The sequence below is a fragment of the Panthera pardus genome, unplaced genomic scaffold (assembly GCF_024362965.1).
Source record: "Panthera pardus isolate Hobbes unplaced genomic scaffold, ASM2436296v1 HiC_scaffold_6, whole genome shotgun sequence".
NCBI classification, from domain to species: domain Eukaryota; kingdom Metazoa; phylum Chordata; class Mammalia; order Carnivora; family Felidae; genus Panthera; species Panthera pardus.
The window spans coordinates 124,733,997-124,794,420 of record NW_026526991.1 but is presented as its reverse complement, the minus strand read 5'-3'; the positions used below and the strand labels follow the sequence as shown (position 1 = coordinate 124,794,420).

At 40.0% G+C, this 60,424-nt stretch overlaps 1 protein-coding gene across 1 annotated transcript; it reads left to right on the top strand.

The window, feature by feature from the left end:
• The first annotated feature begins 23,167 nt into the window (after nucleotides 1–23,167).
• Nucleotides 23,168–58,732, top strand: TMEM236 (transmembrane protein 236). The gene is made up of 4 exons (XM_019460650.2): nucleotides 23,168–23,562; nucleotides 34,899–34,971; nucleotides 38,893–39,034; nucleotides 54,946–58,732. Exons 1-4 carry the CDS (start codon nucleotides 23,306–23,308, stop codon nucleotides 55,527–55,529), a joined length of 1,056 nt encoding a protein of 351 aa, XP_019316195.1. The 5' UTR covers nucleotides 23,168–23,305; the 3' UTR covers nucleotides 55,530–58,732.
• The last annotated feature ends 1,692 nt before the right edge of the window (nucleotides 58,733–60,424 follow it).

Sequence of the window (60,424 nt, the reverse complement as noted above, 5' to 3'; positions counted from 1 at the left end):
GGTTTTGCGGAATACCTGCCTTCCTTTAGGGAGTCTGGAATTTGGGGATATGCCAGGCAGAGGGCATGTTCCCCCTCTGGTAAAAAGCCCCAGGCGCTAAGTCCAATGATTTTTCCTAGTTGGCAACATTTCACACATGTCACAACTTGTTGCTGGGGGGAATTAAACTCATCCTGTGTCACTCTACTGAGAGGAGGCCGTTGGAAGCTTGTAGCCAGTATACAAATAATTACACACAATATATACAATTTTGTGAGTTTGGATATATGAATACACTCATATTAACCATCACCATAATCAAGGTAATGAACATATCCACCACTGCCCAAGTCTCCTGGTGTTGTTTTGTTGTTTTTGTGGTAACAACACTTAACATGAGATCTGTCCTCTTACAAATTTTTAAGCACATTACTGCTGACTACTGGCACAATGTAGTATAGCAGATCTCTGGAACTTACCTTGTAGAACTGTAACTTTATCCCCATTAAAGAAGAACTCCCCATATCTCCCTCCATTCCCTGGTAACCACCATTCTATTTTCTACTTGTATAATTTGACTTTTTAAAATTTATTTATTTTTTCTCTGTTTTTAAATTGAAGTTTAACATACAGTATGATATTAGTTTAAGACATACAACATAACGATTTAACAACTGTATACATTACTCTGCACTCACCACAAGTGTAGTCACCATCTGTCACTGAACGATGTTACAATATTAATGACTGTATTGCCTATCCTGGACTTTCCTGTGTGCTTATTGAATAGTTTATGACTAGAAGTTTGTATCTCTTAATGCCCCTTATCTGTTTCACCCATCCCCTGCTACACCTACCCTCTGCAATTACCAGTCTAGTTTTTTGTTGTTTGTTTCTGTTTTTTTAGATTCCACATATAAATGAAATTACACAGTCTTTCTCTGATTTATTTCACTTAGCATAATACCCTCTAGGTCTATCCATGTTGTTGCAAATGGCAGGATCCCATGTTTTTTATGGCCGAGTACTATTCTGTTGTGTGTATGTATGCACATCTTTATCCACTTATCTATGGATGGATACTTGGGTTGCTTCCATATTTTGGCTATTGTAAATAATCCTGCAACAGATGTTTATAAGGGAATGGTCTAGTTTCATTCTTTTGCATGTAGGTATCCAGTTTTCCCAACACCATTTGTTGAAGAGACTGTCCTTTCCCCGTTGTATATTCTTGCCTCCTTTGTTGTAGATTAATTGACCATATATGCATAGGTTTATTGCTGTGTTTTCCATTTTGTTCCATTGATCTGTGTGTCTGTCTTGGGGGCAGTAGCGTCCTGTTTAGATTACTACAGCTTTGTCATGTGTCTTGAAATCTGGGATCGTGATACCTCCAGTTCTGTTCTTTCTCAAGATTGCTTTGACTGCTTGGAGTCTTTTGTGGCTCCATACAGATTTTAATATTATTTGTCCTAGTTCTGTGAAGAATACTTTTGGTGTCTTGATGGAGATTGCATTGAATCTGTAGAATGCTTTGGGTAGTGTGGGCATTTCAACAACGTTAATGCTTCTAATCCTTGAGCATGGAATACCTTTACATTTGTTTGTGTCATCTTCAGTTTCTTTCATCAGTGTCTTATAGTTTTCAGAGTACAGATCTTTCATTTCCTTGGTTAAGTTTATTCCTATGTATTTTATTCTTTTTGGTGGATTGTTTTCTTAACTTCTCTTTCTGGTAGTTCATTATTAGTGTATACAAATACAACAGATTCCTGCATATTATTTTGTATCCTACAACCGAATTCATTTTATAAGTGTTTTGGTAGAGTCTTTAGGGTTTTCTATATACATTATCATCTCATCTGCAAATAGTGGTGGTTTTACTTCTTCCTTACCAATTTGGATGCTATCTATCTATCTATCTATCTATCTATCTATCTATCTATCTGATTGCTGCAGCTAGGACTTCCAGTACTCTATTGAATAAAAGTTCAAGAGTGGGCATCCATGTCTTATTCCTGATCTTAGAGGAAAAGCTCTCAGTTTTTCACCATTGAGTATGATGTTAGCTGTGGGTTTTTCATATACAGCCTTTCTTATGTTGAGGTACGGTCCCTCTGAACCTATTTCGTTGAGAGTTTTTATCATGAGTGAATGTTGTACTTTGTCACATGCTTTTTCCACATCTGTTGAGATCATATGATTTTTCTTCTTCACTTTGTTTGTGTGGTGTATCACACTGGTTGATTTGCAAATACTGAACCACCCTTGCATCCCAGAAATAAATACTACTTGATCATGGTGAATGATTCTTTTAACTGTATTGGTGGATTTAGTTTGCTATTATTTTCTTGAGGATTGTGCATCTATGTTCATCAGAGATACTGGCCTGTAGTTTTTTTGGATTTTGTTTTGTTTTTGTTGTTTGTTTGTTTTTTGTAGTGTTTTTATCTGGTTTTGATATCAGGATAATGCTAGTCTCATAGAATGACTTTGGAAGTTTTTCTTACTCTTCTATTTTTTGGAATAGTTTGAGAATAGGTATTACTTCTTTTTTAAATGTTTGGTAGAATTTACCTATGAAGCCATTTGGTTCTGGACTTCTGCTTGTTCAGAATTTTTTGATTACTCATTTAGTTTCATTGCTAGTAATTGGTTTGTTCAAATTTTCTGTTTCTTCCTGATTCAGTTTTGGAAGATTGTATGTTTCTAGAAATTTATCCATTTGTTCCACATTGTCCAATTTGTGGGTATATGATTCTTCATAATATTCTCTTAAAAGTCTTTGTATTTCTGTGGTGATAGTTATTATTTCTCTTTCCCTTCTGATTTTATTTATTTGAGTCCTTTCTTTTTTCCTGATGAGTCTCTCAAAAGTTTCATCAGTTTTGTTTATCTTTTTGAAGAACCAGCTCTGGTTTCATTGATCTTTTTTATTGTTTGTTTGTTTTTGTCTCTATTTCATTTATTTCTGCTCTAATCTTTGTTATTTCCATCCTTCTATTAGCTTTGGACCTTATTTTTCTTTTTCTGGTTCCTTCAGGTGTAAGATTAGGTTATTTATTTTAGATTTTTCTTGTTTTTTGAGGTAGGTAGACCTGTATTGCTATAAACTTTTCTCTCAGGACTGCTTTTTCTGGCAGATTTTGGACTGTTAGTTTTTGATTTTCATTTATCTCTAGGTATTATTTTCTTTTCTTTTTTATTTCTTGGTTGATTCATTCATTTATTAGTAGCATGTTTTATACCTTCCATGTATTTCTGTTATTTCAATATTTTTCTTGTAATTGATTTCTGGTTTCATACCACTGTGGTCAGAAAAAATGCTTGATATGATTTCAGTCTTCTTGAATTTATTGAGACTTTGTTCTAGTTTAGCATGTAATCTGTCATAGAGAATGTTCCATGTGCACTTGAAAGGAATGTATTCTGTTTTCTGTTTTCGCTGGGCTGTTCTGTATATATCTGTTAGGTCCATCTGGTCTCTAATGTGTCATTCAGAGGCACTGTTTCCTTGTTGATTTTCTGTCTGGATGATCTGTCCATCAGTGTAAGTGAGCTGTTAAGGCATCCCACTATTATTGCATTATTGTCAATTTCTCCCTTTATGTCTGTTAATAATTGCCTTATTTAGGTGCTTCTGTGTTGAGTGCATAGATATTTACAATTTTATATCCTTTTGTTGGATCGTTCCCTTTATCATAATATAGTGCCCCACTTTGTGTCTTGCCACAATCTTTGTTTTAAATCCTGCTTTGTCTGATATAAATATTGCTGCCTCATTTGTTTTTGTTTTGTTTTTGTTTTGCATTCATTTGCGTGGTATGTGTTTTTCCATCCCTTCACTTTCAATCTGCATGTATCTTTAGGTCTGAAGTGAGTCTTACAGACAGCACATAGAGGGATCTTATTTTTTATATCCATTCAGTCACCCTATGTCTTTTGATTGAAGCATTTAGTCCATTTACATTTAAAGTAATTATTGATAAGTGTGTACTTACTGCCACTTTGTTTCTTGTTTTTTTAGTTATTTTTGTAATTCTCTCTTCTTTTCTTCTTCTCTTGCTCTTTTCCCTTGTGATGTGATGGTTTTCTTTAGTGATATGCTTAGATTCCTTTCTCTTTGTTTTTTATGTATCTATTATAGGTTTTTGATTTGTGGTTACCATTAGGTTTCTATATAACATCTTATGCATATGGCAGTCATTGTTAAGTTGATGGTTACTTAAGTTTAAACCCGTTCTTAAAGTATTAAATTATAATCTCTCCACATTTTATGTATGTGTTATGATATTGTACATCCTTATTCTGATTTTTGTAGAGGTAATTGATTTTACTACTTTTATGTTTTAACCTCCATACTGGTTTTGTAAGTGATTGTGCAAGTACTTTTATTATATGTTTGCATTCACCTGTGAGTTTTTTCTCTTTCACAATTTTCTTCTAGTTACTGCCTTTTCTTTCCACCCAAGCAAGCCTTTAATATTTCTTGTAATGCTGCTTTATTGGTGATGAACTCCTTTAACTTTTGTTTGTTGGGGAACTCTTTATCTCTTTTTCTATTCTAAATAATAACCTTTCTGGGTAGATTGTTCTTGATTGCAGATTTTTTTCCTTTGAATATATCATGCCACTCCTTTCTGGCTTATAAAGTTTCTGCTGAAAAATCAACTGATAGTCTTATGGGATTTTCCTTGTAGGTACTTGTTTTATTTTCTCTTGCTGCTTATGAAATTCTCTAACACTATTTTTTTTGCCATTTTAATTAAATCTGTCTGGGTGTGGCTCTCCTTGGGTTAATTTTGTTAGGAGTTCTTCCAGAATCTGGATGTCTATTTCCTTCCCCAGATTAGGGAAGTTTTCAGTTACTATTTCTTTAGAAGAGTTTTTTGCTCCCTTCTCTCTTTCTTCTCCTTCTGGGATCTCTATAATGTCATGCTGTTATGCTTGATGATGTCACTGAGTTCCCTTAACCTATTCTCATTTTTCATTATTCTTTGTTCTTTTTGTTCTTCAGCTTGGTTGCTTTCCATTACTCTGTCTTCCAGATTGCCCACCTGTTCTTCTGCATCCTCCAGTCTGCTCTTGATTCCCTCTACCATATGTTTTGTTTGTTAATCAGTTCTACATCTCTAACGGGTTCCTTTTTATATTTTTCTATCTCTTTGTTAAAGGTCTCCCTGAGATCCTCCACTTTTTTCTCAAGTCTAGTGAATATCTTTATGAACATTACTTCAGATTGTTTATCACGTATTCCTAATCTCCATTTCATTTAGCTCTTTTGCTGTTATTTGACATATTGCTTCATTTGGGACCTATTCCACTGTCTCATTTTTCCTTATTCTCTGTTTTCTATGTCTTAGGAAAGTCGGTTATATTTCCTCGTCTTGAAAGTAGTAGTCTTGTAAAGAAGAGGTCCAGTGGTGCCCTATAGCATAATGCCCTCTGGTCATCACAACCCGGCGTCCCAAGTGCGTCTCCTCTGCGCACTACACATGTTCTACTATTGTGGCTGAACCCTATTTGCTCGGTCCAGTCAACTGCAATGACCTACTGTGCCTGCTGTGAGTGCACTGGGCAGGGTTTGGTCTCTCACTGATGAGTAGCCTTTTTGCGGTCACCATGGGCTTGTAGATGGGTGATGTCAGTAGTCAGACTAGCTGTCCACACTCAGTTTGTCTGCTGCAGCTTCTTGTGCACTGAACAGCTGGGCCATCTCCCTGCATAGCCAGCTAAAAGCCTCACCTGCTGGAGCTGTGAGAGCACTGGTGTGTGGGGTTACCTCCCTTTCCCTCTAGGGCAGGAATCACTTTCCTGGGGCACTAGTCCCTGCTGGGGCTGCTTGAAGGGTGTGGCGAGGCAGGAGTTGCTTTGGGGGGATATCTGCCAAGATGGGTGGTTTGGATAGGGCAGGACCATAGGGGAATGTGAGGGCAGGACGTGCAGTGCCAGCAAGATAGGCGGAGAGAGTTTGGACTGGTTCCCCCAAGTGTATGGCTGTCTAAGCTGGGGGGAGGGAAGAGAAAAGGTGCCAAATAGCACTTTTGTTCTTGGAGAAGTCTCCTAAAGATCTCGTCTCCTCGAAAGTATGTTCTGAGATTGGTAAATGAATCTCCTTTATGTAACGCCCCATGTGCTTTTCAAATCGCTGTTTCTATGCTGTGTCTCAGCAGAGCTATTTAGTATGTTGGCTCTGTAAGGGTGGAAACTCAGTTTCCTCTTGCCTTCTGGCCCTCCCTGAACTAAGCCCACTGGTTTTTAAAGTACCTGGAATTAAGCTTCGCTAATTCTGAAAGCTCAGGAAGTTAAGCTTCCCTGGTTTTCAAACTAAATGTTATGGGGATTTGTCTTCCCAGCATAGGTCCCCAGTGCCTGGGGTGCCTGGGGTGGGTCTGAACCTCCCCCTTCTCCTAGCTTGTGGATTCCCTCCTATCTGTGGTTAGTCTCACCATGGGTGTGGTTCCCAACCGTGTCTCTGCCCCTCTTACTCTTTTACACGTGGCCTCTCTATGATTAACTGTGGAAGTTCTGTTCTGCCAATTTGGGTTTTGTTTTTTTTTTTTTTTTCCAGAGTTAGTTGTACACATGTAGCTGTTATCTTTGTAGGCCCATGAAATGAAGTGAGCTCAGCATCCTCCTCCTCCTCCTCTGCCATCTTCCTCTGAACTCTCCTCTACATTTGATTGTCTTGATGTTTCTTGTAGGAGGAAATTATTTAGCATTGGTCCTCCTGTGATTGAGTTATTTCACTTCACATGTTTTCCGGGTCCACCCATGTGTTGCAAACAGTAGGGCTTCCTTCCTTTTTCAACACTGAATAATATTCCAGTGTCTGTTATACCATGATTTCTAGACCCATTTCTATATCCATTCATCTGTTAATGAGCACGGGGGTTACTTTCACAACTTGGCTGTTGTGAAATGCTATAATGAACATGGGAATGTAGAAATTTCTTCAAGATCCTGATTTCAGTTCATTTAGATGAATACCCATAAGTGGGTTTGCCCCATCATGTGGTAGTTCTATGTTTTAATATTTTGAAGAACCTCCATAAGATTTTTCATAGTGGCTGCACCATTTTCCATCCCCACTAACTGTATACAAAGGTTCCAGTTTCTCCATATCCATTGTAACCACCTTATTATTTTGGAGGGTGGGTATGTGGAATAATAGTTATCCTAACAGGTGTTGTCTTATTCCAGATTTTAGGGGAAAAGATTTTGGCTTTTTACCATTGATCGCAATGTGGGCTATGGGCTTTTCATATATGGCTTTTATTGAGTTGAGGTAAGTTCCTTCCATACTTTTTATTTATTTTTTGAGAGTGTCATGAAAAGATGCTGAATTTTGTCAAGTAATTTTTTTTTTGCACTTACTTTAAATGATCATGTGATTTTTGTCTTTCATTCTGTCAATGTGATGTGTTACCTTGTTTGATCATGTGTATTGGTCCATCCTTGTGTCCGAGGGATAAATCTCACTTGATTAGGGTGTATGATCCATATACCATTACTGTGCTGTCGGGTTAGGTTTGCTAATATTTTGTTGAGGATTTTTACATTCCATGTTCATCAAGTATATTGGCCTGTAGTTTTCTTGTGGTGTTTTGTCTGGTGTTGATATCAGGGTGATGCTGGCCTATACAATGAGTTTGGAAGTGTTCCCTCTATTTTTTGGAAGAATTTAAGAAGGATTGCTATTAATTATTTTTAAATGTTTGATCGAATTTGATGGGGTCCTTGAGCAAATGGCTAAGATAGAATTCTTGAGATGTCTTTGGTGTAAAAAGGTAATTTTATTAAAGCACGGGGATAGGACCCGAGGGCAGAAAGAGCTGCATTGGGGTTGTGAGGAGTGACTGCTTATGTGCTTTTAAGTTAGTGGGGGTTAGGGATTAAGTCTCTAAGGAGAAAGCTCTAAGGCTTTCAAGACCTTGAGGGACTAGCTGCTGTTAGGATAAGGTAACTTTTAGTCTTTAATAAAACAGAAACACTAAGGCAATGAGGCAGCCATGATTTCCCTGAGCAAGGTCACACTCTGTACGTTTTGGGTGTCTGTCAGTGGGCCGCAAGCTGTAAGGAGATGTAATTTAAGCTACATTTTTCTTGCTTTTGTGTCCCTCATCATTTCCGCCCTGAACAGTTAGACCCTTAAATCTTTAAGGTTGTTGAAGGTGGAAGGTCTCATCTTCTGAATCTTCTTCCTGCCCACTTAGGGGTATAGAGATGTCCCGTACCTATGGGTCAAGGTTGGTCAGTTGAGAATTTAATAGGAGTTAGAAAAGGCTAAGGCAGCTGTAGCTAGAGTTGATAACATATGGGAGGCTCCTTGAGCAGAAAGGATTATCTGTTGGCTTGAAGTTGTGGCAGCAAAGGAGTCTTGGCACCAGGTGGAGAGACATGGGAGAGAACAGCAAAACACGATGAAAATAACACAAAGAAAAAGAAGCCCACATAAGAGTCCTTTGATAGTTGACACAAATCTTTCTTTTGTCCAGGAATTGAACTAATTATTAAAGGAAAGAGAGAGATCATTTAAAGTGCCAATCTGAGTATTTGTCAGTTAGAAACTCGGAAATATTTTTGCGGCAATCTGGACTGTATACACAGCATTCTGTTTTTATGAGACCATAAGCTCTACCTTGTGCAGCAGTGAAAACATTAATGCCATTTTATTTTGTAGAATTGTCCAATGCATTGGAGTTATTTTCGTGTTTAATAATGCAATGTTATTTTGAGAGTCATTTAAAGCCTTGATTATATAACAGGTGGTGTTAACTATCATACTGATTTCATTTTGCTTAGTAATTAATCAGGTAATTAATAAGAGGCACTTTTAGAGAAACAAGAAGTATGTAGATTAATGGTTAGAGCAAATTACCAACCCAATAACTGTCAGAAGACTTTGAGATGTCTGGCCTGCGACATCCTCAGATGGAGTGGGGATGGGCAGTGGGAATCAGATGGGTTTTGGTTGGTTGGTTGGTTGGTTGGTTGGTTGGTTTGTAACTCAAATGCCTGTGATGTTCCTTTTGAATGACCCATTGAGCAGCAGGCACAAAGATGTCTGTACATGGGTTTTGTGACAATTTCTCTGAAGTTTACCTCAAGTTGTCTAGTTTAGGCAAACAACAAACATTTAAAGACCATCAGAACTAGAACTTAACATCCGTAAAGGTGTGTTATTGAAACATAATTTTTCTCTCTAATTAACCCTCATTTCCAGAGATAGCCAAATCAAGACTAATTCATTTATAGAACGAGTCCACTTTTAACAAAGAAGACCTAATTATTTACATAAGCTCAGCAAGAACGGCAATTGGTCATAGAGATCTTTTAAAATTTGCTCGGCTGGAAGTTTTTATAAGGAATCTCTAGATTGAACTTTTAGTAGTTTCGCCAGTCCAGGAGCCCCAAGCCAAGCACTTGCCATCAGACATGCCTGCAAAACCTGTAGCTTTGGGTGAATTTCTTTTCACAAGGTCTCAAAGATATTCTGAGGTTCCTGCACCTGCCAGGAAGTGACGTTCTTTACTCACCTGGTAAGGCTGCTGGGAACTCTGTAAGCAAGGTATCAGGCCATCATTTCCAAGGGGCTCTATGGCTCCATGTTTTATAAAGTCAACCTTCGTTCCTTAAAACTGGTTATATCTGAGTCTAAGCCTGTCTCTCTCAAATATGACATCCCAGTCAAAGCCTTGGTAAAATAATCGGTATTTCCAATGGTGACCTGTTACAAGGAGAACAGATTCTTACTGAACTTTTGCAAATACCTGTATTTGCCATGAAAGAAAGAATACTCAACTGAGAGCTTTTGAATTTCAGAGGGTTCAGGTAGAGAGAAAAGTGAAATGTCTCAGTTTGTTTACAAATGAATACTTTATCACATTTCTGTATGCTATGGGTATCTTAAGAGAAAGTTTCCTTAATCTGGAGAAGCAAACAGAGAACCAGCAATATTTCCAACAAGAGTCACACAATCTATAATCCTTCTCAATTTATTTAGTCCCGTGTTACTAATTTTTGTTCAGTTTGAATACAGGTTTTTAATTCTGGAAATTTTTACCCATTTGTTTTATGATCTTAAAGATGTGAAATACCTGTACTTGTCCTAAAAGTCCTTTTTATAAATCTCCTTAAACATAAAACATATTTTGTAAGTGCATCAGAACAAGAACTATAAATGACAAAAGACTCAAAAATGGACATGGTCAACAATCTGAGGGGAGCATTCATTATGATGCAATTGACAAGGAAACTCAGTTATTTCTGTGACACATAGCACTCTGATAATTGGAATATCTGGTGATGACCTTATACCAAAACATATTAAAACTTTAGGAATTATATATATAATTATATTTGAGCAGTTATATATAGCATTTACCCAAGCAATACGACCTAAGGTTTTCCATTGTTTGTTTGACAGGGTTTTCCAGGTAACACATCAAATAAAGAGGCCCATTTGGTCAAAAAGATTTCATTGACAATTTAAATCCTGGGAAGTTTGTTAAAACCTTAGGAAGTTATAAAGCACATCCTAAATAGGATTATAGATCATTACAAATCTTAATTATTTATTTAACCAAGGTGGCAATAAGAGATTCTCAAGGCATATATGTAGGGTATATAGTTGTTAGCAAAGCCTAGCTCCTTTAACATTGAGAAGTTTTAACTAAGTGATCAAAGACCTGATAAGGACAAAACATAAAGCTTTGGTTTCTCTGGCAGACAAAAGAGAAAAGACATTTGTTTACTTTTTTTTTTTTTTTAATCAAGAGCAGATCCGCAATCCAAGAAAACTGTCCTTTGAACAGAGAGAAAAGCAGAATTTTAATCTTATACCAGTGTATTTTAAAAATCCATTCATTTCAACCTTAGTCCATCCTAACCACCCAAAATTTTCCTTTCAAAAGATTTCCCTTCACCAACCTTCTACAATTTTCCTTTGCATTCACATTTTGTCTCAAGCCATGTCTCTCTGAACAACCAGTTTCATTTAGGACAAAACTACTTTCTTTTACCTTCAACAAAAATGTATTTCCATTCCTTATATATTTTTTGACATATATCCTACTTTTCTACGTACAGAGTTGTTTTCCTTACTTCCGTCAGTCTTAATTACGTTTATAAGAATTTTAACTCTTAGAAACCTTAGTCTCCAGTGAAAACTAAGTAGTAACCAATTGTGAAGTGTGACACCAGAATATTTTAGATGGAAAAGTTATGAATCAACTAAGCACAAAGCAAATTTTCCAACAGCCTCAAATATCCTTAGTTTCTCTGCACTAAGTCAAAAACACAAACCTGTGTTTAATAATATGTCAGCATTTTATCCAATTTGGAAAGACCTAGATGTCCAATGAATTCAATACAGTTTATCATCCAAACAAAACCTTAAAGTTTTAGGTTACCAAAGCTCTTGAAAGCTATCTTAACAATTACCCACAAAAACTTTGCGAGAGACAAAAGGAACCATTATTTTCAGCCATCTTTTTTCTGACAAATTGCAACAGAGATATCCACGAGCTTATTTGACCTTAAAGAAGCCTAGGTAGGAAAAGTTTTGTATTTAATGCTGCTAACTCTAAAGACATGGCCATCTTAATTAAGCCAACAAACTTAAATTAGTTCAAATACCAAATATGTTCCATTTGGGTCCACTTAAAAAGTCCATCACTTTGGGGGCGCCTGGGTGGCTCAGTCGGTTGAGCATCTGACTTGGGCTCAGGTTGTGATCTCGTGGTTGATGAGTTCGAGCCCTGCATCCGGCTCTGTGCTGATGGCTCACAGCCTGGAGCCTGTCTCAGATTCTGTGTCTCCCTCTCTCTCTGCCCCTCCCCAGCTTGCACTCTGTCTCTCTCTCTCAAAAATAAATAAACATTAAAAAATTAAAAAAAAAAAAAGTCCATCACTTTGTTCACCATGCCACTTTTTACCTGGGGCCCCAGTGAGGAAATCTGAAGTGGGTGGTGTAAGTCCATGAGGGTGCCCTGCACTCTTTGACAGCGAGGGGAGGAGGAGGAGCTGACGGTGCCAGAGGCTTGGAAGATACAGGCTGCATCCAAAATGGTGCAGAAACAGGAGGAAGGGAGGGGAAGGCAGAAGAGGCGAGGTGTCTTCAGGGAAGGCTGGAGGTGGATAAACACCCAGAGGACAGAGAACGTGGTCTCCTAGTCCTAAAACCTGTCAGTTCAGACAGATGAGCAGATGCAGAATTTTTGTCCACCAAATGGAAACAGGCAGTCCATGTTGGGCCGGAGAAGACAGGGAACTTCCCTGAAACAAAAAGGAGTTTCAGCAGCTGCTTGGGAATATTCCTTACATTCTCCTTCCGGAGGTAGACTAACGAGAGACAACTGACTCCAATGATTAGTCATTAACCCAGGGAATGAAGGAAGGAGAAGCTCCCACGTACAGGTAGAGTAACCTGAGTCTATTAGGAAGGAGGGACAGTGAGTGAGAATGTCAGAGTCCCCTTCATTAGGGATGGCCTGTGTCTCCTCCAGCAACCTGGGTTTATTCAGAAGGGTGTGTTTAGACAACCCTCCAAATATATCAGGAGGGAGTTTATCAGCCTGGTTAGTGGCCAAACACACTCTGCAAGAGGCCCTCCATTCTGGATCCTGATTTAGGACCATGAAAGCCTGGGCGTAGGGTACCTCAGTCCACTTGTCCTGTTCATTGCAGAAGAGATCTGATAGATTGTATTAAGGCTATACACTGTTACAGAAGATCAGTCCTTTCCTAAATTTTGCAATCCGAATTGATTCCAGTGGATTAAAAGGCATCCCAAGGGAGAGTCCTTGGGGACTGAACAAGAAGATCCATGTTTCTAGAAAAGTTGAGAAGGTCCATTACCAAAAATCACCCGTGACTCCAGGGTGGCGTCCCACGCGGGATATGTCAGAGGTTCCTGGTGTCAAAGCGACCAGTGGCATCCCTCAAACAAAATCGCTCTGATCACCGACCAGCCACCAAGGGCCCCTGGAGAAGGGATGCTAGTCCCTTTGCTTCCCCATTGTATCCTAGGCTACAAATGGGTGCCTGGCATATGGACCTAAGTACCGTGACATGCCATGACATGCCATAAGACGGTGTGCTGTAAAAGTTCGTGCCTTAGTTTACCTTGTCTTGAGGAGCATGCCATGAAGGTCATGCCTTAGTTTCCTTGAAGTCTGTGTCAATTTAACCCATGGAAAACACTAGAAAAGTTCTATATAGGGGAATTACCCAATTCTGTAATTTAAGTAGTTAGTAGAGGACATTGACAGAAAACAGTAGAGAGAAATCCATCATTATCTAAGCAGTGTTCCAACACATACAGTCTTTATAGACAACTTCCCTAGGAAATGGTTCCTTGCTGGGTTTTAATTCAGTTGGGTACTGGTTTTGGCCGGCTCCCAGTGGTGGTCTCATGGCCAGAAGCGGCTAGTCCAGAGATGTGGAGGGGATCATATTAGACCAATAAGGAGGAAACCTCACATGGGAGTCTTAAGATTAGCAACCATGCTAGTCACTTAGGTGGTTGTCTCCTGCCCAAGACAGACAACTTTGTATAAGGACAGGAATAAAGAGAGGGCATCAAGTTTCTGGGTCTTATTACCATTCTGGCCAGGGTACTAACTTTCAGCCAAAAGGCAGGCTTTCTCCTCCTCCGTAGACTAGCCATGGGCTGGAGGATTGCAGCCTGAGCAGCAACTGAAAAAAATATTCCAATAAGTGTTCCATGAACGTGTTCCAATAAGACCGTACTCCTTGAAAAGCCCCTGAAATGAGAGTAAAGGAAGAAAAGAGAAAATACTTACCAAGTCTGCACCAAGGTTCAGAGTCCAGATGGAAAGACTCAAAGCCCCATGTAAGCGTGCCAAAATGATGGGGTTCTTGAGCAAACAGCTAAGAAAGAATTCTTGAGACGTGTTTAGTGCAAAAAGGAGATTTTATTAAAGCACGGGGGCAGGACCCATGGGCGGAAAGAGCCGCACTGGGGTTGTGAGGAGTGACTGATGATACACTTTTAAGTTAGTGGGGGTTAGAGAGAGCATAAGTCTCTAAGGAATCTGAAAGCAAGGCTTTCAGGACCTTGAGGGGCCAGCTGCTATTAACATAAGGTTACTTTTAGTCTTTAATAATTCAAAAACATTAAGGAAGTGTGGCAGCCATGAGTTCATGGACCAAGATCACACTCTGCATGTTTCGGGTGTTTCTCACCGGGCTGTGAGCTGTAAGGAGATTTAATTTAAGCTACATTTCTCTTGCCTTTGTTTCCCTAGAACTCACCTAGGAAGCAGTCAGTCCTTGGCTGTTTGCGGGGAGAGGTTCTCGATGATTGATTCAATCTCAGTATTTGCTATTGATCTGTTAGGTCTTTCTGTTTCATCTTGATTCACTCTTAGGTTTTGTGTTTCTAAAAATGTATCCATTTCTTCTAAGTTGTCCAACTTTTTGGCATTATAATTGTTCATAATAGTTTCCTATGATATTTTCAGTTCTGTGGCACCAATTGTAATGTCTCATCCTGCATTTCTGATTTTATATATTTGAGTCTTCTCTTTTCTTCATAGTTAGTCTAGCTAAGGGTTTGTTGATTTTGTTTGTTTTTTTAAAAAACCAACTCTTAGGGGGCGCCTGGGTGGCTCAGTCAGTTAAACGTCCGACTTCAGCTCAGGTCATGATCTCGCGGTCCGTGAGTTTGAGCTCCGCGTCGGGGTCTGTGCTGACAGCTTGGAGCCTGGAGCCTGCTTCGGATTCTGCGTCTCCCTCTCTCTCTGCCCCTCCCCGTTCATGCTCTGTCTCTCTCTGTCTCAAAAATAAATAAACGTTAAAAAAAAATTCAAAACTTAAAAATAAAAAACAACTCTTAGTTTTGTTGGTTTTTGTACTCTTTATTTCATCTATTTCTTCTCTAACTTTTATTATTTCCTTCTCCTACTAACTTTGGGTTTAGGGTGTTCTTTTTCTGCTTACTTGAGGTCTAAATTTAGATTGTATGTTTGAGATTTTTCTTATCACTACAAACTCTTAGTACTTGTTTGTTCTGTCCGTTAAGCTTTGGTATGTTGTGTTTTTATCTTCATTTGTCTCAAGATATTTTAAAATGTCCCTTTTGATCTTCATATTTGGGTGTTGTGTTTCTATATCTAAACTAGTCTCTTGAGCACAGTATGTGCCTAACTTCTTTTTTTGTCTGAATCCCCACGTAACTCTCCTCTTTGCTTCCTTAATGACTTGGGTGTACATATCTCATTGAGCTTCTGTTGAAATGACTTATGGAAATGTCTGTCCATTCAGCTAGACAGTAAGCCTGTAGGGACAAACAGTATGCCTTGGTCAACTTTGTTCCCCAGAATAAGTGCAGAAGCTAGCATAGAGAAGCCACTCAGTTCATCTGTGAATTCATTCTGCAACACAGTCAACGAATATTTATTGAGATCTTACTATGTGCCAAGCACTAATCTAGGTTTGAGTATATAACAGAGATCAAAATTGGTAAAAGGCTTTGCCCTGAGGAAACTTATGTTCCAGTTTGGAGAGCAGACAGTTAATATTTTAAGTAAGTCAAATAAACATCATTATTGTTGTTAAGTACTAAGAGGAAAAATTAGAGGAGGAAGAAGAATAGGAAATTGCGGAGGGGGATGTGTTGAAATTTTGGATAAGCAGTCTCACAGTGAAAGTGTCATTTATGTAAAAACCTCCAGAAAGTGGGGTAGTTGGCTCTTGGGATGTCTTGGGGTCGAATGGACAATGGCTTCATAAAGGGTGAAATTTCTATGCCTGGTGTGTTTGGAGAACGTAGAAGAAGACAGTGAGAGGGAAAGTAATGGCAAATTAAGAGAGAAAGGTGGTTGGGGAGAGATTGTGTAAGGCCTTGGAAACTCTGGTAAATTCTTGGACTTTTACTCTAAACAAGATGGGAAGCCACTGGGTGGCTTTTTGGACAGAGAAGAGGTAAGTGAACTTACTCATTAAATGTTTTTTTTTTTTGAAATAAATGGGCCAAATATACATAGTACAAGAAGACATATATCTTGTATGCCTTTGTAGTCTAAGTTTTAAAAGGAGTAATTTAGGTTAGAAGATTCCAAACCCATGATACCTTTAACAATGCCGATTTAAAAAATCTGCAATTAAAACAAAACAAAACTTGCACCACCCAGTGGAATTAGGGAGCACTACGTTTAGGCAAACCAGTTGGAAATTTTATTTTTTTATCTATATTAACCAAAATAACTGGATAGTTGTCATTTCTGTGTACTTTGCAAAGATGTGGCCATGTCTAATAATATTGTTTTCAAGTTATTTTTATCTTAAGTAGGAAAAAATTGGAGAGCCACAACCTTATCAAGTCCTTCGCAGTGAAGATTTGGGAAATATAGGTTAAATAATTTTTGTGACCTTTGGGCTGAATATACACTATTTAGGGTTGTGTCTAATTTAAATAGGGTTTTTTTTTTTTTTTTGCCTTAATTTGTTACTTTGGAATATCGAAAGGCCAACCCAGATTGTTGTAGTCCCCTAAAAAATAAATTCTGAGGGGCGCCTGGGTGACTCAGTCTGTTGAGCATCCAACTTTGGCTGAGGTCATGATCTCGCAGTTCGTGAGTTCAAGCCCTGCGTTGGGCTTTGTGCTGACAGCTCAGAACCTGAAGCCTGCTTTGGATTCTGTGTCTCCCTCTCTCTCTGCCCCTCCCCTGCTCATGGTCGGTCTCTCTCTCAAAAATACATAAACATTAAAAAAAATAAAATGAATAAATAAATAAAATATGAGAATCATTGTAAAGAATGAAGTGACTTCCTTTTTCCTTTAATCTATTTCTGATTATTAGCTCCCATTTATATGCCACTGTGCACAATTTGTGTGATGGGAAGTCTTAATTCATCTTTCCTTCTTGAAAATTTTGAGATCTGGACACTTTTAATAGAAACAGTATTTCAGGGAAGCATGATTATTTTAAAAAGTACAGACATTGTCCACATTTTGTTGAATTCAAGACTAGAGCCTCTAAATTCCAGATATTAAAAGGGTCACAAAAGTGAATGTGCTGTTGTGTTTGCTCTTTCAGAGTTGTTTATTTAATAGCCCGAGAGATGTAATGATACTTTTTTTCCAACAATATAAATTGAATGTTGTCTGGACTGTGATAACATAACATGGGTAAAAGGAGTGTAATCAGATGGTGACATGATCTTACTGAATTCACGTCAAGTGATTTGTTTGGTGACGCCTGCCCATGAGGACCAGTACTGTGTTTTGGAAATACTCTTTGGGAATTGTAAATAGTCAGTAAATTAGGCCCAGGGACATACTTTCACTTCTTCCCTAGGCTCTCTGTAGATCCAGCTTGATCTGTAGAGCAGTTTCACTGCCAGAAGCTCCTGCCTTTCTGAACATCAACACCATACGATCACAGGAAACAAACCACGGATATGCCAGAACATTCCTGGCTGTCGGTCCATTTTGTTTCACAGACCCTACACGGGAAACAATGAACAAACCATGAGATTACAAATGATCTTACTATAACAGTTTAAGAGACTATAACAATTTTTGACTTCCTGCCTGCAGGAAGGAAATGACAGTTGGAAGTGTGGAGAACAGGTGTTACCCTGAACAGCATGATATCTTCTGCTTACTAAAATAAAAAACACTGCATCAACATTCCTACGTGGAAGTGAGTTCTAACCACAAGACTCAGTCTTTCCACCACAGACCCAGCTCCAGAAAACCAGATCTGTTTCCTACCAGGAAGTTGTTAAACCCAGCATTAAAGAGCAGAGTAAGGGACAGAGTTGTCTGAATCAGTCTTGGATGAATACAAGGAAAGAATGTGGGTGGTGTGTGTGCAAATGTCCCCCCTCCATGTCCTTCCAGTTACTGGCAGTGCAATTGCACGGCGGCCGCGTCAGGGGAATTAGAAGGGAAAGAATCAGGATTGGCATAAACTGCTCTCAGCTGAAGGGTAGGTGATTTCAAACCCTCTCTCATCTCCTTGTGTCTTTGTCTCCAAGTTCGGGTCTGGCATTATTTCCTCCCAGGAGCTTAATGTTGCCATAATAGCGTTCTTTTTCTTTGCCAAGCTAGCTTGTCACTCTGTCCCTGGTGAGGCAACCTTCTGTGCCTCCCAATCCGCTATGGAAATTTTAGACAAATAGACACTTTCAAAGGGCCGAGGACTTGGAAATAATTGAGGCTATGTGTTGGTGCAGAAAAATACCAGCCAGGCATCTCCAGCCTCCATCGTTATTGGTTCAAATCCATTGTGGAATATGCATTTTTGAGGACATATGGATTGGAAAAAGTAGGGAAAATGGCAACACTGGGACCTATCAAGTCGTGTAAATGCACGCAAAGAGGCATGGTCTTTTCCTAACATGCTTCTTGAGATGGAGAAGCTCTGCAGTCCCCAGGGGCTTTGTTTTCTCTCTTATCTAGAGACCTTAAGGAGCTATGGCTACAGAGGAAGGGAACCTGGGGGCTAAAATTGGGACCACACAAGGAAATTGAAGCTCCGTAGGCTGAGTGAGCAGACTGTATTGGGACGGGTAATACATAATTTCTCCTTCTGAAAGGTCAGTGTGGGAACAAGAATCCCCTTGGAATAAAAGATGAGTTGGCCATTCTCCAAGCCTGGCACCTTCCCCCTGCTGCCTACCACGTCTCTTAGCCTTCATCTCCATCCATTCCCTCCACAAATGTTTTTCAAGGGCCTATTATGTAATACACACTGTGCTGAGAAACAATGAGACATAGGTGAAGGAAGGTGTTCTCTGCCTTCAGAGAGCTTCCCGTTGTATAGGGGACCCAGTGTGCCTACAACTAGGGAGAGAAGTGCTACAGTACCAGAGGGGAGGAATCCAGAAGGATTCAAAAGGGGTTTTGACTCAAAGGAGGAAATGCTTCCTTCTGCTTGGAGAAGGAGAGTAAGGAAGGGTCTCAGAGCAGGGCCTGCAGGATGAAGGCTACTCTCCTCCCGTCCTCATGTGAGATCAGGAGAAGGCGATAAAAGTCAGCCCTGACTACCCAGCCGGCAAATAGTTATCCAAGGCTCTTCTCGTCTTCTGCTTGCCTCTTGGCTATTTCGCTGCTCTTTTGTGCCGCCATTTAAAGGATAAGTGGAAATGGAATTTATTTATTTTGCTTCTGCTGAGAAGTGAGGGAAAACAAATTGGTGGAGGAAAGATTTAAAAAATACAGTGTAAACATTTCACTAAGCCAGAATTGCTTTCTTTAATTGATTTCTATTAATCTTAATTTATTTTCTAACTTTTATGCTGGTAAAATATTACAGCTATGCAAATATTAATAAATCAAAAGTAAAAACCCCTCCACCCTACCTCACCCGTTCCCCACAGGAGCTCTGTTAACAGTTTGGTGAGTGTATTTCTGTATTTTTAATTTATGCTTAAATTCATAGCTGTGATTTTATTTATTTATTTATTTATTTATTTATTTATGTATCTATATGTTTATTTATTTTGGGGAGAGAGAGAGACCGAGTACAAGCTGGGGAGGAGCATAGAGAGAGGGAGATACAGAATCCAAAGTGGGCTCCAGGCTCTGAGCCGTCAGCACAGAGCCTGACCCAGGGCTCAAACTCACAGACCATGAGATCATGACCTAAGCTGAAGTTGGGTGCCCAACTGACTGAGCCACTCAGGCACCCCTATTTGTTTATTCACTTATTTGTTTATTTATTTTTGAGAGAAAGAGAGAGCATGATCGGGGGGAGGGGTAAGGGGAGAGGGAGAGAATCTCAAGCAGGCTCCACACCCAGCATGGAGCCCCACTCAGGGCTTGATCCCATGACCTGAGTGGAAATCTAGAGCTGGAGACTCAAATGACTGAGCCACCCAGGTGCCCCACAACTATAATATTTTAAAACAAAAATGCGATTGCACCATTCACATCGTCATACACAACATCTGCAACTTGCTTCACTCTCCTACCCCTCACTGCATCACGAACATTCTCAGAACTATTTTTTTAAGCTTATTTATTTATTTTGAGAGAGGGAGAGAGAGAGAGCAAGAGAGAAAGAAAGACAGTATACAAGTGGGGGAGGGGCAGAGAGAAAGGGAGAGAGAGAGAATCCCAAGCAGGCTTCCTACCACCAGAACAGGGCCTGATGCAGGGCTTGAACTTGGGAGTGTGAGATCATGACCTGAGCTGAAATCAAGAGTCAGACGCTTAATGGACTGAGCCACCCAGGCATCCACAGAACTATTTTTCAAAGAAAATGTCATTGTATGATACAGAGAAGTTTGCTGTAGTAATATATGGATATTGCTTTGAGTCAATACAAAAATCAATTCGGCCAAAACTCACCTCCTCTGAGAAGACCTCTCTGATCAACTCTGCTTTGATTTTTTTCAACCCTCTCTTCTGAATCACCCAGTAATTTTACGTATTGTTTTTGTGTAATATTGGCCCCTACCCTTTTTTTTATATTTAATTATTTTAGAAAGAGAACATAAGTAGGGGAGGGGCAGAGAGAGAGGGAGACACAGAATCCGAAGCAGGCTCCAGGCTCCGAGCTGTCAGTGCAGACCCAGACGCGGGGCTGAAACCCACGAACTGTGAGATCATGACCTGAGCCCAAGTCAGACGCTTAATGGACTGAGCCACCCGGGTGTCCCTTGGCCCCTACTCTGAAATCTATTCCTTTGTGTTGTACTCAAGCTCTTTCAGTTGCAAAGAACAAAGAGCCTGTTTTTAAGAATACATGTGAACTGGAATGTTCCACAACGGAGGGTCTGGCATTTTTTGATGTGCTGGCATCTCCCTGTCTTCTCACCCTCTGTGTACTCACTCTTCTATTCTCTCACCATTTGGCTTCCATTTGTTCATTCAGCAAATGAGTCCTGAGTGTCACAACAGGCCAGGGTGACAAGCATGTACAGTCTGGGTTGTTTTAATCCTGACTCAGAGTCATGGCCTCCCTTCATTCCACTGACCAAATTCTCCCTATGTGTCTGAGTTCACATTTCCAAGCAGCTGCAAGTGGCCCAGTTATGGAGGGACATTCTGTAGCCCAGGGTTCCTATTCATCCAGATGTGGCTGGAGAAGCATCCTGACCTTCCAGGATCACACCTTCTCAGACCTTACCTGTGCATTTGTAACATCTCCCCAGTCAGAATGTAAGGAAGGACTGTGTCTCTACATGATCTGCTCGTAGAAAGTGTTCCACGAACAGTGTTAACACAGGTGCTTGTTCCATTACATGGGGGTGGGCTTATTGTCGGTAGAGGGTGGGAATCACGGCCTCCCTCCTGTTCCGACAAAGTACTGTTATCAGTGCAGTTCATGTCGTGGACAGCAACAGGTCCCGTCACACGAATGTTGTCTTTGAAGGTAAAGGTGAAGAGAGATTAGGAACCAGAGGAAAATTCTAGGTGAGACATACAGAGCGCGTGTCATTCTTACATTCCCCTACGTGGGCATAAAAATTGAGCATTTCAAATGGAATTATAGACCCAGGCGAGAGTCCTTGTGCGTGGAGCCAGGCAGTTTTATTCAACAACTGTCTTCAGATGCTCAGGTCACAATTCCTATTAATGTACAAAGTCTGTGGAAGAAATTGCCCTACAGCATAGCACTGATGACTCGAGACAGAGGGCCAGGAGATTAGAATATAATTTGCGTCTCGTCTCCCTTCAATAGAAATTTTGTTCAAGTCCAGATAAAGTAGCTGGAGGACGCGGCTGCCTAATTCTGCAGCGGGAGGGCAGGAGGCGTTAACCCTCAGAGCTGCCGCCAGCGTCCTGGGTTCACTGGGCAGCCAGGCGACGCATGGCCCCTTCTGCAGAGGGCCCGAGGGACCCAGAAAAATACTGGCTTGTGTCAGTCTGCCAGCAGGCACAGGGCAAGCCGTCTAAAGAGGCAAGCATGTGGAAGGAATCAGACTCGGGGTCTGTTGGTCGGGTGCTCTCCTCCCCCCTCTTCCTTCACTGGTTGTAGCCAAGGCTCTCCCTCCGGGTGCTCTGTGGCTCCCCGCTGCCTTCCCTCCTCCAGGTGGGCGCTGCTCCTGCCCTTTCCTCCACACCAGCACTCACTTCCTTTTCCAAATGATGGAGTAAGTGCTTCCTCTGTCCGGACGACGTTGCTTTTTCACTGCCTGCCACACACACACACACACACACACCACCCCACACCAAAATCGTTCATGGAATGTTTACATTCCGACTCAAAGCCAATCCTAACATCACCTGTCCCTACTTCCTGCCACACGACACCAGATTCTCAGAACCACTATGGCCTCCTGTCTTTTGTGTGTGTGTGTGTGTGGATCTGGAATGTCACTGATGCCCCAAAACCTGCCTCCTCATCCTTCTCTTTCCCTCCCCTTCACACAGCCCGAAGAGGAAGTTCTCTGCGTTAAGTTACCATAGCATTTACGTTATACTTCTGACCTCAGTTATTTTGGTTGTTCATGGGTTTCTTTTCTCCACTGGGTTGTGAGCATTTTTAGGGCAGAAACCTACTGTCCTTCACCTACCTTCACACCCCAGCACCTAACAAAAGCAAAGTGCTCGTCATAGGAGCTCAAAAGTTTTGGAAGGAAGGATATTCATGGAGATGATTGTTGCCTTTTAAATATTTGATATGCTTTTGGACTCGATATAGGCTGCTGTTAATATGTTAATCCTGATAACAGGTTTCTAACATCACCGTGTTCGTTTCCTGACCAGCAAAATAAAAATGTTAACCTGTGCCACAGTGGCAATTTATATGCAAGAATCAATAGTTCAAGTACCAGGAAAAAGTGTGGTTAGGAGGTTGGCAATGTGAATCCAAACTCCCTTCTCAAAGCACTTTGAAGGAAAGCGAGGGGTAGTCTTCTACGATGAAGACACAGGTTTGGGGTATCTCTTTTTGCCTGGATTTGCTTAGATATAAAAATAGGGGATTGGATTACAGCTCTTCTTCTCCTTTAAGTCTAAAATTAGGTGATTCTGGTGGTTCTACTTAACAGGTGTTTAAATATTGCATAAATTTTTCTCTGTGCTCAAATTAGCAATCAAAGCTACAAAGACTTGCTTTTTCACCAGTGCCTCGAAAACATTCAGAAGTTCATTTGACCCTGAATAATGGCTGTGCAAACACATTAAGTGGTCATTTCCACAACTGTTCTGTTTCTTTAAGAGACCTTGCTTGTTAAGCTGGAAGATCATTGAACCATATGAGGGTCAATAAAAGAATAAAAAGTCACCGGTTGGTGATTTCGGTACAAGGAACTTAATCGTCGTTGAGTATCTGTGTCCATATGCTGCTGGCCATCAAAGGGGGAGTGTTTGATCTTCAGCAGCTTGCCCTTCCTCAGGATGGTTTCTGGAAAACTGATCAAGCTCCTGGTTTTTGAGCTTTTCGAGTTTGCTGCTTTCTCCATTCCCACGCTTGTCATTGTGGAACAGTTTGCCACCACCTATCAAACAACGACGGGGAACCCTGAGAAAACACATTATTGGCTGATTGTTTCCTGTTCGATTGCCTATGTGGCTTCAGTGACTCTGCTGATTTGGGTTCCCATAAAAGTTCTCTTATACAGGAAGCATGCCTTTTCCAAAAAAATTAAAGGATGGTAAGTAAAAGGATTCTTAAAGCAAGGAATCTCTGTGATGCTTTCATAGAGAATTTCTCAGGTGCTACGTGTAGGGATGTTAGCATAGCACAAATGTACATAATGTATATGCACATTATGATTAATGAGAAGTCATTGTCACCATTTCTATAATTGTATTGATATTATGGTATCTTCTATATTTTTATAGGGGCCTTTTTTACTGCCTGTTAGCAACAAATTACATGTATTCGTAAGTTTGTAGTTAGCATGAGTCTATGATACCCTGAGTACTATATGTTGGCCCTAATTCCTTTTTACACTGAATTGCATAAAGTTATCACAGCTAATTTATAGAAATCTTAATTATAGAATGATAATATGGAATTTTACTTTTACAAACATTTACATTACTTTACGAAACAAAGTAATGTCTATTTTGAAATGTCTAATTGCATTGTTTTTAGGGTCTGAAGCATCCTTTGGCCTTTAGCCAACTGAGATTTTTAACTGGTTCCTTTGCTTAGATTTTTTATTGTTATTATTATTTTAAATATAATTTATCGTCAAATTGACTAACATACAGTGTGTAAAGTGTGCTCTTAGTTTTGGGGGTAGATTCCCATGGTTCATTGCTTACATATAGCACCCAGTTCCTTCGTTTAGATTTTTAAAAATAATACTTTACTATGTTAGTAAATTTTTTTACCCTGGTGGTGGGGGGGACTATTTCAATAATAATACAGAAATATTTTAAATAAATTAAGATCTAATGTTGCTTTAACTTAACAGTTTAGCTAATGTTGTATCGCCTGTATTGAGTACAAATTATTTCAGATACTAAGATATTTTTCCTTTCAGATATTTATTTATTTAAAAATTTTTTTTTAATTTAGTGTTTATTTATTTTTGAGAGAGGGAGAGACAGAGTGAGAGTGAGAGAGAGGCAAACACAGAATCCGAAGCAGGCTTCAGGCTCTGAGCTGTCAGCACAGAGCCTAAAGTGGGGCTCAACTCACAACCTGTAAGATCATGACCTAAGCTGAAGTCAGATGCTTAACTGACTGAGCCACCCAGATGCCACTATTTTTTTAAGTTTATTTATTTATTTAGAGAGAGTGGGGGGAGAGCACAAGTGGGGGGAAGGCAGAGAGAGAGAGAGGAAGAGAGAATATCCCAAGCAGGCTCTGCAGTGACAGCACAGAGCCCCATGTGGGGCTCGAACTCAAGAACTCTGCGATCATGACCTGAGCCAAAATCTAGAGTCAGATGCTTAACTGACTAAGCCACCCAGGCATTCCCCTTTTGGAACTTTAGATCAGATTTCTACTCATCTAAGACTTCTTAGTTTTCTTTGATAAGTTAACCCTTCTTTCAGGCTGATCTTTTATTTTAAAGTCAAACAACATCAACCCACTTGAAAAGCAAGCAGCAGAGATTTTAACAAGGGCAGAAATGTAAAAATAATAGATACGGAAATCTAGCTAGAAATACTGTTGGGAGGATGCAGACCTGGAGAGCCGAAGTGTGGAGTTCAAGAGGTCCTTTAGGTGTTGATTTAGGATGTGGCTCCATGAAACTTGCCCGGGGGGACTTTCAGTTCCCCGAGGGCAAAGATCTTGAAGGGTTTCCGGAAGTAAACCATTTGGTTTACACCGCGTTTATGGTGCAGTTTAAGGATTTTCCAAACCTTGACCCGAATCCTCAGGATATCTGTCAAGTGGAATTGGAGTTCAGCTGGGCCCTCCACTCCTCATATCACCTAGGAGTTGCTTTGACTGTCCAGGACTCCTGGCTGGGCTGGGAGTTTTGAGGGAAGAATGGAACACCCAAATGACCAGTGGCTTTCTATTAGTTTACTCCAGCCCCGGAAGGCACTCCTTGATTCTTTTTTTTTTTTTTTTTTTTTTTTTTTTGCCATTGACTCAAACCTCTAGGATCCTAGGTTCTGAATATCATTCAGGCAGCAAACCTTCCATATCAGTTATTACCATCATCATCATCATTAAGTTATAACTGCTTCTTTACTGATCACGTATGTGCTTAGAGATTTACATGTGAATTTCATTTCCTTCTATACCATCTTGTGAGGGAGTTATTTTCATGATTTTATCATTATTATTCCCAAAGGGAAACTTATTATCAGAGAAGGGTTATGCAACTTCCCTGGTCAATAACTAGTGAGTGAGAGGACGAGACTTTGGACCTCTGTCCTTCTGACTCCATATTTGGTATTTCAGCCACTGTCCTAAACTGCCTCTTTGAGTGACAAGGTCCGAATCTACTGGAGGCATTTGAGAGTAAGGAAGGCAGTGTGGTCCTTCATTTATTTCTACTTTCCAGTGCACGTTCTGCTTTATAAATCTGGTTCACGTGTCCCCCTTGGGCTAACATGTCCTGGGCTGTCCCAATTACATCTTTCAGTGAATTCTTCAGGGAAACACTCTTCTGGCCTTTCATTTTCCTTTGCAGGTGTGGCTGGCCCCAGGTGTTCTAAATAGATACACTATAGGTTATCTGTAATTTCAGTGAAACTGTGAAATTATTTCCTCATAGCCTCATTCATGAGCGCTGTCATATTGCTGTCTCTTACTGTAGGTTCCTATGGGCATTGTTAGCCCCATGAATCTGGTATTTAGGAGAGAATGAGTTACCCAGCTAGTAGAGTGTATGTCCTGGCCACACAGCTAAGAGGTGCGGACCTGAGTTCAAATCCCAGCTTTGACATTGACTGCGAGGACTTGTATGAGTTACTTAAGTTCTTTGAATTGTAATTGTCTCGTGAGCAAAATGGGGACAACCTCGGTTTTTCACCTGAGTGCCGTTTTAAGAAACGGAATAAGATTATGCAGATAAAGTTCCAAGCGTAATACCTGGCACATAGGAAGGATTCAGTGCATATTATTGTTATTACCTCAGGCTGAATTTAGTATTTCCATTTAAAACATGATCTTGTTTAATCCTCCAAATAAGAAATAGTAGAACTGATGATAAAGCTGATTAAACTGAAGAAAATTATATGCCATCAGTGATACTCTTTGAACTTAGAAAATCTTGGAGGTCTCTTTTATCCTTCGAGAAAAATGAAGGCCAATAGCGTGATATCAACGAATATCTTATAGAGCATTTGGCATATATACAGTGCTATTATGTTTTATTTTTTCAGTTGACCTGCACACCAGGGTTACGAGGTTGACCAAGGGATATAATTCCTATTTTGTAAGGAAGGAAACAGTGTCAGAGAGCTTAAGACATACACACTAAATCAACAGTAGAGCCTGAACTTTAATCCAGTGCTCTTTACTTTTGTGGGACACTTCCTCATTCTCTTTAGAATGATTGTTTCTTTTCAGGGATGCCTGTCTTAATTCGTAATAGGCTAGGGAGATGATTTGAGGAATGAGGAAAAGCTATTTACAAACACACCAAATTATATATCCCAGCAAATGAGCCGTGAGCCCACGCTGACTTCAGGGGGGTCTGTCTCCACAGCCTGGTCTCTTGAACACCTTACTGTTCCACAGTGGCACACACAGGGCATGTGCACAGCACGAATCACATCTGGGCACTGCCGGACGGGCTGGATAAACTGAAGGAAGTAGAGCTTGCCCTTTTCAGTCCCGGGAAGGTCATCCGTTAATCACCGTGAACTAAACATGGGCGCTTAACAGCACTCCCATGTCTCCCAGTGGACTCTCCTCTCCTTAACTACTCAGTAGCAATGATTTTCCGATACTTGACTACAGGCTTTTTCTTCCTTGCCCCACCGTATCCAGTAAATCAGAAAGAGTATATTTACACGTGCTTTTCTCTCCCACTTTGTGCAATAAGTCACCAAATTCCATTAATTCTCCCTCTTTAGTGTCTCTGGCATCACCTCTGTGTTCTCCATGACTGTTTTCTTCACCCCAGTGAGGCACTAACTTCCAGGGCCATCATACATGGCCATGGTTCCCCACATTTTCATACATTCAAGTCCGATGTCACATCATTTGTCCTGATGGTTTTGTTCAGGGAAGAATGAAGAACATTTTCTTCACTGATGCTGGGGCTCTGGTAGCCTTCACCAGCTGGTGTCTTGTCCTTTGCTTCTTTTCCCCATCCCCCTTCCTTTGCAGTCCTTGTTGACAGAGTAAAAATCTTCATGAAAAATGTTTTCTGCACATCAGTCCTGCCCCTTAAAAATCGACTCTTCCCCTTGCTTGTACAATGGTATTGGCATTATACCATAGAATCCTAAAGCTCGAAGGCACCTGAGAGTTCTACGACACTCTTTCTTACGATGCGGGTAGACAATGGACCTCTTATTTAAAACTTTTTTTAAATTTTTTAATGTTTATTTATTTTTGAGAGACAGAGTGCGAGTGGGGGAGGGGCAGAAAGAGAGGGAGGCACAGAATTGGAAGCAGGCTCCAGGCTCTGAGCTGTCAGCACAGAGCCTGACGCAGGGCTAGAACCCACAAACCATGAGATCATGACCTGAGACGAAGTCTGAAGCTTAACTGACTGAGCCACCCAGGCGCCCCTGCCCTCCCTTTATATGCCAGTGAATTTGGCCATGGGCAGGAGCTCTATCCATTTCCCCCTGCCCCATTTTTCCCTTTTTATTGCTTTGCAAGTACTCTCATTGGCTCATAATATAAAATGCCACTTATATGATGATCAGTCCCAAAACCGTGTCTCCTGAGGTGACTTTCCTGAGCTCACTGTGTCTATATGAACGTTTTTCAAATGTTTAAAAGTATACACATCTCAACTACGTCCCATGGCAGTCTGCGAAGTCTTCTCTTCTCCAGTGTCCAGGCTTTATCAGGTATTCTTGTCCTGTGATTTCTGGACCTTTTTCCCTTTTGCATATTTCCTTGGGATGATGACTGGCTTGTTAATGTCCAGACATGATCTCATTGATACCCAGCTGTCCTGTTGATGCAGCTATTGGTGTGAGGTATTGACTTCAACTATAACAGTGTCACTTTCATAACGGAGTCTCATAACTGAGACTAAAACTCCTAGAAAAACTTGCTCTTGTCACACGGTTACCTCATCTTGTGCTTAGGCAACTTCCTGAGCCTATAAGTGCCATAAAGCCAGACTGTGCCTTACGTGTCTTTCTGTCCTTACAACTGAGTGTAGTTCACACATTTAACAAGGGCTTGGATGAGTGGGTGAATGGATGAATGCAGAACTTGGCTTGTTGCATGAGCTCACTGGGGTTAGTGTTTTTTGTTGGGAAGTTAATGGCAGATTGTGGGAAGCCTTGAAAGACAAGGAAGGAAGCCTTGACTTGAAGAGCTAGCGATCGAGAATGTTTAGGAGTTTCTGAGCAGAGTGGTTTCCCAAGTTATTATCTGATGCATTCCGTTCCCTGTGCTTTCCCTGTGAGAAATCTCATGGTCAGAATTCTTGCCGCACAAATAGGAATCTTTAACTCACCGTGGCTTGAACTCAGGTCTTTCTTCGTGGGCCTACTCCTGGGGGAGACCTTCTTCCTGATGCTTTACTACAGACACGCACAGAGCTCTGTAGTGCCCTAACTCATCTTCCATCCGGACTTACACCATGTCTACAGGTCCTTCTCCTCAGCCGTGTTGTGCTCTCATTGAAGCCTTGCACTAGCCTTAGCGTGAGTCCCCCTTCAAAGATGTGTCTGTGGCATTTCCAGCATAAATTTCATTGTATAGATTTCCTAGGATTGCCGTTGCAAACTACCACAAACGTGGGGGCTTAAATGATAGACATGTATTGTCTCCCACTTGTGGGCGTTAGAAATCTGAGATCACGGTGTTGGTTGGTTCCTTCGAGGGCTGTTGGGAGAATCCGTCCCAGGCCTCTCTCCCAGCTTCTGGTCGTTTGCTGGCACTCTTTAGCATTCTTTAGCTTACAGACGCATCACCCTGATATCTACCTTCATCGTCGCATAGTGTTCCTCCGTGTATCTCCTCACATAGTCTTTCCTCTGTGCGTATCTGTCTCCCAATTTTCCCTTTTCATAAGGACACCAGTCCTGTTGCATTAGGGCCCACCCTAATTGTTAACTTATTGCCTCTGGAAACACTATTTCCAAATACATTCCCATTCTGAGGTACTAGGAGGTTGGGACTTCAACATGTCTCTTTTAGGGGAACATAATTCAACCTGTGACAGTCTGCCCTCTGGCCCTCCCCCAAATTCATGTTCTTCCCACATGCAGAATAGATTCACTGAAACCTAGCGGGGCAAATGTCACTAAATTGTAAGGCTTGACAATAATCCTCTGTGGCTGGATGTTCTGCCCTCAGGATGGGAGAGCCTTTCCTTTCCTGGCCTCTGGGTCTAAGGAGGGAGCCTCTGGGCCTGCAGTGGAGCCTCTCAGTCCCCTAGAGCCATCTCAGAGGATAATGCACATTCACAGCCAAGTAGCCCCACCAGCCCATTTCCTGCCTGTTGCATCCCAGAAGTCTAACAGCCTTCCTTCCTTTTGTCCCATCTCTGTCCCCCTTTAGTCCAAGCTGGCAGTGCCAGTATTTCTGCTGAGATAGGTGATTGGGTTCACAAGGCACACCCTTAGTATCCTCTCTAGAACACACCCTTTCATTTTCTACAATATGGGTAGACTGAGAAATATCCAAGTCTTCAAGTTCTGGTTCCTTTTTGCTTAACGATTCCTTCTTCAATTTATCTCTCTCTCTCCTCTTATATTTTACTAAGTTCTGGTTCCTTTTTGCCTAACAATTCCTTCGTCAATTTATTCCTGTCCTCTTGTATTTTGCTATCATCAGCAGTGCCTTCAGTGTTTTGCTTAGAAATCTCAGCTAAATATCTGAGAAATCTCAGCTAAATATCACAGTTCGTCGACTGTGGGTTCTATTTTCTACCCAGCAGAACACAGTTCAGCCAAAGTTCTGCCACTTTCTTTTTAAAAAAAAATTTTTGTTAACGTTTATTTATTTTTGAGACAGAGACAGAGCATGAATGGGGGAAGGTCAGAGAGAGAGGGAGACACAGAATCTGAAACAGGCTCCAGGCTCTGAGCTGTCAACACAGAGCCCAACGTGGGGCTCGAACTCATGGACCACTAGATCATGACCTGAGCTGAAGTCAGACGCCCAACCGACTGAGCCACCCAGGCACCCCTCTGCCACTTTCTAGAAAGGATCACCTTTCCTCCAGTTGCCAACAACATGGTCCTCCTTTCTGCCTGAGACTTCACCAGAAACACCTTGAACATTCACGTTTGTAGCATTTCTGTTTGGGACAATGCACGTATTCTCTAAGATTGTTAGAGGCTTTTCTACATCTCTCCTCTTTTTCTCTCCTAGCTTTCACCAGAATCTCCTGTAATGCCCATATTTTTCTAACAGTCTCTTCTAGGCAGTCCAGCCTGTTTCTATCATGTGTCTTCAGACTCTTCTAGATTACCCATTACCCTGTTCCAAAGCCACTTCCACATTTTTAGGTATTTGTTACCAGTAGTACCCCCTACCTGTAGAGCAAGCTCTGTGTTAGTTTTGTAGCATAGCCATAGCAAAGTACTGGGTGACAAATGTGTTGTGTCCCTGTTCTGGAGGCTAGTCGTCTTGAGATCGAAGTGTCCGTTGGTTCCTTTTGAGGGCTGGTGGTTCACCGGCACTCTGGCGTTCCTTGGCTTACAGATGCGTCACCCTGATTGATCTCTGCCTTCATCGTCACATGGTGTCTTCCTGCGTTTCTTCACATAATCCCCCCTCTGTACATTCTCCAAATTTTCCCTTTTAATAAGGACACCAGTCGTGTTGGATGAGGGCCCACCTTAATGACCTCATTTTAACTTACTAGCTCTGGAAAGACCGTATTTCCAGATAAGGTTACACTGTAAGGTACCAGGAGTTGAAACTTGAACATAATCTTTGGGGAGGAACATAATTTAACCCACAACACTTATTAATAAATTATAATAAATCTATGTTAGCAGTAAGTCAAGATTTTAAAATACAGATTATCATTATTTCTGGATACATAAGATGCAGAACTTGGATTAGAAACAGGTTGCATCTTCATTTTCCCTGTAGCCTCTAACTGAAAACTAGCATTTCTTTCCATTTTGCATGTTGGTAACAAAGCACACTACAAGTACCAGAACCTAATAACTTCATTAAGTAGATCTTTTCATATCATATATGTTAGATCTTTTCATACCACATTACAATTGTTGCAGATACTTCTTAATATGGCTAATGATCTTCGCTACCTTGACATTATGAATGATTTCAGTTTCCACTAGCTCTTGAGCATTCCAAAGAAGATAAGGAGACAACGTGTTCATAGATGGGCACATATATCCCTGTATAAAATTTTTAAAAGAATTTGGAATACTGTATTTCAACATAATTGCTCTGTTTTTGTTTAAAAAGAAATCTGTTTTGAAAAAGGTCCATCGGATTTACCAGATTCTCAGAAGTCTCACTGCACAAAAAAAGGCTCCAAAAACGTGGTTTTAGCTAGTGGAGATAATGTAGTGAGACCATTCGGATAAATTTCCCGCCTCCACGGAACTTACTTTGAGGATCAGCAAAGAGGAATGTGTGAAACAATAAACAAGAAATAATCAGCAGAACTTCAGGTGGTCATAAGGCCGCAGATATATATGATTTGGAATGACAACCGGGCTCCAACATGGAAGATCCAGGAATGGGGGGCATCTGGCAGAAGGTAGAGACAGTGTACAACTTGAAGATGAGGCAAGCTTGATGTGATCATGACACAACCAGAAAGCCAGTATGGCTGGAGTTAAGTGGGGTTTCAGGGAGAGGAAAGTCATTCTAAGTGAGAAAGAGAGTAGGAGAAAGAAGAGAAACCACGTCATGTAGAACATGTAGGCTCGGGCAATAGGTTTCAAATTTGTTCCGGTTACATTGCTTACCCACTGGAGATTTTTAAAAAATATGTAAGATGCAAAGATGTGTGTACTTTGTGTGAAATACACGTAGCACAATTTACCAACTTAACCACTTTTAAGTGTACGTATCAGTGGCATTAAACTCATTCACACTGTTGTTCCATCACCACCATCCGTCCACAGAACCTTTTCGTCTTCATTCTTGTCTCCACTCAACACTAACTCCTCATTCACCCCACCCCTTATCGTTGGAGATTTTTGAGCAGGGCAGTGATAAGATGTGTTTTACATTTTAAAAATATAACAGTTGGCTCTATGGAGAAAACGTTGCTAGGCAAGAATAGAAATATTAACAGGAAACTGGATAGGAAATTCTTGGAGATGAGACATGATGGTAAATGAGCTATGATGTTAGCGAAGGATGGATGTGACACGTACTTTCAGTAAATCTACTTGCAGTAAACCAGAGAGCATTTGATGATTGGAACAGGGATGTGAGGTCTTTGTTCAGGCATGTTAAATCTGGGTTGCCCATTAGACACCCAAGTGAAGGTGCCAGAGTTGGGCATACAACCCCAGAGCTAAAAAAAAAAAAAAAATGTCTATGTCTGTGTCTATATCTATGTCTATGTATATATATGGAAGTCCTGGGTAAGTGGTTGATATTTAGAGCCATGGGAGGGGCACCTGGGTGGCTCAGTCAGTTAAGTGTCTGATTTCGGCTCAGGTCATGATCTCACAGTTCATAAGTTCAAGCCCTGTGTTGGGCTCTGTGCTGACAGCTGAGAGCCTGAAGCCTGCTTTGCATTGTGTGTCACCCTCTCTCTTTCTGCCCCTTCCCCACTCTTTCTCTCTCTCTCTCTCAAATAAAAATAAACATTAAAATAAAATTAAAGCCATGGGATTGCTTGAGACAATTAGGCATAAGGAGGAGGTGCAGGAGTAATCCCTGGGGCACTCTCATCTTTTAGAGCACAAGCTGAGAAGAAGAGGGCTCCATGAAGGCTCCAGCCAGAGCCAGGTGCTGCAGGAACCTGGATCTGGGACCAGAAAAGGAGGCAAAGCTACCTCTCAAAAACCCCATTGTACCTCTGGTTTTAGCAGGTCGTACTGAGTCTGGCTAGGAGACGGGTCTATCCTGCCCTCTAACTTATGTCTATACCTAGAACATCTAAGACAAGGATGGGATTAACAGAAGCATGGCAGGACCAAGGAGAAATCGTTAGTTATTTGAAAGAGTTCAGCACTTTTTGTACTTCGAAACACATTATCATATAAGTGTAATTAGTAAAATGTGTATTTAAGGAACAGAAATGTAAATATTTCATCATAGAAAAGCTTTGAGCATCTTTTGTCTTCCTATCAATTAATAATGCTAAGTGAGCATTTTAATTCTTTCTGTCATAAGATATTATGATATAGAGTCATAAAGTATTATATCTCAATAACTATTTGATTAATTGTTCATGAAGGCTTTAAGAAGTGGTCCAAAAACCACTGTGAAAAAAACCAGTGGTCCAAAAACCAGTGTGAAAAATCGTGTGATATATATATATATATATATATATATATATATCACACGATTTTTTTTTTAGTTCAAGTAAGAAATATCCACATGTTTTCATTTGAAATCATTCTTGGTGGGGTGCCTAGGTGGCTCAGTCGGTTAAGCGTCCGACTTCAGCTCAGGTCATGATCTCGCAGTTCGTGAGTTTGAGCCCCACGTCAGGCTCTGTGCTGACAGCTCAGAGCCTGGAGCCTGCTGCAGATTCTGTGTCTCCCTCTCTCTCTGCCCCTCTCCCGCTCACACTCTGTCTCTCTCTCTCTCAAAAGTAAATAAACATTAATTTTTTTTTTTTAAATGAAGGCATTCTTGGTACAGCATCTCTAAATGTCTTCTTTAAAAAAAAAAATCAATGTTATGATAGGGTATAATATAACTTAAGAAAGGCATGCCCTTGGGGTGCCTGGGTGGCTCAGTCGGTTCAGCATCCAACTCTTGATATCAGCTCAGGTCCTGATCTTGCAGTCATGGGATAGAGCCCAGTGTTGGGTGTGGCACTGAGCCTGGAGCCTGCTTGGGATTCCCTCTCTGCCCCTCCTCCCCTCAAAGTAAATAAACAAACATGGAGAAAAAAAAAAAGTCACATTCTTTTTTTCAGTTGGTCACCAGAGCTGAAACTTTTTGGCAGGATTCCAGTTATGGAATTATGGAAATGTTGAATGTCATTTGTCTTGCACGGTGATGCTCTTTGGAAGTCCATGGCTGGCTAGTTATTTTTTCTGGAACAAAGGTGGTGAACCTTTGTTCTAGAAAATATTCTGGGTTTTGCATGTGTTCCCCTTTGCCATACTGAAACATTTGGGAAATGGAAATAGGGAAGTAGTAGCTTCTTAGAAAAATGAGAGATGAATGGAACAGGAACTGCTAAATTAGCAAAATGTAACCGGAACTGTTGATCTTGTACATTATTGCTTTTGCTTATTTTTTGTCCTTTGCTAGGAGACCTGTTATGATGATGTGTGTTATACTCACCACACTTCCCAGCTTCAGCTTTTCTATCGCAGGGACTGAGGTATGGATTTTTTCTTCATTCTGCAAGATTTTGAGATTTTAAAATTTCCTCTATTACCGGAATATTATAGAACGGTGTGCCCGAAATTTTTCCTAAAGTTTATTCTATCCAGTCTTCTTCCAAGCTGCAATATGAATATTTAAAGTACTAAGATCACTTTTCCCCCTCTGTGATTGTGAAAGAAGGTCTAGCAACCAATTAAAAAAAAATATCTTCTATGTGTGTGTGTGAAAGAGAGGAACGTTATTCCAAGATCATAAAAAAGCAAGGAATTTAAAAGTGGATTCACATTTGCCGCTTTTCACCTAATGTTTTTCGAGTGTCCTCAGTTCTAAACAATATCCAGAGGGAATACACGTCACGTTCTCAGACCTTTAATAATATATCCATTGTCTAAGGATTTGCACATGAGATTTATTTGAAAATAAGCTTGACTTTATGTTTTGACTAAATGCAGCTTCAAAAGGATTCTGATAGACAGGCATCTACAGGACAGTAATATTAGAGGCAGAACTTTCAGGCTGTGAGAATTTTATTATCTGACAAGTTCAAAGAAGAATGCCCTGTTAACCTTATTAATTTGCACAATGCTGTGAAAGATGTAATTTTCACGTCTCCAAAGTGAAAAAATTAAAGTACTTCATATTTTATCTATATGTCAAGTAAGTAGTTATTAAGTGCATATCACATGCCAGGCACTGTGCTGGGTAATGAGATAACAACACTCTGGAAATGTGAGAGTCTCTGGCCTTGAGTAATTGCTTATTGATAGTAGAGAGAAAAACAGTCGGCTATTAGAATAGCTATGATAGGTGTCACGAGGGGAGGGAGTCCTGGGTAGTGTATGACGTCATGAGAAATACATGATTGTTAGAATGTGTCCTAGATGCTACATTTGGACAGTCTGTGAATGTATAGAATAACCTTGGAAGGCTCTATAGATGTGCTTTGCATCAAACAGCAATATGTGAATATTTTAATCTAGATTTATCATTTTCTCCTCCCTCCTCCCAAAAGACTCTGTAAAGCATGTAGGAGGTTCCCTTTAAAAATTCAGTGTACAACCTTCCCCCCATCTAGCGTACAACCTTTTAAGGAAACCTATTATCCTAAAATGATGATACATTTGTAGTATGATTGCCCTTTTTGATTCTTTTCTATTACGTCCTTACCCACTATTGCTTTTTTCCTTCTTTTGTTTAATTTTTTACTCAAGTGTGACACACAAATCAGAAAGTGCATAAAACATACGATATACAATATTAATGTAATACCACAAAGCAATCCCTGTGTAAACACTACTCAGGGTCAAAAAATAAAGCTTTGCTAGTTCCCTAAAAGCCACCCCTATGTTTTTTGCAATGATTTCTATCTTAACTTCTAATTCCATAGATTGGTTTGTCTGTTTTGAATTTTTTATAATTGGGGATAAAATTATATACCTTTCTATCTCTCTCTCTCTCTATCTATATCTGTCATTTATCTCTCTTCTATCTACCTAATATGTGTCTGGCTTCTTTTTCTCACAAGTGTGGGTCATTCAGGCTTTTGTGTACAATGGTATTCCATCGTTTTCATTCTGTGGAGTGAATTCATTCATTTCATTGTGTGAATACGTTACAATTTATTTATCACTTCTGCCTCTGATGCCCACTTCAGTTGTTTCCGGTTTTGGCTATTATAAATAATGCTGCTGTGAACATCTTTGAGTATGTCTATTGATGCACGTATGCAAGAATTTCATTTAATGTGCAGGAGTATAACTGATGGGACATAGATATTCAGAGGTTCAACTGTAGCAGAAAATGCCAGTTTCCCAAAGAGATTCTACTAATTTAGACTTAATGCTAGCAGAGAATGAGCATACCCGTTGCTGCATATTCTAGCTAGCCTTACATTCTAAGTCTTTTAGCCATTCTGTTGGGCATATATTCTTGAATCTCATTATAGTTTTAAATTGTCATTCCCCAATATACTGAAATTAAGGGGCACCTGGGTGGCTCATTTGGTTAAGCTCTTGATCTCGGCTTAGGTCATGATCTCACAATTTGTGAGATCAAGCCCCGCGAAGAACTCTGCGCTGACAGCATGAAGCTTACTTGGGATTCTCTCTCTATGCCCGCTCCCCTCGCCCAATAAATAAATAAATAAACATCAAAAAAATTAATGAAATTGAGCACTTTTTTCACCTTGCCGTTTTTTCCCTATCGTGTTACTTATCTTTTTAAAATCAATTCAGAAGTTTTTAATATATTCAGATCTCAAGCCCTTTTTGATTTTATATATTGCAAGTATATTCACACTTTGTGACTTAATATTTTAATGGTATTTTGGGTGAAGAGTTCTTAATTTAAAAACAGTCCAATTTACCAGTGGTTTTTTTTTTTTTTCATGGATATAGTAATTTTGGCAACGTAAAGAGATTTTGTCGTACTGCGAATCTGACCCTCAAAGTCCTGAAGCTATTCCCCTATATTATACTTTGAAGCCTATATGTTTTACCATTTTCTTTTCTTTTTCTTTTTTTAATTTTTAAAAAATGTTTATTTTAGAGAGAGAGCAAGAGCACAAGCAGGGAAGGGGCAGAGAGAGAAGGGGACAGAAGGTCTGAAGCGGGCTCTGCGTTGATAGCAGCGAGCCTGATGTGGGGCTTGAACCCATGAACCATGAGATCATGACCTGAGCCGAAGTTGGACACTTAACCAACTGAGCCACCGAGGTGCCCCTGCCATTTTCTTTTAGATTCACAATCCATCTGAAGCTAATATTTGTATATGTTGTGCAGTAAGGAGTCCGTTTTTTACCTCCAAATAGCATCCAATGCACTGAGCACTATTTATTAGAAAGTCTGTCTTCCCGCATTTCTCTGCACTGCTGCTTCTGTTATAAATCACTCTGTATATATACATGGTCTATTTCAAGCCTTCTGTTTTGTCCACTGCCTACTTTTATATGCCTATGCCAATACCACACTGACTTAATTCTTGTAGTTTTACAATGGCTCTTCATATTTCCAAGAGTAAATCTTTATATCTTTTTCATCTAAATGCCTTGTCCTTTTTATTTCTATATGGATTTTAGAATCAGCTTCTCATTTTCCACAAAAACTTTGAATTTTGATTGAGGTTGCATTGAATGGTATCATTTTTTTTAGTCTCATTTTCCCTTTATTGCATATGGAGATTTTCCCCATATACAATTATATAGTCTATGAATAATGATATATATTTATTTTTTTTCCAATACTTGCAGTGTTTATTTCTTTCTCTAGCTTCATTACACTGGCTAGGACCTCTAGTACAGTGTTGCATAGAATTGATCAGTGTTTATTTCTTTCTCTTGCCTCATTACACTGGCTAGGACTTCTAGTACAGCGTTGCATAGAATTGATCATGGTGGCACTTTCGTCATCTTCCAGATCTCAGAGGAAAAACTCTTAACATATCACCACTAATATGATGCTTGCCATAAGTTTTTATGTAGATACCATAATCAGATGAAGGAAGTCTCCCAAAACCTGGCTGGGTTTACCTGGGCTCTCTCTTCTTGGAGGACCCTGAACTCCAATATCTATCCCCCTAATTCTTTGACGTAGGCACTCTCAGAGGCTCTGCTTAGCAGTAGGGTTGGAAGAAATTGCCCATCCCACCATTACCAGGAGCCTGCTATTATATTTTGGTGCGTATTTACCAAGCTCTCTCTTGAACTGAAAGCTCTTCCATTGATAAGAATCTTTATTACATCTTTACAAATCCTTCAACAGCCAATGGGATTGATTACCTGAAAAGCTGGAAATCAAGCTTCTAGTCTTTTAGTAAATGTCTTTGTAATTAATTTAATGTTGCTTCCAGACTATTAAAAGAATTTTAAACAAAGACAGTACAAAAGAAGTAATGCTTCTAAATGGTTTTCTGAAAACAGGTTCAAAAGAGTATTAATGGTTCTGCGGATATCTTACCTGATACCTTACCTGATCTGCCAGTTTCTCTGGTTCTGACTTCCTTGATTGTGGTGGATATTATTGAAAAACTCAGGATATATTCTCTTAGAAGGTGGCAAAAATGTAAGTATTCTTTTAAATGTAATATTTTTAAAAGTTTGACATACTGTTTACCTTTCTGTCACCCATTTGTTGACATGTTTATCATACCTTTTCTTACCTCTAACATTACAGTTAGAAGATTAGAAATGGAGATATCTAAATATAATTATTTTAAAAACTACTTTGATAGCTAAATAGTTATTCTTATTTGTATTTTGGTAGTACTGATAAATTAATAAACTTAGCAAATATTTAATAAGAAAAACCTTAATGTTTACTCTAGCAAGAAAATAATCTAAGTAAATTATTATAGATTTAGATTTTTAGAAACCTTAAAACCTTTCAGTTTAGATGAATAAATATAGTTTTGGATATCTTTGATATAAATTAATGTGACTACTGACGTTATGTCCTAGAGAATTATGTGTTTTTAATTGCACATTGTCAAAAAGCTAAAGATCACACTACCAAAACCAAGATATACCACATTCCTCCAAAGGGATCAGTCAAAACTAAATATAGGTTGGTCTTAAAAAAAAAAAGATACTTTGTTAATTGAGTATTTTGTTCAGTTGATCTTAAATTTCTTCAACTTTCACTTAATTTCATGTGATAATTTATAATATGTGTATGCTATCGTTATTGGATGACCAAGATTTTATACGTGAAGTGGGTAGGTTTTGTCGAATCACTTCCTGGTGGGGTGGATGGGTTAAAGCGAGTGAGTCACAGGGGAATTCTGGAGAGTAATAGAGATGATTCCTACCTCCAGGAAGGAAAAGACCAGAGAATCACTTATGGGTCATGAGCCACCACCCTTCCGGTCACTCTTACTCCTCAAATTGAAAAATAAAACTGAGCTGGAGGCCACCAGGAAATCTGAGATTCTGAGCTTCATATTTTGCACTTTGTCCTTAGGTGGGAGACGATGGTTGTTATGTTTAACATAATACAGGTGACAAGGTAGCTAAGGTGGCAGGCAGCTAGTGGCCATCTAATGAGGAAAAGGTACCCTCAAGTTACATCTGCCCTCCAGAGTCCAGGGTATTTATCTCAAACTGAGGAGATTTGGGAATTGCCACTTTCTCTGCTACTTCTCTAGATTCCTTCTGAATGCAAACCTATCTTGAAAATGGATTGTTTTTAAAAATTCTTCTGTGTTAATAACCTTCCATGTTAATGTGAACATTCTGTGTAAGTTCTTAGTGAACATTCTCTCTCTTTTTTTTTTTAACGTTTATTTATTTTTGAGACAGAGAGAGACAGCATGAACGGGGGAGGGTCAGAGAGAGAGAGAGAGGGAGACACAGATCTGAAACAGGCTCCAGGTTCTGAGCTGTCAGCACAGAGCCCGACGCGGGGCTTGAACTCATGAACCGCGAGATCGTGACCTGAGCCAAAGTCGGACACTTAACCGACTGAGCCACCCAGGCGCCCCATGAACATTCTCTTTTTAAAAAAATGTACATGTAAGGGCATCTGGGATCAGTGGGTTGATAGTCCGACTCTTGGTTTGGCTCAGGTAATGATCCCAGGGTGGTGGGATCGAGCACTGCATTGGGCTCCATGCTGAGTGTGAAGCCCACTTGGGATTCTCTCTCTCTCTCTCTCTCTCTCTCTCTCTCTCTCTCTCTCTCCCCCTCCCCTCTGCTTTTCTCCCCTGTTCTCGTTCTATCTCTGAAATAAAAAATTAAAATAAAAAATGTACATTACATTTTTTGGAACAAGTTATATTTTAAGTGATGAGTTTGGTTGTTAAAGGAGAATTTTCTCTGTATCCAGAAATGACAATGACACTGAGCATTGACACAAGAAAACCCCAAAGAAGTCAGTCTTGGAGATAAGACCTGAGAACATTTTATACAGTTGCTTTTTCTTATTTGAAGAGCCTCCTTCTTGAGCTCTTCACTGCCCAAACTTGAGCAGGCTAATGTCTGGTTGAATAGCTCTACCCTTTAATAAAGTCCCACTTTAAAAAACTAGCATTCACTCAAAACACCTTTGCAAATATTAATTATACATGCATTTAATTTTTGTGCAAGCTTTTGAACTCAAATAGTCCCCTTTACTCATTTTAAACATGCATACTAACAAAATGGATTATGTGAGCTTTGAATTTAGGGAGTGTTATCATTTATCCTCTGGAACTTAATACAGAAAGTCATAAACATGTAAATTGTAATACGTGAGTCTGAACATAAACCAGTAGGCTAAAAATCTGCTGTTGTTGCATGTGGTACTTTAGAATCCAAGAGGTTGGGTAGGGGTGGGTGGTGAATGAGCTTTAAAAACATTTGGCTCCCTTTAGAAAAGGTTGGGAAAGGTAATATATTGTGCTCGGTCCAGAGAGTTTGAAAGGCATACCCATCGGTCAACTTGTAACAGCCATGATCCTATAGTAGAGGAAACTAAGGTAATCTGCAGTGCTTGGATTTATGGACCCCCTTGTGCCATCCCATCCGCCTTAATTCCAAGCTACAGAAGCTTGATCTTTGTGTAGCTTTTCCTTTACTAAAATTTTAAATACAAGTTATTCTATATTTTTAAAAAAAAGTGCTCATGCTTAAAGCAGGCTTAACGGGATCAAGGAGTCCTTTCCACTAACTTTCTGTTACCAGTTGAAATATCTCAGTATCAAGTGATGATCATGTCAGAACATGTCCATGCATTATTTCACATAGCCTGGGCCTCACACGGGAATATTTTCTGGTACCTAGATCTCTGATGCATGGCAGTCTCGCAGATGTCATACCTAATAATGGCAAGTCCCAGTCTTGGGAACAAATAGTAAGAATACAGTATATCGCCTGAATGTCCCCAGCTCATATTAGTATGTGGGTATTTCTATTTGAATTTTGTTAGCTCAGTCCCAACCAATGAATGACTGGGCCCCCATCTTTCTTCCTCTTCCATATTGTTCCCTCTCCCAGAACTAAGGTGAGTCTCCTGTGGTCTCATTTATTGGTCCAGACTGCTGAATATTCCATCGCTCCTGCTTTTTTTCCATTCGTCATTCTTACACACAAACAACTTGGCCTGCTATTTTCCCACCACTCTTGCCTGACTCTGTGTTCTAAACACTTTTCATCCTGCTATGACTTGCCTCCCAGGGAATATCCTAGTTTCTCCTTACATCAGTCTTAACCTATATTGTCTGAACCCCAAATCATGGTCACTATTAGGTTCCCTTTGCCCCCACCCAGATTCCTTAACCTCCATAAAAACCCACGAATGCAAACAGACACACAAACAAGTCAATAGTTGGACGCAAAGTTTCAGTTCTACCTGTAGGGACTCACTTGAACAGCCTAAGCCTGCCTCAAGCACCATGTTATAAGTGGTAGAGTAGAGTATCATAGTTAAAGTACTATGGGGCTACACGTGAAGAAATATTTTATCTAAGGTGTCGGAGGTCAGAAAAATACTAAAGGGAATATCTGGGATTTGTAGGAGTTTAGGCAGATATGGTGAAGAAGGCTTTCTACACAGAAGGAAGATTGGGCCTTAAGAAACTCAGGACTGCATGTAATAAATGGGCAAAAATAACCAGTTGGATTTCACAGTCTGAATGGAAAAATCTATTGTTGAGGTGAAAGCTGCCTTCTTAAAACCAGCCACTGTTTGTTTCTCAAGTAGTAAACTTCGGAAACCTACAGAGCGGATTTGTAGGGGTCCGTGGGCAGAAAGGGGAAGCTTAACCAGAGTCACTGGTGCTCCAGTTCCTACCTGAACCACATCGGCACGGCATTGGTTTGTGTCAGATTTCATTTGTAAAAAAAGAAAAATGGTTCTTCTGCTAAATGTCTGAAAACCATTAATCTCAGACCTCATTTAGATTCATAAGCTGTAGCTCTCGGTACAGGGCAGTACGGTAACTCAGGTGGCCAATTCCCTACTTCTCCAGCCCATGGCTCCCTGAGAATCATGATGCTGCCCTACCCAGAGACCAAGTGCACCCTCATCCAAGTTCTTGTGAAGGCTGCTGTTTTGGGGATATGATACAATGCTACACAACACGCTAACGTACACCACATTACAGCAATGCAGGTAGAGCAAACCCAACCTGGTGGGGCACACACAGGTTTTGAGACATATGAAAAACCAGATCCATTTTTTAATATTCCAGTTTGAAATTGTTTTATTTCTAATGTTTTCTGTTTCCCCCAAATACATATTTATTTTAAAAGATTGTCCAATACTCATAAGCAAAAAAAGAAAATGGAAATCCACCAGGATTCTATAAACTACAGATTGATAGCTGATACCATCATCAGGGGCATGCTTGACTCAAGGAAACCTATTTTGTATCTTTTTTCCTTAAAAATATGTGGTGGTATCATCGTTTGTTATTAGTTGAATAGTATCCCATTATATTAATGAACCGTGACTCATTTAGCCATGAGTTTTTAACTAACCCTGTTGTTGGACAACTAGATTTTCTTTTTTCCTGGTTTTTAACAACTGTTCTATGACTCTTGTTCAGAAGTAAAAAGGGTTGCAGAAAAAAAAGGAGAAGGATGTGGTGAGAATGAGCAGGATGATGTGGTTTGAGTCGAGCAGTGGGGGTGAGCCGTATGTACGGGCGCACAGGCATGGCTGGTGCAGGTGGTCGGTGTCTGGGGGACCCGGTGCTGTGTATGTGAGTTACAAGCCACTCCGAGGTGACCGGCCAAGCAGAGGCCGGGGACAGAGAGAGTTAACTGTCACTGGATGACCACAGAGTGTCCTCGGAAGACCCTGAGCATCTGCACATGCCCAGACTCCTTGGCAACGACACTTGCCAGAAGAAACGGGACTATTGTGGGCTGGCTGCACATGCAGATGAATACAGGGGGGGGGTCCTTCATAGGGGATTTTACAAACGGGCGTAGCACGATGGTTTGGCTGCCTTGGGGGTATGTGCACAGAGACGACTTGCTAGAAGTGAGATCGACAGGGTATTTGGGCGGAAAACATCAGAGCGCTGCGCACGAGGTGGTTTCCACTGTCACATCAGTAAGAGGTGCCAGGTACGATGTTGGCAGCGTAAGGTTTTCAAATAAATCTGCTCGCAGTGGCCCCGGTCCAGTTCCTACTGTGTAGTGTTCTTAATACCCAGACACCTGGGCCAAGGGCCGCAGGACCTCAGCAGCCTAGATAATTACTTCTTTAGGTTAAATGCCTAGGTGTTGCCATTTCTGGCTCAAAGTATATTCAAGCTTTAAGGCTTTTGATATGTGTCCTTCAAGCAAACGACCCCCTCTAAAGAATGCCCTGCTTAGCATCTAAACAGCAGTGTAAGAAAACACCTGTTTCTCCTCAACCTTGTAACTTTGGATAATTTGTTCCTTTTCATCTTTGCCAGTTTTATAGGCAAAAAACGGTATCTTATTATTTTAATAATTTCCTTAAGATAGCAGTTGTGTTGAGCATTTTCTTGTGGATTTCTTGGCTGTTTGTATTTTTAAAACTCATATATTTATGTCCTTGATCTGTTTTTCTGTTGATACGTCTATTCTTTTTTGTTGTTGTTTTTACTCCTGGTTCATGAGTTCTGTAAATAGTAAGGCCATTAAATTTTGCCTGTCAGAAATGTAGCATATATTTCAGTTATTTGCCTTTTAATTTTTTGATATAGGAAATTTCTAATTTTGACATACTCCATTCTGTCACTATTTCCCAGATGGAGTCTGTCTATGGTGTTATGCTTTAAAAGTATTTTTCTCACTCCAAGGTGATATAAATATTTACTGAATATTTTCTCGAAACTTTTTTACATGTAAGTGTTTCATAAAGAAAAGAAGTTGGATTCTCTGTAGGATATAAACTCATTAATTTACACGCACCCAATCAATCAGAAATGATAATCAGTGTATTTCTTCCCTTGATCTGGCAAAGCTTTTAGACCCCTGCCTCTGTTGTATTTCTGTCCATTTCTTCTGGCATTTCCAACATAAAGAAAGGACTTAATAGAGCACTTTAAAAATGTCCATGCCAATCATAGCAACACCTGATAAACTGAATCAGGATGGGACTTGGGCGTACTTAGATTTTTAAAAACAAAACCTCATTGGATTCTTGGTGTGTAGCCCCAATTAGGAACATTGATTTTCACTTTGGCTGCCCATTCGAATCACCTAAGAGACTTGAAAATTTTTTAACTCCCAGACTGAACCCCAGATAATTAAAATCATAATTTTGGGGGGGGGGGGTTGGGCCAGACACATGTGGTTTTTAAAGCCCCCCAGGTGATTTAGACTTGTGACTATGATTTAATGTGTGGGCAGAAAGCAAGCAGGGGCTGTTTATACCTGTTAATGCCTGAAAGCCTTAACTAGGAACTGTGAACTAGGAAGCAAAGTTACCTGCAGAGAGCAGTGTGGAGGGACAGAGGGAGAGAATCTGTAACAGAATGGGTAAGGTTTGGAATAACTGCTCAAGGTGAAGGACAGGGGGATGGAAGGATGACAGAAGCTTAGGGTTCAGTGAAAAGGGGAAACCAGGAATTTGTCCTGGGACCACTCGAGATTATGAGTCGATCGTTCTTCCATTATGAGGATCATTTCTTCAATGATCCTGAGAAATCTGGGCATTGATGGTAGAAAAGATGGTAGGACTGACCCAGGTTTAGGAGTCTATAGAGCAGGAATGGAAGGAGGAAAAGGAAGGACCTATTACTTTCTTAGTTATTCCTTCTTACTGAGTTAACACAATTTCTTAAATGAATGACGGTGATGATTTTCATCCTTCTAAGCTATTTCCAGTGAATCATGGACCGCCTGTGAACATACTTGTACACGCGAGGTTAGTTTAAGGCCTGGCATCCGGAATTTTTAAAAGCTTCACAAATAGTTCTGATACCCACCCTGTCTCAGAGACCCTGGTTGTAGGAAGTATTGGGAAATGTGACATATAGCGAGTTCAAAGCTAAGAGCCCAGATCCAAATTCCTAAAGGAATCTGCTTTCCAGATTCCCTAAAAATGGAACTCAACACTTTAACCGAAAGGAATATAAGAGATGCCACAGACAATCAAGGTGGGGGGGGGGGGGGAAGGGGGAAGGATGCTGCTTTTCTCTGAATAAAATGAATGGCACTTTGAGTTCCCCTTTGTTTCTTTTTAAGAAAAAGCTTATTATACAATATGAGCCCCGCGTGTGAGCTGGGCTTCCATAATGTGTTTTGCAATGTGTTTAGAGAGTACGTATGAGGAACACTGTGTTTCGGGTCCATGCCAAGGAGGGGAACTATTTCCTTTCATACCCTCCGTTTGCTATTTAGAATAAGGAAGTTTCAGAAAAGTAAGTTAGTTCTAGGATTTTCCCCGCCTTCTTAAGAAACAAGTAGTTATTTACCAGACCGGCCTGAGAGAAGGGTAGAATTTCTGATTTATACCTTCTAATGAAGTACCAGCTGTCAGGATTAGGTCAGTGTGTATTGGGCCAGAGACTATATTGTAGCCATCCTCGTGCCAAAAGACATAGGACATCAAGTGCTGTCACATGGTGACCCTTTGATTAGGACAGCTTTACACGATTGTAACAATTTGGCATTTAATCGGTACTTTCTTCCTACACGGGGCAGGGGGGGCGGGGAGAGGAACAATTTTAGTATACAAAGTGAGATTCTTGAGAGTTGCAAGAGATTTTTCCCGAGTAAGTATTTTAGGGAGGCTGATAGAAATAAGGGGAACATGAAGAATTCAGCATGCATTACTGTGTCCTAGTACCAAGACCCGTTCCTCATATCATTATTAATCAGCAAATGTTATGGCCCAAGGTTGAAAGTAAAGGTACAGGTCACTGTTTTTCAAGTTCTAGATTTCCTTGTCTTGGAGTGAATAGAGTAAAATAGGTTGTTGAGCTGACGGTCTGCATAATGTGCAGAAATCTTGGTCGTTCTGTGTCTACATCATAGGGTCCTTTGTATGGAGCACCATTTTGCTGTGGGTCCGCTAGTTTAGAACCCCAAGCCCCCTTGTTTCTGGCCGGGGGTGGTGTTCTTAGCGTGTTTCCTGCAAACTCACAAACCCCATTCTTCTCGGAAGCACACATCGGCATTTTTGTCCTCTGACTGGTGACTCCTGCCCCTGCCGGTGCCTGGGAACCCTTTGAAATGTCTTGAATCAGGCTGCTGCTTGTGCTGTCTCCCACTGATGTGTGCCCCAGTCCCGCTGGGCGATGCAGGGGACACGTCGCACCGGCGGCTCCTGGGCCCAAAAGCCATGTGACGTCTTCTCTCACACCTGAGCTGCTCAGATGCCCTCCGAACATCCTCCAGAGCTCCTTAGCTGAATCAGTCGTGTGGGCTCGCTTGAAGTGCTCTCTCCAGGACCTGGGCCAGACAGCAGTCTTCATGGAAGACCTTGTGCAGAGCTCCGGAGTCCTTCTTCCTGTTGAACGGAGGGTGGTGTGTGCTTGGGGGCCTGGCTGTCATGTTTGGGCTTGCTCGCCTTGGTGCAGATTTCCCCAGCAGGATGCCCATTGCTCCCTTATGTCGCCAGACTCCAGAACAGGAATGTCTCCCGCCTTCTATACAGCAAATCTTTATGGAGGATCTGTTACATACATACCAGGTGCTCGGCCAGGTCCTAGGGGTACAGTGGGGAGTGAAAACAGCCTCTCTTTTCATGGAGCTGGCAGTTTAGTGGATAGAATAGCACATCAATAAACTTCACTAGCAAATGCACACAATTAAGGCAGAGGGAGTGCTCTGAAGGCCAGAAACAGGCTCATTCCCCTATGTGTTCATTTTTGTCACCCGGCTTGGGTTCGTGCTGGGATTCCAAGCTTTGGTCTGTACTCAGGTGCTTACTAGTAGAGGCATTTCAAACCATTTCAAAGCCTAGAATTATTTATATTTGGAAATAAGATAACTATATGCTTTTTAGCATTTTACTTTACGATTTATGTTTTATTGAAATATATTCAATATTTGTATAATATATAATTGTATATTGGTACATATTATATACTTATAATTGTCCATATAATTAATATACTGTAATGATTCATTGTTACATTATTATATATAATATATATGTCTTGTCCAGATGAGTCTTTGAACTAATAATGGAGGGGAGGATGGTCTTTAATCTATCCAGCCTTCCAGCTGCTTTAGACAAAAGAATTTTCTTAATACTTTACATTGCCTAAAAATCCAGAAATGATACATTTATTTGTTCCCATGCCAGGCAGGGAACTGGCAATGAATAGGGCTTTTGAATGTACTGGAAAACAGTACAATGCTTTTTCTAAAGAACAGTCCCTGGGCTCTTCCAGAATTGATGATGGTTTGAATATTTGTCTTGAATTTGTTATTATTATGAATTATTATTTGGTGAAGATTTGCATACCATTTGGAACACAGATAGGAGTAGGCTGGTCAGTGTTGACACAGCTGTCCCTCCAGTGGGGGTGGGGAAAAGCCCTGCTTTGTACCATTCGCCAATGTATCTGGTGTAAGTATTCCTTCCGCGACCAATTTCAAGCTACCAAGGTGACGTCACTGACCCCTGACCATGGAATTGGGAAGAGATGCATACGATTGGCTCGTTGGGTATTGCAAGCTGTCTCTGCCTGCCTAGGATATATCTGTGGGGTAGCATTTTGATTCATTGTGATCCGAACAGGCAAGTATGCAAATTAAACCTTTGACCTTGTTAAGGCTCTGTAGTGTGACACAGTTTCTCAAACTTTTTGGCAGCCCCTCCCCCCCCCATAAACGGGACAGTGGGTAACAGTGTAACTATAACCAAAGTTTAACAAACTGTGATCACTTTTACTATTTACTGTATTCTGATATTTTCTGTTCTATTCTAATTCATTTAATTCATTTCTGTTCTATTCTAATTCATTATTTAGTGATTGCTACATTAATTTATAATATGTTATATATATATATATATATATTATATATATATACATATTTTAACGTTTATTTATTTTTGAGAGAGAGAGACAGAGCACAAACAGGAGAGGGGCAGAAAGAGAAGCAGGCTCCAGACTCTGAGCTGTCAGCCCAGAGCCCGATGCGAGATTCAAACTCACAAACTGTGAGTTCATGACCTGAGCCAAAGTTGGACGCTTAACCGACTGAGCCATCCAGGCGCCGCTACATTTGGTATATGGAACACACACATGGCTGTTTCTATGTGTCAGGCGCTATTTTAAATGTTTTATGAATATTGACTTGTTCAGGCCTCATAACCACCCTGTGAGGTGGGTGCTGAGTTTCATCATTTATTACTTGGCCATGAAGTTGGTCACTTGTCTTCCAGACCTCAGATGTGCTGCTCAAAGGAAGCAAACTATACATAGTACAGTTGAGCTTAGTCCGTAGACTGTGTCAAAATAACGATGTATGTAAGTGCCCTGTTTGTATTTTAATTTATTACATTTTTTCCCTTTGTCTCCAAGACTATGACGAAAAGTACTTTGTGGTGCTTAATATGCTTTAAAATATTTGTAATGACTATTAATTCTCTTCTTTGCTAAATTTTTTTTCTCGAAATGTTATGTCTAAATCATTAGCATTTCACTTTCTCTAGAACACTTTTCTCTCAGGAAAAATAGATTTTGGGTGGGGCGTCTGGGTGGCTCAGTTGGTTAAGCACCTGACTGCAGCTCAGGTCATGATCTCACGGTTCATGGGTTCGAGCCCCACGTCGGGCTCTGTGCTGCCAGCTCAGAGCCTGGAGCCTGCTTTGGATTCTGTGTCTCCCTCTCTCTCTGCCCCTCCCTGCTCATGCTTTGTCTCTCTCTCACAAAAATAAACATTAAATTTTTTTTTTTTTAAATAGATTTTGGGGACTGTTAATCAAGATTAGTCTTATTTTTTTCTGAATAGTTGTTTAATTTGATTTTCTGGTTGCTGTGAGTGGAATAACAGTCTCATTTCACAACAGCTGCCTCAGTGGCCTTGAGATCCTCTTTGCTGATGTCTTCATGTCCTTTCTGGTTCCTCTGCCTTCCACTCTCCATCTCTTCAGCAGTTTTCCATTTAGCTTAGAAGGAAGTCTAAACCCCTTAGCATGGCCCATAAGGTGCCACACAGTCTGACTCTGCCACTGATAGTGTAGCTAAGAGATCAAGTTCTGATCTCCCTCCTTGCTAGCTGTGTGACCTTGGAAACAATTGCTAATCTCCCTGTGCCTCAGTTTGTTCATCTTTAAGGTGGGAATTTTTCTAAGGATTTAATGAATTAATGCATTAAAAGGGCTTAAAACAGTGCCTGGTAGGTAGAGAGCACTTACTAGGTTTCTAGAACTCTCCTCTTCTTCCCTCTCTGCCTCCCCAACTCCTCACCAGACTTTCCCTCTTTCAATGATTCTGGCTGAAAGATCTTTACACATGCTCTATCTACTATCTAGAAAGTTCCTTTTTCCATTCTTCACCTAATTCATTCCTACCTATCCTTCAGGTCTCTGCTTAACTGTCACTTCTCAGCTGAACCTTCCAGACCTCCAGTCTCATGCAGATCCATAGGATAGTCTCTCATCAAAGAACTGACCTTCCTTTTAAAGCCCTGCCACATTTTATTGATTTATTTTTATTTATTTTTTATTATTTTCATTTAAATCCAAGTTAGTTACCATATAGTTTAATAATGATTTCAGAAATAGAACTTAGTGAGTCGTCACTTACATGTAACACCCAGTGCTCATCCCAACAAGTGTCCTCCTTAATTCTCCTCGTCCATTTAGCCCATCTCTCCCCCATCCCCCACCTGCAACCCTCAGTTTGTTCTCTGGACTCAAGAGTCTCTTGTGGTTTGTCTCCCTCTCTGTTTTGATCTTATTTTTGCTTCCCTTCCCTTATGCTCATCTGTTTTGTTTCTTAAATCCCACATATGAGTGAAATCCTTTCCTTCTTTTTGAATGCCTAGTAATACTCCATCATATATACATACCACATCTTCTTTACCCATTTGTTAGTCGAGGGACATTTGGACTCTTTCCCTACTTTCCTGCCACATTTTATGCTTCTGTATTTATTGATGTGATTACAGGTAACAGCATGGTGAAGGTGGGACTCTCCCCACATTAGTTGCTACATCATTCTCTATGCCCATTTGAAGCTTGGTACAGGACTCTACATAATCTGTCTGCTCATAACAGACGATTGGGAGCCTGACTCGTGCATTATTAGTATCAGCCTCATTCCCGTCATGTTTTTAGGTGCCTTTCCTTATGATTCTCTCTTCTTTTATTTCTTTTCTATTCTCTGGATACATGCTCACTTTAGAAAATCCTTCCCTACTGATTTGTTATGTGGTTCTTAGGTTTTCCCTGTAAGCTATACAAACCTTTTGAGAAACAAGTTGGAAATAGAAAGACATCGGGGCGCCTGGGTGACTCCCTCGGTTAAGCTCAGGTGGTGATCTTGCAGTTCGTGGGTTCAAGCCCTGCATCGGGCTGTGTGCTGACAGCTCAGAGCCTGGAGCCCACTTTGGATTCTGTGTGTGTGTGTCTCTCTCTGCCCTCCCCATGCTCGTGCTGTGTCTCTCTTTCTCTCTCTCAAAAATAAATAAAAACAAACAAAAGAAATAGAAATACATCAGTGTAAAGAATCAGATAAAACAGATGTGCGCTAGCCACTTAAACATTTATCTGTGATCAAAATTACATTTTCTTAACTCTTTAGCTTGTGCAGTGAAGACAAAAAGTTCTTTTGGCAACTGGCATTAGATGTAGGGAATGACACAGAATGGATGCCACTTTCTCTTTTTACAGGGAAATGTCAGCCTCTAAGAAAGCGAGTCAATCTCTTTCTTCGTGCTTATATCTTTTATGGATTTTGCCAAAATATGTGTCGTTTTGCCCACAGTAGAATACTAACAACAACAAAAGAATTCTAGCTGTAAGCAGAAATTTTAAAAATAGTAATTTGGAGGGAAACTAATCACTGAGCCAAAAGGTATTGGGTACATGCAAGTTTACATTGCTCGGGGGCAAATCTGTTGTCCTACTCTTAGGACCATACAGTACCTTGGCTTCTTCAACACCACCTTCCTTTCTGGGAGGCCAGCAGAGCTCTCCAGTGGACAGTTGTAGTTCTTCTCACGTGGAAAGAGGACAACAGAGTCCCTGTACCCCTAACTATCACCTAGTCTCTGTTGAGGTTAGAGAGATAGGAAGCTCCCAGCCCAATTTCGCCAAATACACATGGACTGGGACCTTCGTATTTTATTAGAAATGAACTCTTGAGGCGCCTGGGTGGCTCAGTCACTTGAGCATCCGATTCTTGATTTCAGATTAGGTCATGATCTCACAGTTCATGGGTTCAAGCCCCATGTCGGGTTCTGTGCTGACGGTGCAGAGCCTGCTTGGGATTCTGTCTCCCTCTCTCTCTGCCCCACCTCCCCCCTCTCAGAATGAATAAAAAAAAATTTTTTTTTTTTAAAGGAACTCTAGCTAAGAATTCATTGTTCCTCCCACGGCTCTTATCCACAGATATTAAGATTCTTACTGTTTAAAAATGTTCATGTGTCGCGTCTAAGATTGCCACTTCCTGGCATTGATACGATGCTGAATTTACAGTCCTCCTCAAAAGCCTAAATTATACACTGCACTATTTATGTTGACAAAGGAATTTGAATTTCCATTCAGACAGTTTTATCTATTTCAAGGAGAGTTCTCCAGGACATGACATACTCTAAGAAACATAATTTCCATGTAAGTTTTTTCTTTTGTAAAATGAGAGGTATAATTGATGCCAGTGGGCATCTGAGTTTAAAAAAAAGATAATTTTAGGATTTTTTTTAACGTTTTTTATTTATTTTTGAGAGACAGAGAGAACGCATGAGCAGGGCAAAGGCAGAGAGAGAGGGAGACACAGATTCCAAAGCAGGCTCCAGGCTCTGAGCTGTCAGCACAGAGCCTGACATGGGGCTTGAACTCACAAATGGTGAGATCCTGACTTGAGCCGCAGTCAGCACTTAACCAACTGAGCTATCCAGATGCCCCAAATTTTAGCAATATTAAAATAATAGTAATTAGTATATAATTTTCTTTCTTACTTGACTATTATTTATTAAAGTGATATTCATGCTACTGTCATCTAAACTTGGTAAAGAAATTTCTAAAGGTGCCATCATTTATTTATAAGTGATTTATATCAGAAGTAAATGGGGGCGCCTGGGTGGCTCAATTGGTTCAGCCTCTGACTTCCGCTCAGGTCATGATCATACGGTTCGTGGCTTTGAGCCCTGTTTCAGGCTCCGTGCTGAGAGCTCAGAGCCTGGAGCCTGCTTCAGGTTCTGTCTCCCTCTCTCTCTGCCCCTCCTCCACTTGCACTCTGTCTCTCAAAAAATGAATAAATGTTAAAAAAAAAAAAAGTAAATAATATTTTATCAAGAATTTAGATTTTTTTTTAGTTTATCAATTTACTCAATTCACACTTAAAATTTTAAAGTAGTTAGTTATATACAAAGAAAACCGAGGTTTGTCCTTTAAACAACTCCTATTTAAAGTTATCAAATATTTTATTAGTCATTAATCATAATAAGTTATCTCTTTTAAAATGTTTTCACCTCAATATGGTTCAACAAATTTTTATTGACTTCATGTCTTTAACCTTTAGAGCTATACAGTCTAATGACTCCTTTAAATTTTGTCTTATCAAGTAATATGACAGCTCAGCATGTTGGCAATCTTTCCTTAAGACCAGATAAATTCTTAGTAAAAAAGAAAGAAAAAATGGTGCTTAACTAGATAAATGTTTGAAAAACAATATGCTACACGTTTCATGTCTAAAAACCATCATGAATACTGGTAGTAGGTCTTGAGATTTGAGGATCCCTTCATAATTCCCCAACCTCAACACCCATGTGCGCACAGAAAGGCACATGCGTGAATGTGCACACGTGCGCACAAACACACGCGCAATGTGATATTCATGAGAAAATATCCTACTTATTCAAATGAGCGTTGCGTTGATCAGGCATAGCCTTGTGTCTGCAAACGAACTGCTTTAGTCTAGCCAATTGCCCTGACTGTTTCAAAAACTTTGGGGAAAGAGAAACTTAAAAAAATATGGGATTCAGGGGTGCCTGGGTGGCTCAGTCTGTTAAGTGTCTGACTTCGGCTCAGGTCATGATCTCACAGGTCTTCAGTTCGAGCCCTGCGTTGGGCTCTGTGCTGACAGGTCAGAGCGTGGAGCCTGCTTCCGATTCTGTGTCTGCCTCTCTCTCTGCCCCTCCCCTGCTCACGCTCTGTCTCTCTCTCTCAAAAATAAACATAAGAAAATTAAAAAACAAACCAACCGGGGTTCAAAGTGGCACCCTTCACTAGCACATTGGTTAAACATTCCCTCTTAGCACCAAACTCCAAGGCCAGACATCTGAGTTGTAGTGATCCCTGTGGACTTCTTATAAAAAAATGACAATGTTGGACCATTGGACTTTGATTTTATGATATTTGCATGTTTTATAATTAGCACATGATGTTTTGCCTCTAGGCAGGTGATAGCAGCCATAAAGTTGAGAGGTTGTCACTTGGGGTCAAACAAATCTGGGTGTGAATTCCAGCCCTGCTCATTACTGTGTATTTGAATTCCGTTGTCATTTAACCTCTTGTATATTTTCTATATTTATACAATGGGATAGTAATGTCTATTTCTCAATTTTTTTCTGAGGATTAAGTGAGATTATATGTGAAAGTGCTTAGCTCAGTAACCAAAAATGGCTGGTACTGTGAAATGATAAAACTGACTTGGGATCCATATCTAGAAAAATACAAAAACATAACCTTTTTTTGTCATTATGGTACCTATTGTGATCTGAAGTTATATGTGTAAAACAGACCTCAGAAAAAGAAGGCTTACAATTTTATCTTATTTTAAATTTAACTAAAAAACTGAAATTTAAAAATTTACATAAAGTTGAAATACAATTTTCATTTACATAAAATTAAAAAAAATTTTAAATGGCCATGAATCAATTAATTTCTTGCAGGTAATGAAGTTACATATAGTCATACAACCACTTTGCACCAAGTAAAAACCGTGATGGACCAAGTGAAGCAAAAGGAAGAAAATACTTCGTCTCCGCAGCCAGCCAGGAGGACCGAGGCATCACAGCCATGGGGACAAAGCACACAGAGCCCCGCTCCAGCGCTGGGAGAACCCCAGGAGCCCTCCTTCCACTCGGGAATCCTGGGAACCATGTCCCATCAGGACTATCGTGCCCAGATCATCCTGTGGAGCTTTCTGCTGTGGTCTGACACCATAGAAATGGTGCGCGTGGCTGGCCACCCTGCTGTGTATAAGTCAGGCTGGCTGTACCCAGTCTACATATTCAGTTTTATTTCTCTCCTTCGGATGATATTAACTCCTCAGAACCCTCTTCAGAATTCCCTGGGCGTCTTTCTCCAAGACTTACCCTTTATTTTTATTAGACTTAGTTTAATCATTGCCCTGGGAACTATCACACCCGTATTGGGCCTTTGTAAAAACATACTAGTGACTCTCTCTCATGTTTACTTCAATTACTTATCCAAATTCAGAGCTTTCTCTACCTTTGAAATGTCTTCATTTTAAAAAGAAAATGTCATAGGGCCACCTGGGTGGCTCAGTCGGTTAAGCATCTGACTTCGGCTCAGGTCATGATCTCATAGCTCATGGGTTTGAGCCCCGCGTTGGGCTCTGTGATGACAGCTCAGAGGTATAAATTTTTGTCCTATGGAAAGAAATGAGGAATACATTGTAGAGAATAAACTGTTTTTAATAAGGGTAGCTTATCGCTTTTTGAAAAGTATATTCAACTGATGTTAAATTTAAGCAACGTTTTATTCTTATAAGTTAACTCACCTGGATCTCTAGAAAATGTTAGTAATTTTAGTTAGTTAGTTATGTATACTGCACTTTTTCTAAAAACACTCTTCATTAAAGCCTTAAAAAAATTAGAACGTTTCCCCACTAAGTCCAAGAATGATATTTTTATCATTTATATAAATTAAAGAGCATTGCAAGAATGAATTAGATAGAACTATTTTTTTTAGAAAATATACCTGATGTTATTGAGTAAGTTTTAGATTATACTTGAAAAAATTTGAACGGTAGAGGCACCTGGATGACTTTAGTTGGTTAAGCGTCCAGCTCTTGGTTTCGGCTCAGGTCATGATCTCACAGTTCACGATCTCCAGTCCTGTATTGGGTTCTATGTTGCCGGTGCAGAGCCTGCTTGGGATTTTCTCTCTCTCTCTCTCTCTCTCTCTCTCTCTCTCTCTCTCTCTCTCTCCCTCCCTCCCTCCTTCTCTCCCCCTCCCCTGCTCGCCCTCCCTGTCTCTCTCAAAATAAATAAATAGGCATTTTTAAAGAGATATAAAACATTAAATATTAAAAAATGTTTTTGAGCTGTAGTTTTAAGGTCTCCTTCAAACATGGAACTATGTTCTTTAATCCGCTGTGGCAAGCGACTTTTATGTAATTGACTGATTTCAGCATAAACAGCAATTCAGTTTAACAGATGTTTGGTTCAGTTTTAAGGCATAGCCCTTTGCTCATACTGAAGTACTAATATACATATTGTTAAATGTAATGAAGTCTAGGTACATCAGTAACACCTAAAGTTTTATCATAGAAAGAGGCCATAAATTGAAGGTGTGGATTTCAAAGAATATTTTATTTGTGGAATTTCATACCATCATAAAAATAGTCACAAGCCCTGTTTAAAAATTTTGTAATGTTTATTTATTTTGGAGAGAGAGACACAGCATGAATGGGGGAGGGGCAGAGAGAGAGAGAGAGAGAGAGAGACAGAGACAAGAATCTGAAGTAGGCCCTAGGCTCTGAGCCATCAGCACGGAGCATAATGTGGGGCTGGAATCACAAAGGGCGAGATCATGACCTGAGCTGAAGTCCCACACTTAACCAACTGAGCCACCCAGGTGCCCCACAACCCTGTTCAAAATTAGAAGTTCAGGTTATGAGCACAACAGCAAATGCATCTGTGCTGTATGTGATAATATATACTGAATGCCTTGATGTGAAGTAATTAGACGCATAATTATATCATTTGTCTTCACGACTTGGTGACACTTGTGGATATTCAGCTGCCAGAACGATTTGAGAGGCTTATGTGTGCAGAGTAATGTGTCAAACTAGCCAGTCTCTTCAATGATCTGTGGCAACAGATACGGTAAGAATGGATAACAGAACTTGCATGCTAGCCCTTGTCTCCGTCAAAGTCCCCAATCTCGCAGATCCCCTAGGCTTTATGGGTTTTCCTCCCACTATAAGAGGTCTGTTTACGCTTCTTTAAAAGCTTAGCTTCTGGCTTTATGGCTTTGGGTAAGTTCTTTGACCACTGTAAACCCTAGTTTCCACATCTAAAACAAGAGCATAATAATCTTACCTTAATAGGTTAGAATTGTACTTTAATAGGTTGACGAGGATTACATGAGATAGGAAATGCTGTCATCATATTGTCTGGCAAACAATAATAACTTGATAAACTAAGTATTTCAAATGTGCCACATTAACCATTTTATTTATGAAAAATAATATGTAAAATCTCAAGGTCACCTTAGTTTATAATTTTTCACCAAGTAGCATGAGGTCCAAAAATGAACAATCTACTGAATATACGGATTAAAGTTGACATGAGTATTCACTCGTCCGGCATTTGATTGTCCCTCCTGAGTTCTTATAGTGCTAATTATAGTGCTCTATTAAGACTTTATTTGAGGGTTTACTTTTCTGAGTTCCCCATTAATGCTTAAATTCCTTAAAGGAAGTCCTGATGGTGTCTTGTGGGTTTCCCTCTTCATCTGTCAATCCAACAGGCACTTATGATACTTAGAACTCTAAAAAATTGAGAATTCAAATAATCTCTTTCAAATTATGCCATGATAATCTTTTTTAATTAAGAAAAATGTGTAGGTGAAGTAGTTGATTCGTAATTTTCTTAAATATGAAAACATTTGACATACATTTATATTTATCTTTATATTGGAATTTATAGAGTGACCAGTGGTCAGACAAACTCTAAAGTATTACTTACTGTAATTTAGAATGTGTTATGTGTTTAATAGTTGAATATGGATATACCTGGCCTACTGGGAGGTCACAACGCTTTATACAAACAGTAAAGAGATGTACATGTAGAGGAAAATTATTGAGTAACAATTTAATATTTTATTTCAAGAGTATACACATGTTTATAAAGTTCAAGTCTATGATAGTCTTTCACTTCAATGCCTTTCAGAAGTTTTAATTAAAAAATTTTTAAATTGAAGAATGGTTGGCATACAATATTAGTTCTAGGTATATAACGTAGTAATTTGATATTTTATATACATTAAAAAATGATCGCTGTAATGAGTCTAGTTACCATTTGTCACCGTGAATAGTTAGTACAATATTATTGACTATATTCTCTATGCTATACTTTATATCCCCATGACTTATTTATTTTATAACAGGAAGTTTGTACTTCTTAATCCCTTCCACCTGTTTCATTCATTTTCCTACCCCTTCCCCTCTGCCAACCACCAGTTTGTTTTCTGTGTCTAAGAGTCTGTTTCTGTTTTGTTGTGTTTGTTCATTTGCCTTATGGATTTTGCATGTAAGTGAAATCATATGGTATTTGTCCTTCTGTGTCTGATTTATTTCACTTAGCATCATACCATCAAGATCCACCCTTGTTGTTGCGAATGGCAAGATTTCATCCTTTTTATGGCCGAGTAATATTTCATTGTATACATATTACTTTCTTAAATATATGACTTTTTAAAAATTTATTCATGTATTGATGGACACTTAGACGGCTTCTATACCTTGGCTATTGTAAACAGGGCTGCAGTGAACACAGGGTGTATATATCTGTTTGAATCAGCGTTTTCATTTTCTTCTGATAAATACCAGGATGGAATTGCTGGATTGTATGGTAGTTCTATTTTTAATTTTTTCAGGAAGCTCCATACTCTTCTCCATAATGGCTGCACAATATACATTCCCACCAACAGACAGGTAGGCTCCTATTTTTCCACATTCTTACCAACACTTGTTATTTCTTGTCCTTTTGCTACTAACCATTCTGATTGGTGCGAGGTAATATCTTACTACAGTTTTGATCTGCCTTTCCCTGGTTATGTTCCCTAGTGACGTTGAGCGTCTCTTTATGGGTTGGCTTTTCACCTGTAGGCCATCTGTATGTCTTATGTCTTCTTTGGAAAATGCCTCTTCACCTCCCTCCTCTGCTCATTTTTTAATTGTTTATTTTTTTGATGTTGAGTTGTATTGGTTCTTTACATATCTTGGGTATTAACCCCTCATCAGATACATCATTTGCAAATATCTTCTCCAATTTGGTAAGTTGCCATTTCTTTTATTGATGACTTTGTCCAAAAGCTTTTCTGTTTGATATAGTCCCATTTGTTTAGTTTTGCTTCTGTTGCCCTTGCCTAGGGAGACAGTCCCCACCCACCCCCCCCCACCCCCAAATATTGCCAAGACTCATAGCCAAGAGTTTACTGCCTTTGTTTTCTTTTAGGAATTTTATGGTTTCAGGTCTTAAATTTATGTTTCCAATTCATTTTGATTTTATTTTTGTACATGGGTTGAAAAATTCATCCAGTTTCATTCTTTGTGCTATGTACCTGTCCGGTTTTCCCGTCATCATTTATTGAAGAGACTACCTTTTCCCTTTGTATATTCTTGCTTCCTTTGTCATAGATTAATTGACCATATAACTGTGGCTTTCTTTCTGGGCTCTCCTATTCTATTCTATTCTATTCTATTCTATTCTATTCTATTCTATTCTATTCTTTCTATTCTATTCTATTGATCTATGTGTCTGGTGTGTGTGGGGGGGGTGTGTGTGTGTGTATCGTGCTGTTTTGATTATTAAAGCTTTGTAGTATAGTTTCAAGTCAAGGAGCCTGATAATTCCAGCGTTGTTCTTTTTCAAGACACTTTGGTTATTTGGGGACTTTTTTGCTTCCATACAAATTTTAGGACTCTTTGTTCTTTTTCTGTGAAAAATGCTGTTGGTATTTTCATAGGATTATATTTAATCTTTAGATTCCTTTGGTAGTATGGATATTTTAACAATATTAATTATACCAGTTCATAAGTACAGCATATCTTTCTTTTATAAAAATATAATTTATTGTCAAATTGGCTAACATACAGTGTGTACCCTGTGCTCTGGGTTTTGGGGGTAGATTCCCATGGTTCATTGCTTACATACAACACCCAGTGCTCATCCCAATAAGTGCCCTATTCAACGCCCATCACCCATTTTCCCCTCTCCCCCACTCCCCCCATCAACCCTCAGTTTGTTCTCTGTATTTAAGAGTCTCTTGTGGATTGCTTCCCTCTCTCTCAGTTTGTAACTATTTTTTTCCCTTTCTTTTCCCCCATGGTCTTCTGTTAAGTTTCTCAAGTCCCACATATGAGTGAAAATATATGATGTATATCTTTTTCTGAGT

Excerpts from the sequence above, each read along its gene's own strand:
- TMEM236 (XM_019460650.2), top strand. The coding sequence starts at position 23,306 with ATGGTTTCTGGAAAACTGATCAAGCTCCTGGTTTTTGAGCTTTTCGAG. Across the intron at positions 34,972-38,892 it reads TTTCTATCGCAGGGACTGAG|GTTCAAAAGAGTATTAATGG; the intron begins GTATGGATTTTT and ends TTCTGAAAACAG. Across the intron at positions 39,035-54,945 it reads TCTTAGAAGGTGGCAAAAAT|GTAATGAAGTTACATATAGT; the intron begins GTAAGTATTCTT and ends AATTTCTTGCAG.